The sequence below is a fragment of the Bubalus kerabau genome, chromosome 15 (assembly GCF_029407905.1).
Source record: "Bubalus kerabau isolate K-KA32 ecotype Philippines breed swamp buffalo chromosome 15, PCC_UOA_SB_1v2, whole genome shotgun sequence".
NCBI lineage: Eukaryota > Metazoa > Chordata > Mammalia > Artiodactyla > Bovidae > Bubalus > Bubalus kerabau.
This window is the reverse complement of record NC_073638.1, coordinates 54623110-54676289: the sequence shown is the minus strand read 5'-3', so window position 1 is coordinate 54676289 and position 53180 is coordinate 54623110. Positions and strand designations below refer to the sequence as shown.

At 49.6% G+C, this 53180-nt stretch overlaps 1 protein-coding gene across 3 annotated transcripts; it reads left to right on the top strand.

The window, feature by feature from the left end:
- The first annotated feature begins 5951 nt into the window (after positions 1 to 5951).
- CHRDL2 (chordin like 2) lies at positions 5952 to 40723 on the top strand. Of its 3 annotated transcripts, XM_055547687.1 has the most exons (12): positions 5952 to 6033; positions 18323 to 18435; positions 22453 to 22546; positions 24472 to 24614; positions 27193 to 27286; positions 28982 to 29037; positions 30985 to 31153; positions 32075 to 32269; positions 35325 to 35498; positions 36321 to 36375; positions 39804 to 39896; positions 40561 to 40723. In XM_055547687.1, exons 1-12 carry the CDS (start codon positions 5952 to 5954, stop codon positions 40649 to 40651), a joined length of 1359 nt encoding a protein of 452 aa, XP_055403662.1. In that variant the 3' UTR covers positions 40652 to 40723. The 3 variants fall into 3 exon arrangements, 2 of the variants coding, with proteins under 2 accessions (XP_055403662.1, XP_055403664.1); XM_055547689.1 differs by lacking the exon at positions 36321 to 36375; XR_008702751.1 differs by lacking the exons at positions 5952 to 6033; positions 18323 to 18435; positions 22453 to 22546; ... (5 more) ...; positions 35325 to 35498; positions 36321 to 36375 and adding an exon at positions 39444 to 39590 and having other exon boundaries at positions 40561 to 40604.
- Positions 40724 to 53180: the final 12457 nt, after the last annotated feature.

Genomic DNA, 53180 nt, shown 5'->3' with positions numbered 1-53180 from the left:
GTACTGGAATGGGTAGCCTATCCCTTCTCCAGAGGATCCTCCTGACCCAGGAATCAAACCGGGGTCTCCTGCATTGCAGGTGGATTCTTTACCAACTGAGCTATCAGGGAAGCTGGAGAGCCCAGTGGTAAATTTTCAGCAATTTTCCAAGCAGATTGTTAAAACTGATCATTACTAAACATTAATAAATTTACAATTAAATGTTATACTTGAAACATTCAAATTCTTGCCTCCTAATTAGTTTAATGCATTTTACTATCAGTGTTCTTGAAGTTATTTACATGTACCTGTAAGATGGAAATACTGCATAATGGTGGCATACTGTATGTCACGACCCCATATTCAGTGATGTCCATCTGTGGCCTGAAATTGACCCTGATGGGAATATTTACACCATGAAAATTGGCAAATGCTCTAAACCAGGGCTTTTTTCCCCCAGAGAACTATCAGCATACCTCAGGTGTAGTATGTATTATGTAGTCATCTTATATTAATTCTCATATGGTGAATCTGCTTTTAGAATCTTACTTACAGAACTAAATGGACTGAGAAAATTTGCCTTGACACTGAAGTCTATGATCCTTATTGCTATATTAATTTTACATAAGCAAGCAGCCTGCAGTCCAGGAAGCCTGATGGCCACAAATAACAAGTCACAAGAGGACTATTTGAAAGAATTAGAATCTTGTTCAACAAACCTTTCTTTAGCAGTTACTATGTACAAAGATGTATGCTGAAGGCTAGGGAAAATATTAGATAAATAACAGTGTATGTTCTCCTTTTAGAGGAGATGACAAAAAACCTTTGGTGATACAATGTGGTAAGTGCTATAATGGAGATACAGAAGCGGGGGGAAAGAAGGTCATCAGAGAGACTTCAGTGAGAACCTGGACTATCAGCATCAGTGTCTCTCTTGTTCTCCACTGTGTTCCTAGCACCTTGCACAGCGCCTGGCTGGCACAGGGTTGGTTATCAATAACTATTGGATGAATGAAGGAGTTTACCTCGATCCTGGAAAAATAAGACAAACAGCTAAGAGTGGATAGAGGCAGGGTGTTTGAAAAACACAGGGACTTCCCTGGTGGTCCAGTGACTGAGACTCTGCATTCCCAATGTTGGGGGCCTAGGTTCAATCCCTGTTCAGGGAACTAGATCCCGCAGGCTGCAGCTGAGGCTCAGAGGCTGCACCTGCAGATCCCCTGTGCCACAACTAAGACCCGGCACAGCCAAAAAACAAATAATCTAAAAAAAGAAAAAGCATAACGTACAGAGACCTGGGTAGGGGAGGTAAGGGAAAGAGCTCAGCATATTTCAAGAGAGAGAAAGTTTAAATTTAACGTGGCATGAGGGGTCCAGGGGCTAGAACTGATAAGGATGAGAGTACAGAAGAGGAGTTCTCTGCCTCAAATCTCTGTAGAGTTCTAAAAAGACCAAAGGAGTTGGCTTGTTCTGTGCAGCCCCGAGGTCAGCGTTAGGAGCAATGTGGGGAATCTCAGAGAAATCAGATTTAGTTAGAGAACTTTCTAACAGATCTGTCCAACAGTGCAATGGGCAGACTAGGAAGGCTGTGAGCAAGTTCTCTAAGAGGGTAGCACACAGGTGGCAAACTTAGTGCAACAGATTGCTATGGGTAGATAGATTTTTTTTCCTGACTAGATTTTGGAAGAATTTATCAAATCTCCTTTTTAAGAGTATTAGATAATATATGGGCTTCCTAGGTGGCACAGTGGTAAAGAATCTGCCTGCCAAAGCAGACCACACAGGAGACATGAGTTTAGTCTTTGGGTGGGGAAGATCCTCTGGAGAAGGAAATAGCAACCCACTCCAGAGTGGGTTTCCAGGCAATTTTCTTGCCTGGAAAATTCCATGGACAGAGAAGCTTGGCTGACTATAGTTCATGGGGTGGCAAAGAGTCAGACACGACTGAGCAACTGAGCACAGATAATATATGGAAAATCATCATGAACAGCATTTCTACAGAAGACACAGAAACTTTCCTCAAGGGTTTGTTTCTTTTTTTTTTTCTTTTTGCTGTTTTTATTTATTTATTTTTTGGCTGTACTGAGAAGCATGTGGGATCTCGGTTCCCCAAGCAAGGATCGAACCTGTATCTCCTGCACTGGAAGTGCAGAGTCTTAACTGCTGGACCACCGGAATTTCCAAAGGCTTGTTTCTTATGTCAGTCACTGAGAGCAATAGGGGTGCTGAAGGGTCTCCCATGAGAAAGTAAATATCTTCTCAAGTCATTGAGGTCTTCACTCCATCATGAAGTCGTTATCTATCCAGTATCTTTGTGTATCAGGGACTTTGCTAAATTCTGGAAATATAGATACAAAAGAAAAAAAACAAACCCTGCCCTCAGAGTGCAGGGTGGAAAGGCAAATATTTACACTTCAATAGTTAAAATACCATTTGCTACCAAAAATTTGCTTTGCTTGGGGGACTCAGGGAAGCCCTGAAAGAGAAATGACTCGGAGCTGACTTTTGAAAAGTAAAACAGAATTCACTACATGAAGGAAGAGAAAGATAGTCCAGACAGAAAGGTAACATAGGCTAAGCCATGGAAATTAGACAATGCGTGGGCAGGCGGGGAGGTGAGTGGCTGGTGAAAGTACAGGGTAGGTGGCAGTAAGAGCCAAAATGCACGCGGCCTTGAATCCAGAGCTGCCTCACTGGAAAAGACCCTGATGCTGGGAGAGATTGAGGGCAGGAGAAGGGGACGACAGAGGATGAGATGGCTGGATGGCATCACCGACTCGATGGACATGGGTTTGGGTGGACTCCGGGAGTTGGTGATGGATAGGGAGGCCTGGTGTGCTGCGGTTCATGGGGTCGCAAGGAGTCAGACACAACTGAGCGACTGAACTGAACTGAACTGAATCTGTCAACAATTGGAAGTCGATAATGTTTTATCCTATTATTTATTTAATAAATTTTTTATTTTGAAAGAATTTTAGACTGACAGAAAAGTTGCAAAGGTAGTACAGAGTTTTTATCTAAGAACCATGGATCTTTCATCCAGTCTGGCCCAGTGTTATCACCTTACATAGCCACGGCACCTTTGTCAAGACTAAGAAACCAATGTTCGTACATGACTATAAATTAATAGACTTTATTTACCAGTTTTTCCACTCATGTCCTTTTACTATCCCAGAATCCAAGCCAGGATATCACATTGCACTTAATGTTTTAATGTTTTTCTTTTTACTTCCAATAATGGGTCTTAAGTGGGAAGATGATGTGATCAGGTTTGTCAGTAGGAATAATCTACGTAATTTTTATGGCAAATGTGAAGAAAATAGATTGGAGGTGCCCACACTAGGGGTGGAAGACTTGCTAAAAGGCTACTACAGAAGTCCAGTAAGAGATGATGATGGCCTGAACTCTGAGGACATTAAGGATGGACAGGTGTGTTGACACCTTTTTGATCTTATGGTAGAGACCTTTCCTGAAGTAGAATGGATAGGATATAGGGGAGGGCAATATCAATCCATCTCCTTTATCTGAGATGAATCTATGTATATATCAGACTTTAAACAAAGATGGAGAAAGGAAAAGATCTCTGTCCCAGATCCTTGGGATGAGATTATTTCTTCAATTAAACACTAAACTTAACTCTGAGTGCCCTGAAAGCCTAAGCAAAAAGGGAAGCATGAGGACATTTCCTTTTCCAGGGGATCTTCCCCACCCAAGGATCTCATCATCTGTTAAAACGAAGCATACTTAAGGGAGAGGAAGTGGCCAGGTTGGAGAAGAAGAAATTAAGCCTGGAGGGCACCAGCAGCAGATCCTGTTTGTCTCTGATTCAGAGGGCTCTGGGGAGGCTCTGTTTCTTTTCTTTCTTTTTTTTTTTTTTTAAGATTTCATTGATGCGGACCATGTTTAAAGTCTTTATTGAATTTGTTGTAATATTGCTTCTGTTTTAGGTTTTGATTTTTTGGCTACAAGGCATGTGGGATCTTAGCTTCCAAACCAGTTATTGAACCTGCACCCTTCCCACCCCCACCCCTACACACACTGGAAGGCAAAGTCCTAACCACTGGACTGCCACAGAGGTCCCCCAGAAGCTCTCTTTCTGGGGACACTGGTTCCTCCAGCACTCTCTGTTCTTGGGGAGCATCAACTGGCAACACAGGAGGTGGGGACCCCAGTTATCTTTACAGACACAGTCGTAAGTGTTTCAACCTGGAAATGTGATTCCCTACCAGAGAGGGATGTGATTCAATATCCCTTCTGTCTTATCTCTTACTCTTCCCAGTCTGCTCCCCTCCAACATTTACTGAATTTCCAGCAGCTCTGCAAAAAGTTCCTCTGGGGAGGAAGTTGAGGTCCAAAATTGGGATAGATGAACTTACCCAAGACATCCAAACAAGCCAGGGAGAGAGCCAGGACAGGGGCCCTGTCCTTTTGAGTTCAGAGTTTGCATGTTTCTTGTCTGGACAGAGCTGGTGGTTCTCTTCTTAGGTCCTGTTAATTCATACACTCATTTACCACGAGGTATGGGACACCAAGGATGGGCTGAGGTGAGGGGCTCCAGGCCCTTGCCCCCACCCCCACCCCATCAATTTCAGGTAAGAAAGACAATGCTTCGACCTAAAGCCCTTACTCAAGAGGATTGAGTATGACCAACCCTCTCAGAAAGGTGCAGGCCCTACCTGCAGAGGCAAAGGAAAGACTGTGTCCTGCTTCTGGAGTGCCAGGGTGGGGTGGGAGGGAGCAGAAGATTCGCAGAGGAAGGGCCAGGGATCCCGCATGGCCCCTCTAGATTCGGGGATAGCTGGCCAGAGCATTCCAGGCGCCTGGAATTCGGACCCCTTCTCTTCGAGATCTGAGTGCTTTGACGTGCTCATCCCACGTGCGAAACAATTGTGGGATTAAAAACATTAAAAGATACTTAAGATACTAAGGTCCCCATTTTAGCATGGGGATCTGGGAAACAGACTCAGGTGGAGTGGCCAAGTGCACAGACAATTAAGAATAGCAAGTGTCCCGATTTCATCCAGAGGCGGGGTTCTGTGCAAGCACCATGGAACTCCCTCACCTGGGCGCCTCTCGGATCCACAGCCCGCTTCGCCTTTCCGACCCCGACATCTCTCCCTTCCCCACCCGAAAGTTTCTAACAGGGTTCAGTCCTCCTGGGCTCGGGGCGCCGCGGGGAGTTAGGGGTTAAAACCCGTGGCCCGGGTGGCTCCTTCCCCCTCCCCAGCCCCCTCGCCTCCTCTCGGCGCGGCGCCTGGAGCGTCTGTCCCAGAGACCGGCACGAGAGAGGAGGGGGAAAGTGGGCCTGTTTCTCGGGTGGCCAATCCACCGAGCCCGCGGTGCCCCAGAGGAGGCGCCAGGGCTAGGCCAGCGCCAGGCCGGGGCTGCCTGCTTCCCGCGGCAAAGTACAAATGCGCCCGAGCGCGGCGCCTGGCGCCCTTGGCGTGCACAGCCGGCCCGCGCGCAGCCTCCCCCCGTGGCCGCCGCGCCGTCGCCGCCGCGGGTACCGCCGCGCCGCCGGGCTCCAGGACCCGGCAGCCCGACCCCGAGCTCTGCGAGCAGGGGGCGCCGACCGCTTCTAGCCCGCACGCCCGGAGCAGCCCGCCGGTCCCGCGCGCCTGGCCCAACGCTGCGCGGCTGGGCGGACTCCGGTCCTCCCTCTCCTGTCCTTCTTCTCCTCCCCTCCCTCTCACCTTCTCCTTTACTTTAATTGCTTTCCCCTCTTGCACACCTTCCTGTATCCCTCCAACCCTTCCCCTCCGTTGGCTTTCCACCTTCCTCCTATTCCCACCTTGGACCTCCCTTTTTGTCCTCACCACCTTCCTCTCAGCCCTTCTCTGAATCTCTAACCCTAACCCTCCCCGGGTCTGTGGATTGCTTTGTGCCCCTGGGCGTCAGTGTCCCCCGCATCTCACTTTCCCCCAAGTCCCCTCCCGGCTCAGCGCCTGAGGGCCTGGCCCTGGGGAAGAAGGATGGTTCCCGAGGTAAGGGTCCTCTCCTCCTTGCTGGGACTCGCGCTGCTCTGGTTCCCCTTGGACTCCCACGCACGAGCCCGTAAGTAGCGGAGTGGGTGTGCTGGGTGGCAGAAGAGGGGACCCCTGGGATGTGCTGGAAAGTGCCAGGACTTGGAACCCCAGACTGTTCTGACAGCCATCCAGCGAGCACCTGTGCCGGGAGGGTGGAGGCTTCTCTGCGGACCAGTTAGGGCTGACCAGACGGGGGGAACTCGGCAAGACTCAGAGCTAAGGGGGCTGCGGCCACGGACCCGAGGGTGAGGGACCTGAGAGCAGTGGGCTAGAGGGCAGGGCACGGTGCTTCTTCTGGAGGAGCGGGGGATGCTTATTCCTAGCAGAGAGTCTGGCATGTTTGGCGGCAAGGGTGTGATGATGAAGAGGCTATTGCATTTAAAGAGAGCCGGTGGAAAGAAAGACAAGTTAACTGGGATAACTTTCCCATTGCTTTTCTCTTTTGAGACTTACAACACTCCGGTCAGGTGGGTATTATCATTTGCATTTTACAGATGAGAAAACTTAGACTGAGAGAGGAAACTTGCTCACGTTGACAGAGCTAGTGAGCCATCCGAAGCCAGAGTCTTCAATTCCCAATCTGATGCTTTTCCCCCTGGTCCCGCAGCACCTTGAAGGAACTCTGATTTTGAGCTGTGACATTGGGAGGCAGCAGGGCACAGGGAGATAGACCAGGGTCTTCATGATCCCAGATCTGCTGACTACCAGCTGGTAGGAGGCAGATATGTCTCTGAGCCTCAGTTTCCTAATCTATAAAATGGGAGTGAAAATCCCAGGACTGTTCTGAGGATTAAATTGAAGAAAACATGGAAAGCAACCAGCACCAGCAACTAGCTGGTCCATGGTAGGTTCTCGAAAAACACGTTCCCTAAATCATGTTTTTCTACTTGTACACAGTGTAACCTCAGTGAGTTGATATCAACTCTCCGAACCTCAATTTCCTCACTCTTTCCACAATAGGCTGGTGGCGGACCTCCTACCCATCTTTTGGCCATCTCTTGGAAGGCTGGGAGGGTGAAGAACAAAACCAAAGATTCTCTTAAATAGAAGGAAGCATCTTAGTTCAAATGCAGACATACCCAGTAAAGAAACCAAGGCCCAGCACAGGCAGTGTTCCGCCCCAGGTTACACTGGGCACAGCCTGGCATGAAACCCCATTTTCCCAGCCTAGAGCACGTTCCTCTCCACAGCTCAGCTCCTCCATCTCTGCCTTCTTTTGCACATGACTTTCTGGAGCCAGCATTGCTGGGTGTTGTTTCATTCCTGTCTCTGATCATCAGGGCAGGCTGCATGTCTGTCCATCTCTGGGCGGCCACCAGCATGAGATTCACAGAAGTCCTTAGTAACAAGTCCTGAAAAGAGCCCTGTGTTAGTTCAAGTCCTGGCTCTGCCCCTTAGTAGCTGTGTGGCTTTTCGTAAGTGACAACCTCTTGGAGTCTCACTTTCTGCATCTAAGACGCACACCCACCTGAAGGCTTCTCAGGAGGATTAGAGGAGATGACTGGTAAGTGTCCAGCACAATGCCTACTGCTCTGTCAGTGTCTCCTCCTCCTCCTTGAGGCCTGGAGGTTTCCTCCCAACACCTTCTCATTGCTTATTAAAAGAGAGAATTAGCACAGGATGCCCTTAATGCCTGCCTCCCTTGCACTTGGCACATAGCTCTTAACCCCCCAGATTTCATTGTCCTGGATGCATCTTAGAAAGATGGCCTAGAATCATCTTTATGTAGATTGCTCACATCTCCCCATGGCTCTCCTCCTTGCCTCCCAGAGCCTGTCAGCCCTCTACAGCCCAGCTTAGGTCACACCTCTTCCAGCAAACTCTCCCTGCCACCTGATTCACGCTGATCTTCCCTCCTCTGTGCTTCCACTCTTCGGGCCATATTTCTCATTAGGTGCTGCCAGTATTCCATCTCCCCTAGACTGGAGCCTAGTTACCGACATGCAAGAAGAACCTTGGAGCAGAATTGTTGAGTTAAGGTGACGTGGAGGTAGTCAAAGGGGTGTAAGATGCTGCGATTTCAAAGCTGAAAGAACTTTTGAAAGTCACCTGTTTCTACACCTCAATGTACCAATCCGTACAGTTAAACCAAAGCCCAGAAAGGGCGAGTGACTTGCCCAAGGTCACACAGCAAATTTATTAAAGAAATGAACAGAGACCTGGATCCTAGTCCCTGATTTATCACTTACTGGTTGTGTGAATTAGGACAAATTATTTCCTTCTTTGAGCCTCTCAAAGAAGGCTAATAACTTCTGTGTAATGCTAATAACCTATGAATCTAGAAACAGTCCTGTAGTCATTTGCTAAGGTCTAGTTTGAAGGTCTCCTGTGAAGGCCCTTGTCTTAGTTTAGTAAGTTTAGTTAGTAAGATCTGGGGCCTGTTGTAAGTAAGAAATCTCCTGGTGACAGCTTAGGTGCTTTCAGAAGTGGTACCCACAGATAGAAATTCTCAAACCCTGTGGTGTCTGATTCCTGAGATGGCCCCGTCCTGCAGAATGTATAGGCCTGTGAACATGTATGGCAGCTTGCTCCTTAGTTTAAAGTGCAAGGGTATTCAAGCAAAGGTTATTCTATCCTTGGCTCTATTTCCAGCCACAGATTGAGCCTTGATCCCAGCCCAGACTGAGTCTCAACTCCAGCCACAGACTGAGCTCTAATCCTCAGACACTACTGTGGATCAAACCCCATTTCCATTCCCACCTAGAGCCCTTAGCCAGGATGAGCCCCTGATCTGGTCACTGGCCAGTGCAGTCCCAGGCTGAGCCACCTGTGTGTATGATGTCAGTCACTTTGGGCACCCATCCCCACTTCTGTCTGTGGAACGAGAACCTGCCCAGTTCCTTGACTCCCTCTCCAGTGCTCTTTCTCCTCTGTCAGCTCCTCTTCTTTGTGCTCTTCCCCTGGTGGCGCAGAGGTTAAAGCGTCTGCCTGCAATGTGGGAGACCTGGGTTCGATCCCTGGGTCAAGAAGATCCCCTGGAGAAGGAAATGGCAACCCACTCCAGTATTCTTGCCTGGAGAATCCCATGGACGGAGGAGCTTGGTGGGCTATAGTCCAGCTACAGTCCACGGGTCGCAAAGAGTCGGACACGACTGAGCGACTTCACTTCACTCACTTTACTAACTGTACCCCCTCTCCTAACTCCCCCCCACCTCCGCTTTAAGGTGTACAGCTGCTTCTGTTTTTTCATCTCTCCCTCCATCCAATCCTGACTTCAGGAGAGAGTTGGTTATCAGGTAAAACCACCAGCTCTTCTACCTCCAAGGTTTATGTATACCATGGAAATCAAAGTTTTTGGTCCCAGGTGACAAAACCTCAGACCCAAGAGGCAGGGTGGGGGCAGGAAAGGAGCTTCTGTGCTATGACATGGTACAGATGGAATCAGAAGGTCAGGGCTCCGGTCCTGGCTCTGCCTCCAGTTCCAACTGTGACCCACAGCAGGTTGCCTTTGTCTGCCCTGACTTTTCCCAGCTGTAGAGCAATTCGGTGGGAGTCAAATAGATAATCTTTGAGGACCTTTCCAGCTTTAACATCTCATGATTCTAAGACCCAAAGATGCTATCGCCTTGGTTCAGGGTCCGCTCTGGCCTTTGGAAAAGGGAATTGGGGGACTGTGGGTCTGCAGCCTGGTACCCTTGCCTTCCAGGGAGGAGTGGATAGACAGATATCCACTGAGAATCAGACACCAACAGAAAGGGCCTAGAGGGCCTGGGACAGTGGGTACAGAGGGCTGACGTCTGGCTGCAGTCAGACCCCTCTCTGCCTGTCTAGAGGTTCTGCACCTCTCTCTCCCACCAGTAGAGGTCTCTGTCTCACTCACTCGCTTGCAGGCTGTTGAGCAGAGCTGGGCAGCAGCTGTGCAGTTGCTCCAGCTGTTGCACCTGTTCCAGGGCTGGCCTCTCAAGTTCCCCCAGCCGCCGGCCATGGCACCAGGCTCTGGGAGAGAGACTTTGAATCCCTTGGACTCCCAAAGAAGAGGACTGGCATGCGAGCCGTGCTGCTGGAAGGTGCAGTGCAGAGATCATTGCAGGCATCCCTCTGCCTCTGGGCAGGATCTCATCCCAGAGAAGCCTGTTTCATACTCTGTTACCCATACTTATAGTCAGGATTCTTCCTTTACCTCAGATAAATCCTTCTGTTTGCAATTTAAAGCCATTTCTTCTGATCCTGTCCCTTAGGGGATGGGCATTCCTGTGAGAAGCCCCCACCTACCTGGATCTGAAGACACATTGGAGTTCATGCTGGCAAAAATCAATTATCTTAGACCAGGCTCAGGCTCTTTTTGGGACTGTGTCCACATATGTAAAATAGGGGATTGGACATAATCTCTCAATCCCTAACTTTCTAAGATTTTGTGTGTTAGTCATTCAGTTGTGTCCAACTCTGCGACCCCATGGTCTTACTTAGCCTGCCAGGCTCCTCGGTCCATGGAACTCTCCAGCAAGAATACTGGAGTGGGTTGCCATTTCCTTCTCCTTCTAAGATTTTCTGAACCTATAAATGTATTAATACATGTCCATGGAAGAAGAGAATGTGAATAGTTTATTCTCTACCCACTGACCCTTACCAGGCAACTGAGCTGTCTTCCTGGTTTGCTGACTCTCTCCTTTAAGGTCCTTCTATGCTCCTGAACATTTGTCATGTGCCAGATAAGAATTCAAGTTCACAGAAGCCAGGGTCCTTTCCCTAGACTGCACAGCTCATCCACTGAGGAGCCGAGGTTTTTACTTCTGATTCCCTTAGGAGGCCTCCCTCATTGAGTGCCAGTACCCAGCACAGAGCTTATGTCTCTGAGAGGAGCAAGTTTGTTGGTGTGAAAGGGAACTATAAATAAATAAAGTACAGCAGAGTGGGCATGAGGGAAGAGATGTGAACGTTCTCACATCCCCATGCAGGCTGGCTCACTCAGGTTTCCTGAGTTCTTGCAGGCTGGGGTCAGGCCAGCCACAGTTCCAGCCCCAGGTCTACCTGGTGCCCTTCTCTTGGTCTCATCCTGCCTGTTTTGCAGCCCAGAATATTCTTGTTGTCTTTTCTGCCTCCTCTTGGAAGAATTCCCAGCAACACTACCCACTCCTAGCTACCCCTTAAGAGATCTTAAGAGACCATGAGAGTCTCAAGGCAGACTGTGGGATGATCTTGGATGGGACAGCTTGGGAATTTGGACTTACATGTGAAGATCATGAAATCACTCAGCCTCATACCTTCCTGGACTCCTGGCTGTTTTGTACATAATATTTGGTGAACAGTTTAGGAGTTCAGATGATGGGAGCTGGAAAGTGGAGGCCCAGGGCCAATTTCTGTTAGGCGGCAAGGTCAAAGTGACCAAAGAGATTTGGCTCTTCTGTCACATGATGAAGTTCTCTTTTTATTGAAGCAGGAGGTTTCCAAGATGAAGGACCAGCAATTGCCTCCTCCTCCAGAACCTCCCTTAACTCCATTCTTTCATCCCACATTCATTCTTTTTACTCCCAGAGTCCTATGGGCAGCCCCCAAGTACCCAGAACATCATGGTACCTGCCCTTAAGGTCAAACATTCTAGATCTCAAATTGGAGGCAGAGAGACCACAGGAGGTTGTTACAGTCATCTCTTCTGAGATCACGCTGACCTGGAGCAAGGCAGAAGCAGTGCTGGGGGACAGAAATACAAATTTGAGGACTACCTACTAGGTACAGTGGGTAGGCTTTCAGACAGACTGATAAGGGTGGAGAGGGTGAAGGGGCAGTCAAGGGTGGGACTGGGGTTTCAGGCCTGAATAACCAAGTGAATGTGGGGTTCTTAGCACATAAGCAGTGTTATCATTAATTTTGATGTTTTATTATCATTAGTAATAGTAACATTGGTTCCTTTATTAATGTACTGAGCATTTTGTATATCAAGTTATACATGCCCATGGACCTGGTACATGCCTAAATAAGACATAGTGCCCACCCTCAAGGAGCTTACAGCCTAATGAAGAAGACAGATAGATATAACAATACAGTCAGGCAAATGCTCTGACAGTGGAAGCATGGGATCTTCAGGGAAGTCTTCCCTGAGCAGATGCCTGAACTGGATCTTGAAGGAGTTAACAAGGTGGAGTAGGGCAGAGAAGAAGTTGCACGCAAAGGCACAGGGGTGGGAATGACTGTGGTCCATGTAGTCCCCTGAAGGTGACTGGGGTGTGCTGGGTGCTAGTTCCTCTCCCTGCAGGAAACACCCACTTGGCCAGGGCAAAGCTGAATCTCTTTACCTAGCCTGATGATTGAACTTCATTGACCTAATCTGAATTCAAGGTAGCTACATTTATCAGACAGACTCTGGTATCTGTCATAGTGTTATCATGTCACTCCAGCCTATGATGAGCAGGCTCCCACCTGCTTTTCCAGCAGAACTCTCTGTGGTGGCCCTTTTTTAAGCCTCACATCCTCCTGCTAAATTTCTCACTCTTCCCATCCCTACCCAGCCCCTACCCTCGCTCCTTCATGCTTCTGTACCCTTACCCATACTCTTTCTTCACCTGGAATGTGATTCTCCATCTCCAATGTTGGACCGACTCCTCATCCTCCAAAGCCTGTTTAGATGCCATCCTGTGAAGCCATCCCAAACTCCCAGGCCACTTGCCAGTCCTTTCTGGCGGTCCTACAGACTGAGTTCAGCCCTCTGCTACAATTTGCATCAAACTAGGTTAGAAGTACTTTTTGAATGGACTTCTCTTCCTTAGTAAACTGTGAGCTTCTTGAGAGCAAGGGCCAATGGCATTCATTTCTGTATCCCTAGTGTTCTATGCAGAGCCTACACAGAATCAGCATTTGGTAACTCCATTCTTTCATCCCACATTCATTTACCAAATGCTGATTCTGTGTAGGCTCTGCATAGAACACTAGGGATACAGAAATGAATGCCATTGGCCCTTGCTCTCAAGAAGCTCACAGTTTACTAAGGAAGAGAAGTCCATTCAAAAAGTACTTCTAACCTAGTTTGATGCAAATTGTAGCAGAGGGCTGAACTCAGTCTGTAGGACCGCCAGAAAGGACTGGCAAGTGGCCTGGGAGTTTGGGATGGCTTCACAGGATGGCATCTAAACAGGCTTTGGAGGATGAGGAGTCGGTCCAACATTGGAGATGGAGAATCACATTCCAGGTGAAGAAAGAGTATGGGTAAGGGTACAGAAGCATGAAGGAGCGAGGGTAGGGGCTGGGTAGGGATGGGAAGAGTGAGAAATTTAGCAGGAGGATGTGAGGCTTAAAAAAGGGCCACCACAGAGAGTTCTGCTGGAAAAGCAGGTGGGAGCCTGCTCATCATAGGCTGGAGTGACATGATAACACTATGACAGATACCAGAGTCTGTCTGATAAATGTAGCTACCTTGAATTCAGATTAGGTCAATGAAGTTCAATCATCAGGCTAGGTAAAGAGATTCAGCTTTGCCCTGGCCAAGTGGGTGTTTCCTGCAGGGAGAGGAACTAGCACCCAGCACACCCCAGTCACCTTCAGGGGACTACATGGACCACAGTCATTCCCACCCCTGTGCCTTTGCGTGCAACTTCTTCTCTGCCCTACTCCACCTTGTTAACTCCTTCAAGATCCAGTTCAGGCATCTGCTCAGGGAAGACTTCCCTGAAGATCCCATGCTTCCACTGTCAGAGCATTTGCCTGACTGTATTGTTATATCTATCTGTCTTCTTCATTAGGCTGTAAGCTCCTTGAGGGTGGGCACTATGTCTTATTTAGGCATGTACCAGGTCCATGGGCATGTATAACTTGATATACAAAATGCTCAGTACATTAATAAAGGAACCAATGTTACTATTACTAATGATAATAAAACATCAAAATTAATGATAACACTGCTTATGTGCTAAGAACCCCACATTCACTTGGTTATTCAGGCCTGAAACCCCAGTCCCACCCTTGACTGCCCCTTCACCCTCTCCACCCTTATCAGTCTGTCTGAAAGCCTACCCACTGTACCTAGTAGGTAGTCCTCAAATTTGTATTTCTGTCCCCCAGCACTGCTTCTGCCTTGCTCCAGGTCAGCGTGATCTCAGAAGAGATGACTGTAACAACCTCCTGTGGTCTCTCTGCCTCCAATTTGAGATCTAGAATGTTTGACCTTAAGGGCAGGTACCATGATGTTCTGGGTACTTGGGGGCTGCCCATAGGACTCTGGGAGTAAAAAGAATACTATGAGAAACAGAAATTGTTAGGGTAATTTGGGGTCAGAAACAAGGTCTGCTTTTTCTCTCTTTGTTTTTAGCCTACCATTTGGCTGAGCATCTAATATGTGGCAGGCATTAGTCATATTATATATGTTATTTGACTTAATTTTGTAATAACCCCCAAAAGGTCAAGATTATTACTCGACCATTTGACAAATATGGAAACTGGGGCCTGAAGTGTTTAAATAGCTTGTCTAAATGCAGGTTGCAAATAAAAGCCAAATTCAGTTGGAACCCCAGCCTTTCTGACTCTGAAATCAGAGTTTCGGGACTATATACACACTGGGTGAGGGGTATGAGACCTGTCCCTGTTCTTCTCTGTCTCTCTAAAGACAGAGAACAGCTCTCTAGAACAGCTCTCTCTAGAACAGCTCCAATCATCCGCCTCAAGCAAAAACTTCCTCCAGTAACGTCTTCCTGGATTAGACATCACTGCTGGGGGCCATTAACTCCTTAAGTCCCCTGAGAGAAGGAGCAATTGGTCCCCAAGTTGGAGAAAGAGATGATGGGTAGTCTGAGATGTGGTGGCGGGGTGCCAGGGCCGGAGTGGGAAGACCACAGAGGACCACAGAAAGGAGATGACAAGGGAGGGGATGTGAGAAACAGACTTTGCTCCTTCTCTGTGTCTCTCAGGATCGGCTGCACTGGCTGCCTGGGCCTCATCCTGCCCTGTTTGGAGCCCCTGCAAGCCTAGGTGTACAGAACCATCAACATATCCTGAATCATGGAAGCTTGAAATGATCAAATCTTAGAATCACAACATCATGCAGTCCTAGAAGCTTTGTTATCTCATATGTAGGCTCTCAGAAACTTGGAATTCTCAAATCTTAAGTCTTAGAAACTTAGAACCTTAGAGTCTTAGAATGTTGACATCATGGATTCATAAACTATCTGTACAGAAAACCTGTGAAGATCAGAGTTCATGCCCATCCTTATTTTGAAGATGGGCAAGTGAGGCCCAGAGAAGGGAAGCAAGAGTCTTCCTCAACATCACACAGTGAATTCGTGGCATAAGGAGCTAGAGCCCCTTACCAGCCAAGTGCAAGGATGGGTGAGTGCCAGAGCTGCACCACGGGGACAGCCTGCAGTCTTGCCAGGTCCTCCTCCTGCCTGGTTTTGGTGTGGCCTTGGGCACTCACCTCCCTAGAAAAAGAGGGAGCTCCAGGCAATGCCACTCTTCCTTGTGCTTCTCACCTTGGAGGGCGTGGTGGGGTGGGGATTGTGGCTCCTGGGGTTGAGGGACAGTTTGCCAGGCCCCCCATATTCTTAGCTGCTGCCAGGTCCATCAGTGGGGGGAAAGGGCCCCCTGACCTGGGCATAGGCTAATACATTCTCTCTGTCTTCATGCTCTGAGCAGGCGAGGGGATGGAGTGGGGGTGCCAGCTGGCACGGGCCAGTCTGCAGGGCCGTCCCAGGGAAGATGGAACAGGATTTCTTCAACAGCAAGGCTAAATCCTAAGGCCGCAGCAGTGTTGCAATTGCGCCCTTTCCTGGTAGGGGGAGGGGACTGAGGAAGAAAGACATTATTCAATCCTTGGAGAGTTGGGCTGGCTCTGACAAGCACCCCAGCTGGGCCTGTGTCCTGCCCTCTCTGCCAGCGGAGGCTGAGAGATAAACACAGCTCATTTGATACGGGCCAGCCGGGGCCTTGCTGGGAATGGGATCTGCTGTCTGATTCCCCCCTCTGCTTTGTGGGGCTGGGGAGCAGATGGGGCAAACCAAGCCATGGTCCCTAGTGGCCACCGAAGCACAGACCCTGAGGGCATCATGGCCATGGCCTCAAATCCTTGTTCTGGGAAACCCAAGAGACACAACAGAAGCAGTACAGGGAGCTGAGGAGGCTGGTCTCAGCTTCTCACAAAGGCAGCTTTCTAAAGGTTAAGAATGGCCCTTAGCTCCTGTCCTCCATTCCAGCCCACCCTCAATGTGGAGGGGGAATTCCTGTCTCAAGGGCGAGCTGCTCCTGCTACTGAACTGCTTTCGATGCTCTGCAATCCTGCAGAGTTTAGGTGTCTAAGAGAATGATTCAGAAAGTGTGAGACTCTAGAAAGTGTGCAGGACGGAGGCATGGAGAGGAACCTCTGGATTCTAGATTAATAGAGGACCAAGAAAAAAAAAAAACTCCAGTACTTGGGCCACCTCATGCAAAGAGTTGACTCATTGGAAAAGACTCTGATGCTAGGAGGGATTGGGGGCAGGAGGAGAAGGGGACGACAGAGGATGAGATGGCTGGACGGCATCACCGACTCGATGGACATGAGTTTGAGTGAACTCCGGGAGTTGGTGATGGACAGGGAGGCCTGGCGTGCTGCAATTCATGGGGTCGCAAAGAGTCGGACACGACTGAGTGACTGAACTGAACTGAACTGAAGAAAAAAAATTTGGGAAAGGGGGATGGTGGCCAGTGGGGACAAGAAACCTCTAGGCCCTGAGTTTGAGCAAAAAACCATAGCAGGTGAGGTGAACTGAAGGGAAGTCTGCTTGGGAGTATGGGGTCCTGGGTTCAAATCGATAGCTGGGTGGCCTCAGGCAAGTCAACTTGGTCTTTGCAGTGCCTCAGTTTTCTCATCTAGTTTTCTTACAATTAACAATTGTAAGTAACAATCCCAATGACCCTGCAAAACGGCCTTATCCTCTTGAATCTGGAACAGATGATAATGTCCATCCAGCAGGGTCATTGTTACCATAATTGTCATAATTATAGCATTCAACTATGTGTCAGGAACTGGGCTAAGTGAGCGTTTTCCAAGCATTATCCAATTTAATTGTCAAAACATTGATGCTAATAAGATAAGTAATTTATATAAATAGAATATCATCGATAAACATTGGTTCCTTTCTCCAAGTTTCAATCTCATTTAGTATGTCTTTATGGACACTTAGCTTGTGCTGGGCCTTCCAGATTCCCCCCTAAAGGAGCTTAGATTATTTTTTACGTAATGGAGAGTTTTTTGTAGAATGATAGCTTCCCTTCTCTGTTGTAAAAATCATGAGGTACCTGTATGCAGGAGGGTTGGCAAGGGATAGGGCCAGAGGCAGAGCAGCAGGGTGAGGAGGCTTCAACCCCCAACATGGAGCCCTGACCAGGGGCTGGGTGCAGAGCTGGTGAGGGGTGAGGACACAAGATTCAGGACAGAGCCCCAAAGACTGGGCAACTGACTGGCTATGGAAGGACAGAGGGGTGGAAGTCTCAAGAAATCAGGATTGCAGGAGAGATACCTAACCCACATAAGGAAATAAACTATTTCAATCATTCTTAAAAGCATTCATCTACATATTGACAACATATCAGTTGTTTGTATCAGTTGTAAATCATTTGTAAATATCATTTGTAAATCATTACAAAAAGAATCAATTGATGTGCAGTCACAGTGCCATTGACCATTTTTAAGGATATTGTAAAAGTCAGTTTTGTAACAACCTTTCACTGGGCAGCACTTTGTTTTCCTGATTCAAACACTTAACGATCAGAGCTCACTGAGGTATAGGGACACAGCATAGTATGAAAGCAGGAAAGCTGCTTTCAGTAGCTTTATTCGAAAGATATATCACGTGGCCCAGAGAGTGTGTGTGTGTGTGTGTGCATAGACAGGTGAGCAGCAGGGAGCAAGAGAAGATGGTGCAGAGATGTGGTAAATAAACAAGCCAAATGGGACAAAGGAAAGGGAAGCAAGAGTGACTGTGAGAGTGGGAGCACCGCGCTGAGAGTCACGAGGCTCCGGGGTCATCCTTGCTTGATGACTGACTTACTGTGTGTCCTAAGAGGTATAGTTTGGCCTCTCTGGGCCTCAGATGATTCATCTAATTATAATAACTAACATTTCTACCACAATTTAAATCTGTAAAAAGCATGTTCACTGCTTGACCCTCTAACCACTCTGTGGGAGAAGTGTCAAAGTTCGGAGAGGGCCAGTGACATGCCCAGAGTCACACAGCCAGGCAAGCTGATATTGAAACTCAGTCATTCTGGCCCCCTGACTAGAAGAGCATGTCCTATGGATTCTCTTTTGCTTGAGTGTCCAAATGACATCCTTCCTAGAGCCAGAACGAAGGAGGGATGAAGCAGGGACTCTAGGCTGGAGCTTCCTGGAACTCACAAAGCACCGGTTGGTTTGCCAGGCCCAGACATGTTCTGCCTTTTCCATGGGAAGAGATACTCCCCCGGCGAGAGCTGGCACCCCTACCTGGAGCCTCAGGGTCTGATGTACTGCCTCCGCTGCACTTGCTCTGAGGTAGGTTCCTCTGGCCTCCTGTGACAGGTATGTCTGGGAGATGGAGGGACAGAGGACAGCCTGACTTTGGAGTGGGGGGACTCTGGAACCAGGCCCCCATAGAATTGGGGTCTATCGGCAGCATCTGAGGGACTTGGGGCCACACCACTTCACTACTGAGTACTCAGGCATGGGCATAGAGGCCTACTGTGGGCCTCCCAAGACAAATTGTACAGTGGATCAGTGGCTGGGCTGGGATGAGGACACGGATCTCCCCTCTCTCACCCAGCCTTCTTTCCTGCTGCCACCAGCCTCCCGTGCCTACGCAGCAGAAGGCAGATCTTCTACCATGTTGGCCCCTGGTCAAGCCTGATGCCAGTGGGAGCACAACCCCCCATCCCTGCCTCCCCTTGGTTTCTTAGCACATCTGAGGCCAATCAGCCTTTTCAAAAAGAACTTTGTGAAATATAGCCAAAAAACAAGAAGGAAACCATAACAGAAAATTCCAGACATATCATGCGGTCCAGTTGACCAAGTCCAAGTTTTGTGATCAGTGGAGCTAATTCATTTCTCCCTCCCTGGAGTTCACACATACAGTTTCCTCACCCCAAGGGGCTGCAGCTGACATCCCCAAAATACACTCTGAATTCCTTCCTTCTTTCCATTATCATCACTTCCCCTAATCTAAGCCACTTTCCTCTCTCACCTGGGCTGCTGTGTGAGCATTCTAGAGTCTCCCTGTACCCCTTTTCTCTTTTTTAAATATTTTTTGGTGTTGACCATTTTTAAGGTCTTTATCGAATTTGTTACAATATCACTTCTATTTTAGGTTTTTTGGTTTTTTGGCTGTGAGGCATGTGCTATCTCAGCTCCCCCCGCCCCCCACCCCCAGTTAGGGATCAGACTCTCACCCTGGCATTTAAGGCAAAATCTTAACTATTGGACTGCCAGGGAAATCCTCTTCCTGTACCCTTTCTAATCTGTCCACTGCATGGCAGCTCAAAGGATCTTTTCTGAACATAAAATTAATCATGTCATTCAGAAGCTCTTAAAACCCTTCAATAGTTTGTCATTGCACCTAAAGTAAAATTCAAATTGCCTACTGTGGGATCTACACCATCTGAACCATCTGATTTCTGCCTTGTTCTCCAACCTCATCTCCTACCTGCGCCAATGCTGCAAACTCATTCCAACTTGCTCCTCCACTCGGAATGTTCTTCCCCCAGATCTTCCCAGGAATGGTTCCTTCTCATCTCGCAGTGCACGACATAAAGTTACCTCCTTATGAGGCTTTCTCTACAGCCGTTTCTAAAATAGTCTAACCTTGTTAACGCAATCACGTTACCCTGTTTTATTCCTGTTATAAATTTAACATCTGACATGATCTGGTTCCTACTTGTTTATTTTTTATAGTCTGTCTCCCTCTCCGCTAGGATGGAAGCTCCATGAGAGCAGAACTCTTGTCTCTTGCTCACTGTCCCCAGTGCAGAAGGGACATGGCACCCAGTTGCCATGAAGTAAATATCGAGTGAATGAATGAGGCCCTGTTCCCTCCACCTGAGGCATTTCTGGCATCACGAAAAGTGCTCAGACCTACACAGAGCTCACCTGCTGTGTGTCTTAGGCAACCTCTCAGATGCTCTTTCCTCATTTTGAAATTGTGAATAATAATAATACCTACGAGAAGGCAATGGCAACCCACTCCAGTACTCTTGCCTGGAAAATCCCATGGACGGAGGAGCCTGGTAGGCTGCGGTCCATGGGGTTGCTAAGAGTCTGATACAACTGAGAGACTTCACTTTCACTTTTCACTTTCATGCATTGGAGAAGGAAATGGCAACCCACTCCAGTGTTCTTGCCTGGAGAATCCCAGGGACGGGGGAGCCTGGTGGGCTGCCGTCTATGGGGCCGCACAGAATCAGACACGACTGAAGAGACTTAGCAGCAGCAGCAGCAGCAGGGTTGTTGAGAGAATGCAGTGAGATAATACTTTTCTATATAACATAATGCCCCTAGTAGCCATTCAATAAATGCCCCTAATTATTCAAGGCCCAGTTATTTTAGAGAGCCTATGATAGAGATGCTAAAATGTTTGAATTTATGAGTTACACTGCAGTGGTTAGATTTTTATGATTTTGCAACTGTACTCCTTATACTCACAAAATTTGTCTTGTAAAACCTGTTTTGGGGGGCAAGCTTGATAAAATCATTACCCCTCACCGATACACCTTAAAGTTACATATTTGAAATCATCAGAACCACTTGAATGCTTCCTCCATGAAAGCTGTATCTTCAGTAGCTGAAATAGTACCTATACAAAATAGCTGCTTAATAAGCAGTTTTTATATAAATAAATAGAACCTCATTTTCTTCGATTAAAACAGAATAACGACTTTAAAAATAAATAAATAAATAAATAAATGGCCCTAGTAGCCATTCAATAAATGGTAGCTATGATTTTCCTGAGAGGTGCCCTTTGACTGCAAGGCCTCATGCCTTGCCCCCTCCCCCACCTTTTGCGCCCTAGCCTGTTTCTACCTTACTTCCTGCTGCATCTTACTCATAATCTCCATTCCTTGATACCTTCAAGGCTGGAATCAAGAGACGGATTCTAACTCTTCAGGTACCAAAGTTCCTTGCATTCTATCCTAGTTTCTCATCTGAAGGGCTCCATTCATGCTCTGGGTCCAGGACCCCTGGGTCCCAGGCCTAAAGAAGACAACTTTTAGAGCTCAGACAGATTCTGTGGACTCTAGGATGAGTCCTAGGATTCTAAGACTCATTTAGTACTGATTAATCCTTGTGATCACCTCTGGCCATCTTAGGAAGCAGTGACCCCAGAAGGACTAGGGCCTGGTCCAGGGTTCTCCATGGAGCAGGAAGCTGCTTTGGTAGAAGTGTTTTGGGGGCTCTCAGGTGGACCAAGGGTCTGGAATCTCACTCGGCAACTTCAAAGTTTAAACAAAGCTGACTCCAGTTGACCAAGAAAGAGACCATCTCTCCCTCCCCTGCTGATTCTCATTCATTCACTCATCCAGACTTCAGCAGGCACTCTCTTGGAGCAAGGCCCCATGCTGACAATTCAGAGATGAACAGAATGAGGCTTGGTCGTTGTTCTGCTGAACAGAAGAGACAGATGTACTGTTACAACCCAGGGCAACACCTCTTAGAGCAGAAGGGGGAGGAAGGTTTGGGCACCTGAGACAGGCTGACAAACTGCCCGGGAAAGCCTCCCGGGGTGGCCTCTCCCCCCAGCTCCTCCATGTCCTCCCACTGTCTTGTGCATGTTTCTCTGCCCCTTCTCTCTCCTTTGCTGTATTTGAAAAAGCCTAAGAACTTCAGGCCCTTCCTCTGGTTCCAGTCTCAAGGCCGTGTGTGGGATCACCCACACCTCCCAGAGACTTAGGGAGCAGATCACAGAGCCCTGAGTCTTCTCCACTTCCCTGTCACCTGCCTTCATGAGTCACAGTCCTCCATTAGCCACGAGGCTCAGATCCAGAGGTAAAAGAACAAAGCCTTGGAGTTAAGACAGCACAGTCAAGATCAATGTTGAGGGACTAATCCGGCAGTCCAGTGGTTAAAACTTTGCCTTGCAATGTAGGGGGTGTGGGTTCACTCCCTGGGGAAGCTAAGATCCCACATACCTCAGGGTAAAAACCCAAAATATAAAACAGGAACAATGTTCTAACAAATTAAATAAAGACTTTTTAAATGGTCCACATGAAAAAAAAAATCAGTGTCAAAATAACCCAAATCTTTTACTTGGATTTCTCTCCTTAGTCCCTCACCACTAAGGGACACAAGATCTGTGCAGATCCAGGCACGTGGTGTGCTCCTCCGTGGTGGGAAGGCACACGGATGAGTGAGCCACACAAGTGAGCAGGCGGGAGGGAGACTGGACACGTGGAATTTATCACTTTTATCCCACTGCAGGCTGAAAAGGAGTGCAGCGCCCCATAGTTGGGAGGGGGTTTGAGAAGAGGACAGTGGGAGGCAATGGCTCTTTGGAAGCAGGACTGACCCCTGTGTCCCCTTCAGAATGCCCACGTGAGCTGTTATCGCCTCCACTGTCCGCCCGTCCACTGCCCCCAGCCCGTGACTGAGCCGCAGCAGTGCTGTCCCCGCTGTGTGGGTGAGTGGCCTTGCGTCTGCCCCTGTGCCAGCCTCCCACCTGCCCACTGGCCCTTGACCCACTCCTGACACAGCCAGAGGAGGTCCCTGGAATGAGAAGGGCAGACTCCAGCCACCAGAGCTGTTGAGACACCAAGGTGCTCACGGAACGCATCCTCCATGGATCCCCGAGGAGGGCTGGGGTGGCCACAGACTTCTCAGCCTTGAGTAGCTGTGCTTGGCAGGAGGAGGGAGGGAATGTGGAAAAGAGCTGAAGGAAAACAGGCGTGCTTGGCCTGTTGATGGCACAGGTGGGCTTCGTTCTCTCAGGGGCTGGCCAAAGCCTGAGAGAGTGGATGCACCCCGTGTGAGTGAAGGTGAGTGAACTGGGGCTGGGAGGCCCTGCAGGGTGACCCTGGGATTACCGCCCGGGGCTGGGAATGGCCACAGGAGTTGAATATGTTCTCTGAGATTCCTCCTGTGCTGCGGTTCAGAGGTTCTAATATGTGCCTCAATGCTAAATGTCCATGATTTTAAGAATCTACTAATAGCCACTGAGACTGGGATTCCAGGAAGCAGAGGTAAGAGAGGAGAGAGAAGAGGTGATCTGAGAAGAAACCGACATAACCAAGTGGCAAATGAGGGGCAGTCAGCGGGGTGGGCAACTCGGAAGGCAGGAGAGGTCAAGAGGAGGACCCGTGTTTAGTAACATCGAGAAGGTGATGAGGGGAGGGAGTCCCAGGTTGTAGCCTCAGCTCCAGACTCTGGAAGCAGCTCTCTTGGGGGACTGGAGACCTGTGTGGAGTATGGGCGTAGAGCGGCTTCTTTTCCAAGTGGGATCCCAGTAGGGATCTGACTGTGACTCCAACTTGGGTCATGGTTTCCTGGCTCTGGGTTCACTAGGGGAGTGGGGTCTCTAGGCTTCATCCTTCCCAGTGAGGGAGCATCACACCTCCTCCCGGCTGAGGCTGACCCCAGGAGTCCTGACTGCTCCCCGCTGTGCCTCAGCCCAGCCCCCTTCTTCCTGCCATGCTCCTCACTCCCTCCCTCTTTCCCAGCCTTGCCCCTTTGCCTGCCTGGTCTGCATATTCCTCAAGACTCATCTCAGCCATCGGCCCCTTCAGGAAGCCTTCCCTGAGCGCCCTTCCCGGCTGAGTTAGCGGTGCCTCTTTTATGCTGCCACAACTTCTGTGCTCCCATCTGCCCTAGCCCAGACCATACCAGTGTCACTGCTTGGGGCCTGTCTCTCTACCCAGTGAGACCATCAGTTTCCTGATGTGAGGGGCTGGGCCTTATTTGCACTCCATTCCCAGCATGTAGCATGGCGCCTGGTGCAGAGAAGGTGCTTAGGAAAGGTGCCTTGAAAAAAGGAGCAGGTTCCACTTGAACTGGAGGGCTACCCCTCCACCCAGTAGGGTGAGGACAGGCTAACTGGCAGGTGATGGGGAGGGTGTCTGGTGGCCAGGGAGTGGAAGGCACTTACTCCAAGATCAGGCACAGTCCAGATCACACCAGTGAACTCCACAAGGATGAAACTCCATACGGAACCTTGTCTTGTTCACTTCTGTATCCCCAGAACCTAGAGCAGTGCCTGGCACTAGCAAGTGCTCCATGGATGCTTACTGAATGTTGAGTGAACTAGCACAGGTCTAAACTGAGTGGCACTCAGTGGAGCTGAGGCTTCTGGCCTTGCCTTATTGCTGCAATCAGAGCCACCTCTTGACACTCAGGGGCTTAAAGGCCATGGGAGGGAGTGACATGGTCAGAGAGGAATGTCAGGGTTCCTCTTGGTTCATCAATATGAGATCTGGCTGGGAGGGCTGAGGCCAGAGCTTGGTTTAAATGACAACAAGGGATAAGATACAAACATTTCAGAGAAGTGGCCCAGTTAGTTCTGATAAAGCTCTAGACCATTTTCTTCTTCCTCCTTCCCCTCCCCACCTACAGAACCTCATACCCCTTCTGGGCTCCGGGCCCCACCAAGGTCCTGCCAGCATAATGGGACCACGTACCAACACGGAGAGATCTTCAGTGCTCACGAGCTGCTCCCCTCCCATCTGCCTAACCAGTGTGTCCTCTGCAGCTGTACCGTAAGAACTTCGACTCCCCTCTCCTGTAGGCCAGTGGTTTGGGCCCCGGGGGATTGTCCCTCCTGGTCAAAGGGCATGAGAATGAATGGGCTCCAGGGAAGGGAACATCTGTGGGTGGGAACCTCCTGCTCAGGGCTTCCACGCTGTTCTGAGCTGCCTGGTCACCTCGCACTGACCCTGGCCATTTCTGTGTCCTCTGTAGACTGCACTCCTTGAGGGCAGGAGATATACTCAACTCATTTCTGTAGCCTGCAGGGCCCCCAGCTCAGGGCCTGGCACATAGCATGAATGAATGAATGATCAGTGATCAATCCTGGGGTGCAGAGACAGGGCCAGACTATTTGTAGTAAATGTAATTTAATCTGAAGCTAATTAAACTCCCCCTGCTTTGGTCAGAGCTGGGCCTAGGGTCAGCTCAGGCAGAGCTGAACCAGCAGTGTTATCAGGAGACAGAGACTGAAGTCAAGCAGGACTTGAGCTGGGAAGTCTTCCCTTCCACCTCGGGGGTTCCAGGCGTGGCCCTGCTGCACATTTGTAGGTGGCCTTCAGTATGTCATCCTTGCCCTTAGGCTTAGTGCATCTGTGCACTGGGGTGGGAGAAGCCCCTGCTATCTCGATTTCCCTACCACCTGCCCAGCAAACTTCTCTGAGCCTCAGTTCTTCTGAGTGTGTAAGGGGGTCTAGGCTTCCCTGGTGGTGCTAGAGGTAAAGAAACTGCCTGCCAATACAGGAGACATAAGAGACATGAGGCCAGGAAGGTAGTCTGGAGGAGCACATGGCAACCAACTCCAGCATTCTTGCCTGGAGAATCCCACAGACAGAGGAGCCTTCTGGGCTACAGTCTGTAGAGTTGCACAGAGTTGGACATGACTAAGCACACATGCATGCACACCCGGGAGTCTAACAAGGTGATCTCCAAGGTCCTCTCTGATTAAATAGTCATCTGATTCAGCAGTGACGAGAGGGTAAGAGGGCCATTCTAGGTGTCAGACACCCAAGTTTCAGCTCTGGCTCTGCCACGGTTCCATGCGTGACCGTTAGAGACAGTCATCTCTCTCGGATCTGTCTCCCATCTTTTCAGTGAGAGGATCCCATCACTCTGAGTCTGAATTTCAAGGTATCTGAGCTGCAGAGCAAACAACTTATAATAAAAGGGACCTCTTAGAAATCGACCTAGACAGTGGTTATTTTTGCAAGGCCTGGGCCTCTTGAAGTAAACCAGGGCACTGTACCTACTAGGAAATGCCTTATGTTTATATACAGTGTCCCAATGGCCCTGTGAGAAGGCTATCACTAATCATATTTTATCGATAAGAAAACTGAGGCTCAGAGCAATTAAACGATTGGCCTAAGGTCACATGACTTCCCAGGTGGCACAGCAGTAAAGAATCTGCCTGCTAATGCAGGAGACACAAGAGACGTGGGTTTGATCCCTCAGTTGGGAAGATTACCTGGAGTAGGAAATGCAACCCACTCCAGTATTCTTGCCTGGAGAATCCAATGGACAGAGGAGCCTGGTGGTCTATAGTCCATGGTGTCACGAAAAATCAGACATCACACACACACACACACACACACACACACACAGCTAGTTAAGTGGCATACTCAGAATTCAGATGCAGGGCCACATGGTTCCAAACCCACACTCTTTTACCTGTACTGTGCTGCACGTGGATGAAGAGGGGGCTGTGGGAAGAGAGAACTCATGGTGGGGGAAGGTGGAGCATTCTTGTGATCCCTTGTCCCCTCCCCCTGGATACTTGGGTCTCCCCTTCTTTCTTCTCATCCCTGTTTATATGGGACTTGTTTGAAGGATCAGAATCCTCACTTCTGAGACTTGCTGGAAAAGGAATAGGGGAAGGATTCGAAGTAATCTCACTCCCTCCCAGGGACACATTGTGCCTTGCAGTTTAAAAAGGGTTTTCATAACCGTTCCCTCATTTGATTTCACAACCCAGATGGAAGTGCCCCCATTCACAGATGAAGAAGCTGAGGCCCAGAGAAGTGACTCACCAAAGGTCATCTGGCCTCCTGACTCCCAGAAGGCCCTTTCTGCTGCAGTCTTGCCTTTCCAGGCTGGGTCCTGAAGTTGGGGACCTAGAGTTTGCATAAGAGCAAGATGAGCTCAAGGAGACATGCACTCATCCTGCTCATCTATGCTGGGCTCCCTGTTCTAGGCCAGGGGAGAAGGACATTGACAGCAGGAGGAAGAGCCTGAAACATTCTGCCTGGCTGCGTCTCTGACTTCAGGGGGTTCAGGCCCCTCCATAGTCCCTTCCCATCTGTAGGTTGGGAAAATCTCACCTCACTAGGTTGCTGTGAGAGCCTAGGAAGGGCCTGGGTATGAAAAGGCTCAGAAGCTGAAGGATAACTGTTACCTTGGGGCCTGGAGTGAGTGGGAAAGGTGCAGGGCCCTCCTCTGAGCTGCCTGGGCCTTGCCCTGGACACTGTGCTGCTCCCCTCTGCCCACCTCAGAGGAGACCTCAAGCCATGGACCACCAGAGCGGGGGCTATCCCAGCCCCAAGGCTGGTCCTCAGCAGAGGTCATCTCCCATCTCCTGTGTGCTCTGTCTGTCAGGAGGGCCAGATCTACTGCGGCCTCATGACCTGCCCAGAACCAGGCTGCCCCGCACCCCTCCCGCTGCCCGCCTCCTGCTGCCAGGCCTGCAAAGGTGAGTCTGTCCCTATATCTGGCAGTGTGCACCCACCCACCGCAGGGACCTAGCCATGGACTGTTCAGGGGACCCTCAGGGGTCACCCAGCCCCTTCCTTCCTCAGGGTGGTGGCTTAGCTGCACCCCTCAGACAGCTGAGCCTGTGCCAGACACTGATGTGCAGTATTTGTATTATAATCCCAGGGAGCAGGAAGGAAGGGACAGAAAGTGAAGCAGGGAGGGAGGGAAAAACAGCACAGGAATGTGTTGGGGAGCTGGCCTTGACTTGACATCAAGCATGACCTATTGCTCCAAGTAGCCTTCTGCTCCTCAGAAAGGTCTGGAGGTGACAGAGGGAGAGGAGGAATTGGTCCACCAGCCACCAACTCCCACTGGTCAAAGATTCACCCCAAGGCAGGGTCATTCCCTCCCACTCCCCACTGTGTTGGGCTATCCTGGGAATGGGAGAGGGAGTGGTGGTGGAGGGGGAGATAAGACATGGGGGCGGAGACATGGAGGAGGCGTGGCCTGAGGGCACCTGCTGCCAGATTGAGTCTGAAGGAAGCTGGCTGCAGTCCATGAGAAGAGGGTGCTGCTGCAGTGCCTGCAATGAGGGGGTAAAATGCCTGCTGTCAGATGAGGCCAAGAGGATCCGAAGAGGCACAGGAGAGGAGTGTGTAGAGCAGAGACCATGTCTCTTCCTGCCTTCCTCATTGCAGAGCTGGGCACAGGCCTGGGTTCACTGGGGCTCCAAGCCCCTGTGTCAAGCAGAATCCAGGTAGCATCTCTGTATGGAACAGAGACAGGCAACACAGTGGTGAGTGCAGGGCAAGTAGCTTGGGCAAAATGAAGTGCATGGATGGCCAGATTGTTCCCTGTGGGCTGAGATAGTCCAGGAAAGCTTCCTGGAGGAGGCAGACCTTGAGGAGGGCAGTACTCCACCATGGAATGCTTCCCCAGATGTTGGCATTGTGGAAGAGCACTAGACCAGAAACCAGTTTAGTCCTGGTTCTTCCAGTGAATTCCTGCAGATTCCTTCCCTTCTGTGGGCCTCAGCTATGCTGCATGTGCACTGAGCGAGTGCGCTTGGTGATTTCTAGCAAGCAGTCTGATTCCCGTGTTCTGGGTCTTTGAATCCAGACTGCTCAGTGGCAGCCAGACTGTATGTGAGGCAGCGGTAGGGGGGCTCTAGGAAGTTGTAGGACTTCACAGGGTTTTGAGTGCTGGGGCCCAGACAGGTAGGGGTGGAGGGGTCCTAGGCTGTTCCAGTGGGATGGACAGAGAGGCTAAGGGCAGCAAGGGAGTGTATAGTGTAAGCCTGGTGACTTCAGGTGTGGCTGGGCTGAGAGGCTGCTGGGGGACCGCAGCTAAGCAGGCTGTGGGGGTGGGATTCGCAGCCCCTACACCATCTGAGACGAGCACTGAATGACACGCTCTGGCCTAGCCAAGGGGTTCAGTCTTAAGTGACCAAGAGGCCAATGTGGAGATACAGTCTGCACTTCAGTTGTAGGGATTTCATCAACCCAAAGGTGAGGAGACGTGTAATGAGAAGTAGGAATAAATACCCATGGGGCCAAGGGAACTACTGGTATGGGGCTGCAGGAGTAGTGCCAGGCTTTGGAGGGGTAGAGCCTAGAGGTGGGGAGGCCCTCAGGGCTCCAGCCAGGAAGGCTGAGGAGGTGGAGGCTCACTGGACTTCCCTTTGGGTTTCTAGATGGGTCCAGTGAGAAGTCGGCTGAAGAGGACACCACACAGTCACACCGAGGGGTGGTGAGCACACAGCTTTATGGAGCAGGTGGGGAGGGGGGCGAGGGGGCTGGTCTCCTGGGCCTGAATCTCCTTGACTGTGGAGCAGGCAATCCCAGCTATTGCCTTCATGTCTCATTTGTCCCCTGGGTCGGTTCCATTAGCCACCACCAGGTTCCAGGCTCCTCTTTAGACTTCCATTCTGGCTCCCACAGTGGCTGGTGAGGAAGGAGGGGTCTGGGGGAAAAAAAACACAGGGCAGAAGCAGGCCTCAAGCGTCCTGATTTCCCTCCTGGAAAATTCTGACACTGTCCTGTCCGGAGCCTGTGTCTGTCCTTATTCAGGCCACCTCTGGGCAGCATGTCTTCAGAGGGAGTGGCCTCTGACTTAGGCTGGCCTTCCATCCCGCTCCTAAGGTTCCAGTTCTCTGTCTGGGGTTACCTCACGTTTCCGGCTCCGTCTTGACCCCTCTCCATCTTGGTCTAGCGTTCAGATGAGCTAAACTGCCTGACTCTGGTCAGAAAGAAAAGATCTGGGAGAATGGGCTCACACCCTGACTCACCTTCCTGTCCATGCCTACCCTGTGAGCAGCTCCACCTGCGCTTTCCGCCTGGGTCACCTGGACCCTGGGACAGTCGAAGTGGGACTTCCCTCCCCAGAGACTCCCCAGAGGTCTGAACTAACGAGCCCTCCCTTCTCCTCTGCCAGCTCACCCCCTTTCCAGGCTAGGTCTTCTCTAGAGGGTCCTTGACCATGCCACCCACCTCCCTCCCCGCCCCTGCCATGCGTGCGCGTGCGCTGTCGCTTCAGCTGTGTCCAAGTCTTTGCGACCCCGTGGACTGTAGCCTGCCACGCTCCTCTGTCCTTGGGATTCTCCAGGCAAGAATACTGGAGTTGCTGTGCCCTCCTCCAGGGGATCCTCCTGACCCAGGGATTGAACCTGCATGTCTTATTTCTCCTGCATTGGCAGGCAGGTTCTTTACCACTAGTGCCACCTGGGAAGCCTCTGTCCTTGTCATAGGAGGCAGCTAAGTGAAACCCACCAGACTTAGTTCCAGTAAGTAGTTCCAGCTATTCACTGATCTGCTGGATGATGTGGGTAAGTCATATAGGGGTGTTGGGCTCTTCAATTCCTTCTTGCCTCTATTTTACTTGACAAATATTTCCTGGGTACCTCCTGTGTTCCTGGGCCCATGCTGGGGGCTGGGACATAGTTTTCACTCTGGGAACTCCTGTGGGCTCAGTACAGACATTGAAGGACTGTCTCAGAGACTGTACAGTCAGGAAGGAGCTGCAGAAGAAGGAATGTGACTCAGTGTCAGTGAGGGGGTGATAAATTCCACCCCTGCCCCCAGCCCATTTGCTTCTTTCTCAATCCCCAATTTTTGGACCAGGAAGCTCCTGCTGTGTTTCACGGCCGTCACACATACCGTTTGCTTTCATCGCCAACCTTATCAAGACCTGATCTGGAGGTGTGGGGTCTTGGGGTGTTGGATTCAGAAAAGGGGCTCCTAAGATCCATCATCTCTCAGTCCTCTCACCTGGGGGATTCTGCAGTCAGGTGGGATCTTTGGAGGTCCATCCCCTGTCCCGTCACCTAAATCTTCTCAGACAAAGAATTTCCTGACGCTCATCCTCACTCCATTTCTTGAATATTAAGTTCTTGGGGTCCCTGATCACTTGCACCTTCCAGATCAAGACCTCAGCCCCCTCTGCTCACTCTTCAGCCCCAAGGTTCTGGCGCTGCCAGCTGAAGAAGGGCTCGGTGGAGGCTGGACTTCCAAACCACTGACCTCCAAGAGTCTTCAAAGATTCATTGCCTGGGAGTGTCTTTGACCCTATCAGACCTTCCTTCTGCCCAGAGCCTATGCCGTCACAAGAGCCACCTCAGGCCTCTCACTGCAGCCTGTTTTTCTGCTTCTGCACTGGCAGAGGCCCATCAGTGATCTTCATCTTTCCTGCCCTTTGCAGAGACATTCCCAGGATCCGTGTTCAGGGGACAGCGGGAGAAAGAGAGACCTGAGCACCCCGTCCCCCACCGGGCCCAGCGCCTCTCTGGGCTTCATCCCTCGCCACTTCCGACCAAAGGAGGCAGGCAGCACCACGGTCAAGATTGTTCTGAAGGAGAAACATAAGAAAGGTGGGAACCGGAGCCTCTGCAGACCCTGAGGTGGGAAACGGGGCCCCTGTCTGCTCCCACTTCCCATCCCTGCACTTCCACCCCGTGGTTCCCCAGTCTCAACTTGGCCGTGGGCTGGTAGACTCATAGAACATTAGATCTAAACTTCCATCTGACAGATGAGGACGCTGAGGTTCAGAGTATTGAGTTAAAGACAGAACCGGTTCTGGAACTAGGACTACAAGCCATATAACAATATTCTTTTGAGCATGATTTTGCTGGGAATTGAGAGGCAGAGAAGAGAGAGATGAAAATGGTCCCTTTCCTCAAGGGACTCATAGACTAGTAGGGGAGACAAGCATGTAAATCAATTATTACAAGATAAGAAGGTATTGAGGGAAAGGTTTTGATGAAGGAAGGGGGAAGCAGAGCTGGGCTGCAGGAGGATGGTTGGGATGGATCACGGAAGCAGGTCAAGGAGACAACTGTGGAGCAGATGGGGAGAGAGACCTCACTGCATGGCACCCTGATTGGTGGAGTGGGAGGAGCCACAGTGGCATCCGTCCAGCCCCCCTCTGACAGATGGGACACTGAGGCTGTGAAAACACACGGGACCTGCCCACGCTCGCATGGCCAGGTATTGATAGCACAGGTCTCCTACCATCAGGCCAGCCCTATCCACACCCCACCATGGGTGCCCATGACAGGCAGGGAGGACTCTTCATCTTCAACAAGAACTTACCGGTCCCACCTCTGCCCTGAGTGCTGAGATGGGGAATGTCAGGGACAGGGGACTGGTTTATTCCCTGGCCTCTACAAGCAGTGTGGCTGGGCCAGATTGGTGAAGCAGGGGCACCTCAGGGACCTACCCTCACCCATTACTGGACTCTGTCCCAAGCCCAAGGTACTGACCCTCCTCCCTTCCTGCCTTCCTTGGCCCAGCCTGTGTGCATGGTGGGAAGACATACTCCCATGGGGAGGTGTGGCACCCAGCCTTCCGCTCCTTCGGACCCCTGCCCTGCATCCTGTGCACCTGTCAGGATGGCCGCCAGGACTGCCAGCGGGTGATCTGCCCCACTGCGTACCCCTGCCATCACCCTGAGAAAGTAGCCGGGAAGTGCTGCAAGATTTGTCCAGGTACAAAGACAGCCTGGGGGCAGGGAGGGCACTGGCTAGAGCAAGGCCTGGGTCTCTCTCCCCAGGGCACAGACAGGTAGAACGTCTCCTGTGGGCATGGATAGATGGGGCATGGACTCAGAGTCAGGGGGTTCAGGGGCTTTTAGATGCACAGAATGCTGGAAACATGGCAGTGAGAAATGCCCAACTCACATAATACGAGACTTACAGAACCATCTAGTGCTACAGATCCAGGCTCTCAGGCACATACAGAATCAAGTAATGTCCTGGATTCGGTGAAGTCATAAAATCTTAGGCTATTTTTTAGGACTTTTTAAAAAAATTAATTTATTCTTTTATTGAAGGATAATTGCTTTACAGAATTTTGTTGTTTTCTGTCAAACCTCAACATGAATCACCCATAGGTATACATATATCCCCTCCCTTTTGAACCTCCTTTTAAGAGGAATGAGTACTTATCATGTGCCACATAGATATTTTGCCTGAGTTCATGCAATCCTCACGACAATGGACAGGGTGGTCATCTTAATTTCCGTTTTACAGAATGAGAAGATAAATACCTTGTCCCAAGTCCCAAAACTGTAAGTGACAGAGTTGGGATATGAACCCTGTCTGTCTTATTCCAAAGACAATGCTCTCCTTTTTTTTTTTTTTTCGGCCATGCCATGAGGCTTGCTGGATCTTAGTTTCCCGACCTGGGATTGAACTCAGGCCACAGCAGTGAAAGAGCCCAGGGCTAACCACTTGGACTGCCAGGGAATCCCCACAAAGACAATATTCTTGATCACTGTTGTCTTCCTTCCGTCCTCATCAACATATGGGAAAACTGAGACCCAGAGAAGGGAAGGGACTTTCCTAAGTCACACAACAAAGGAGCAATGAAGCTGGAATAGAAGTCCTTCTAAAACCTCTCCCGTATCACACTCACCATCGTCATTACTGCCAACATCACCTCAACCTCTCCCAAGCCTTCCCTTCTGTGTGTGTTCATTGTGAGCCTGTGTTTGGTGGTATGAGTCACTCAAAAGACTTGATTCCTTCCCTTGACCTTATGGGTCTATTTTAGAGAGAAAACACAGCCGAGCAGTTTTAAGGCCACACAGGGCAGTGTGGGATTAAGGGCATGAGTGGAAGGCATAAGCAGGAAGGTTTTAAAAGCTAAGGGTGGGAGGAAAGGGCAGAGGGTGGGGGGAACAAAGCTTCTAGAAGTCAGGCTTCCAGAGTTGCCGGCTGAGTTCTTTCAACAGTGACCGTAGGATTAATGGCTGTGCAGGAAAAAACGTCAGAGCATCTCATTGAGAAGAGCAGCCTGTGACTGTCAGCAGGAGTTGTTGTAAGGGGCGGGCCGGTTCCCTCAAGCCTGGAAGGAAGGCAGGTGGGGTCGAAGGCGCTGTCCTGGTCACATCTCTGACAGGGCTGGCTACAAAGCTGAAAGGAGAAGAACGGGGAAGAAACAGGAAGGAAACGCTGAGAACCGACTGTGCACCCAGTATTGTACTATGATTTCAGAGTTTACTTAATTCTTCCATCTCAGTTATTTCACAAATGAGATAGCTGAGTGGCTATGATTATCCTAAGTCTCCACCTGCCCCAGAATTTGCTGTCAGGAGATGTGAGTTTGCATGGGTTTGCTCCCTGACATACTTATCTACCTAACTTACTCTTCTAGCCAAAGACAGGTTACTTCACCTTTCTGAGCCTTAGACATAGAGTTGATGGAAGTGCTTTATGAATTGCAAATCAAAACCAAGACATAAGGGATAACAATCACTTATAGATTAATAAACAGTAGGGGCAAGGTGAGAGAGAAGCATGATGGCATGATGGATGAGGGTTCAACTCGAATTCTCTTTATTTATTTGGCCATGCATGCAGCCTGCAAAATCTTAGTTCTCCAACCAGGGATCAAACCCAGGCCCACAGCAGTGGAAGTGTGGAGTCTTAACCACTGGACAGCGAGGGAACTCCTTTTTTTTTTCTTTATTTATTTTAAAATACATTTCTCTTTCTCTTTTTTTTTGCTGCACTGCACAGTTTGTAGGATCTTAGTTCCCCAACCAAGAGTTGAACCCAGGCCCTCAACAGTGAAAACACAGAGTCCTAACCACTGAATCACCCAGGAATTCTCTTGAACTCTCTATGAGAATGGCTTTGGCTTGTTGCTGGGCTCCTTCACAAACACACGTAGTCTTGGGCTTACCCTCAGATCCTACTCCATTTCCCCTTAAAGATATTGAGACAGCTTATAGCTTTTAGCTGGACACCTCAAAGGTCTTCATAATTAGTAAGAGTCTAGAAGGTGGGGAGATGTGTAGGGATTTAGTCCTTCATTCCCTGAAAGACAGTCAGGGAGTATTGATACATGGAAAGTTCTGGGAATGTCCTTGAAATTCCAACATGTCAAGGCTTTATGACTGGATCCAATTTGCAGGATCCAGAAGCAAACATTACCACCATCCCCCCCCCACCCCCCACTACAGTTGCCATCATCACGGTTATCACCACCTGCTCCGTGTGACACTCCATCATCATCACTGCCATCAGCACCTCAACCTCTCCCAAACCTTTCCTTCTATTCATTGTGAGCCTGTGTTTGGCGATGTGAGTGACTCAAAAGACTTGAAGAACAGGATTCCTGCCTTTCCCCCTCTGGGTTTATTTTAGAGAGAAAACATACCCAAATGAAACAACTACAAGGCAATGCAAGGCAGCATGGAACTAAGGGCATGAGTGAGAGGCATAAGCAAGAAGGGTTAACAGCTATAGGTGGGAGGATATAGGGTGAACTAAGCAGTTCCAGGTGGGCTGCCTGGAGGAGGTGGAAGGTGAGCTGGGCCCTGAAGGGTGAGAAGCTTTCTGACAGGCTAATCAATGGGAGGAGACTAGGGGAGAGGCCCCCTCTCTGTTCCCCAGAAATCTCCTTGTCTTCCCAGGGGCACCAGAACTTTCCCAAGGACCCTAAAGACCCTGAGGGAGATGTCAGCCCCAGTGGTCCCTCTTCCTGGGCTACCAGGAGTGGGGAGACAGAGCGTTCACAGCTCCTTGTCTCTCCCAGAGGACAAGGCAGACTCGGGCCACAGTGAGATCAGTGCCACCAAGTGTCCGAAGGCGCCAGGTCGAGTTCTCGTTCACACGTCAGTATCCCCAAGCCCGGACAACCTGCGTCGCTTTGCCCTCGAGCGTGAGGCCTCTGAGCAGGTGGAGATCTACCTCTGGAAGCTGGTGAAAGGTGAGCACTGGTCCATTCCCACTGTGGCCTGTCCCCCTTCCTGTGCTCCAGCCGCCCCCTCCCAGGGGTCTTAGGGAATTGATTAAGTGCCTCTGGCCCAAGAAGACCTGCCTCAGGTCATCTTCCAGCTCTGAGTCCCAGATTCCAAGATAGAGGGAGACAGTGACTCTGACAGTGTGATACTCGCGCCCACTCTGAGATGCCAGAGCCTTGAAGTGCTCCCTCTCCTGGGGGAAAGGGGTTGTTACACTTTGTGAGGAGCCAGGACAGAGTAATGCCTACCCCGATGAACCAAAGAGCTGTCCATTGGTAGAATTTCAGCAGACTGGGAGGAGACATCTTTTCAGGCAGGAGGGCCCTCACAGCTCCCTCAAATCCTCAAGGCCAGTCTCATCTAGCCTTTCCTTTATGGTGGATCCTATCCCTCTACGGTAAGTCAACATATTTCTCATTCTGTGAGAAACTTACCCTGTTCAGCAGGCTGCTTCTATCACCAACTGAAGGTTAAGAGAAGGGAATTGCCGAGAGTTCAGCTTTGGGGCTCTTCTTGTTAAATGTAAATCCCCTGGGTAGAGTAAAACAAATTAAACCTTTAACTGGGAATTAGTTCTAAGGTCACTTCTCTCTACTGATGTGGTTGGCTGGCAGTGGGGAGGTGGAGGGGATGGGGGGCGGAAGAGGGAATGATAATAAGAACGATGACAATGATAATAACAACCAATGTGTGAAGCACTTTGAAATTTACAAAGTGCTTTCACATTCATCATTTCATTTGATCCTCAACGATCCTGAGAGTTAGGTATTATTATCCCCATTTTACAGATGAGGAAACTGAGGCTCAGAGAGGTGAAGTACCTGGCCCAAGGCCACACAGCCAGTAAGTGGAGGAGCTAGAGCCCAGGTCTTGTGACGTCAGATGCGGCTCTTTCCCTGCTCTACTCTACCCCCTGTCGTGGGAGGAATGGACCAAGAAAGCGGAGCTGTTCAGCCTGGAGAAGAGAAGACTCAGGGGAACAGGACCGCTGGCTTCATGGCTCTGAAGGACTGCCCCAGGCAGAGGGAGCATTTGTGCTCTGAGTGACCACAAGGGTCAAAACAACAATCAGGGGCTTTGGAATCAGACAGACCTAGGTTTGAATCCCGGCTCTGCCATTTCTTAGCTGTGTGGCCTCGGGCAATCACTTGACCTCTCTGGGCCTCAAATTTCTCTCCTGTGAATGGGAGAGAAGGGGCTTGAGAGGCTGAAGTGAAATGACATAGGTACCACCCCCGACCCATAGTAGGTGCTAAAAATGTCTGCATCCTTCTCACCCCACCTCACTGGCTGGGTTAGAATGGCAGAGAAGCACGTTTCTGTTAATGAGAGGAAGTGCCTTCTCAACCTGAAGTCTTCCTGCAGTGGAAGGGAGGGAGCAAGTTCCTTTCACAGAAATGTGTAAGCAAGAACAGGGGCGGGACTTGACCAGAGGCTGAGGGGGAGGTTCAGTAATCCTTATGGCTGCTCTGAGCATTGGGAGTCCATCAGTCCCTGGACAGGTGGGGTTGCAAGTTTATGCTGGGCCTCCTCCCACCTGCTCTGGCACCACAGAGAGTAACAGGCCAAGCCTCTGTCCTCAGGCCCTCCTGGATTGCAGGAGCTCCCTGGGAGTCGAGCTGGTCAGGGAAACCTTCATGGAGGGTGGGCCTGGGCTGGACAGGATGTAAAAAAGGCAAGAGGGGCACACTGCGGCAACAGCCTCAAACTCTGGCTCCAGAGCCCATGCTTGTATGTCCGGCGCTCTGTGACTGGTGAGTAGCAGGGACTATGTATAATGTCAGCAGTTCACAGACGTAAGAAACCGGAAGGGTATGTATTGTATTAATTCCCCATTTTGCAGATAAGAAAACTGAGTCTGAGAGGTAAAATGACTTGCTCAAAATCACACAGTTTAAACAGTAAAAATTCAAACCCAGGTCTTAACTATCCCCAGTGCCACCTCCACAAAGGTGACCTTACGCTTTTAGGGAAGGACCCGAGGAAGGCACAGGATGGCAGAGATGGGAGAGTCATAGCTCAAGGCCAAATCTCATTACCAGGGGTGCAGCGAAAAGGAAGAAGTGGGGAGGACGCCTCAATTTCACAATGCCAGGCCCTGCCACCCTCTCACCAGCAAACCTACCCACCCTATCACCTTCTAAGCCCCTGGGTGGCTGAAATACCCCATCAACACCCCCCATTCCCTCCCTGTCCCAGGCAGAGAAAGTCAAAACAAACTCTCCCAAGGGCCGATTGTCAGTGGGAGACTGTTGCTGTTTCCTCACCCAGACAAGTGGAAACAGCAGCCCTGGGTGTCAGGAGAGGAAGAGGAGAATTGACCTGGAGACAAAGTGAGCTGAAAACTGGGCTGAGACCACACCAGAGTGGGGCCAGCTCCAGGCCCAGAGTCTGAGCAGAGAACTGGCTTAGCGTTAAGGACTTTTCAATTCTAGCATTTCAAGAGGAGAAGGGACCTCAGGGTTCTCAATTCCTCCCCTGCTAGGGAAGGAAGTCCCTCTGTTAACCTCCCTGATGGTCTCGAGCCCCTGACTGCACTCAGCCCCACCTCACCTCCAGACAGGTGGTTCACTTGCCATTCTGGGAATGGCTGTGCTCGAGAAGGTTCTTCAGTAAGCCGAGCCTGTCCTGTCTCTTGGAACTCACCCACCACTACACCTCTGCCTGGGACACAGAGCCCAGCCACTCTCAGGCCTGGCACACCCTTCACAGGTCAAAAGATAACCCTTCACCCTTCACAACCATGACCCTCAGACAAGCTCTTGCTTCTAGGCCCAAGCGCCCAGACCTTTCAATCACGCTTTGTAAGTGACAGCATGGAGACCTCCCTCTTCCCATTCACTTCTCCAATTTGTGTTTGGGGGTTTGTGCAGTGGTAGGCTGGGGCGCCAGGACGCATCCTCGTCTCATACCTGTGATGCAGCCTGGGCCTCTGGAGCAAGTCTCTCCCATATTCTGTCCCTGGCACCGGGGTGGGGGACCTGAGCACAGCGCTGGGTATTCCCGGCTTCCTGGAGCTCAGTCCCAGGACCAGAGCAGTCTGTGCCCCTAGGTGGGATCCCACCCGCATTCCCATAAGCAAGGCCAGTTCTTGGTTTTCTTGAGGGTGGTACTGGCCTAGCAGAGGCCTTGCTGTCACATCTGTTCTTTCTGGCCACAGCCCCTGGTGGCAACAGCTGGCGCGACCTCATAGCCCGACTGCTCAGGGCTCTAGCACCATGTGTGGTGCCTGTGGCCAGCTCCCCGGGGGGTACAAACATCAGGAGATCCAGCTAATACCTCATTCCCCCTCAGGGCCTGGCCTAGACAGGGTACTCATATATTTGCTTATCCATCCATCCAGGGATTCATTCATTCATTCCTTCAGCATGCCTAATATGGGCCAGGTTCAGGGAACCCAAGAAGAGAGTCCTCTCCATTCCCAGTCTGGTGGAGGAGGCAAGAACAGACACAATGATAGCATACTAGAAATAGCAACAATCACAAACAGAAGCCAAGAGGTGTGGGCAACCCAAGGAGGAAATTATAACTATTTAAGGGAGGAGGGAGAATCAGGAAGACTTCCCAGGTAAGGCTGGGAGGATGAGAGGTTCACCTGTGGCAACAGAAAACGGAGTTTGGCAGAAGGGATGGCAAATGGGAAGGCTTGACCCCTTCGGGGACCTCAAGGAGTTGGTTAGGGCTGGAGCACAGGCAAGGGATGGGGTGAACTGAGCCTTGAGTGGAAAGGGTGCCTACAACCCTGACACCTGTAGTGCTTTGGTGTCTGAAGCAGATCACCTGTTGATTTTTATCATATGTTCTATGTCCAGAAAAAAAAAGACTGATTAGGCCCTACAGGCCTGGCAGCTTCCCATCCTCCCTCCCTCCCTCCTTCCCTCCTTGCCCCTCTGCATTGTTGACAGGTGAGGGGTATGAGCACAGGATGATGATGGTGAGAGGAGCAGGCTCATGGAAGGAGCGGGTGACAGGGTAACAGGCATGTTTTCCAATGCCTGCAGCCGGGATCACAGATGAGAGGTGGGGTTAAAGGTCAGAAGTCTAGGGTAGTGACCCAGGTAAGACACGATGGGGCCCAGAGGGGAAGGGTGACACTGGGGGATAGGGTGAACAGATTCAAAATATTTAGGAAACTGAGTCCTCAGGATTGGGTGTCTGGTCAGAATAGGGGAAGGAAGGGAGGTGACTAGGTCTGTCCTGGGTCTAAGTCACCCCATTTCACTGACCACACACCCTCCCTTTCCTGCTCATGCCCTTGTCTTTGCCCTCAGGAATCTTCCACTTAATTCAGATCAAGAAAGTCAGGAAGCAAGACTTCCAGAAAGAGGCGCAGAACTTCCGGCTGCTCACCGGCACCCACGAAGGTGGGACCCTGGGCCGAAGACAGGGGCCTGGGAAGAGAGTCGGGCTAGAAGCTGGGGAGTTCCAGGCTGCTGGTGCTGGGAGGGGGGTGCTGTCAGCCACAGACGTCAGTTCCCGGCACAGGAATCCAGTGGGTGTCTGGGCCAGAGATTTCCCAACTCAGGCACTCGAGAGCTCGGGAGCAGGAAGGTGAAGCAGAGCCAGCTGGATCTGCTCTTGGGGCGAGGGAGACAGGGCTGTCAGAGGGGACTCTGAGCCCCTAAATCCTGGTCCTGCGTAGTCCCTCTACTGGAACCTCTCCCACTGAAACCTCCTAACCACGTTCCTACAGAGGCCCCCAGCTTACTCCCCACCACCCTGAGGAAGTTGGACCCAGGGGGGTGGAGAGGAAGTCACAGAGGGGAGGTCACCAACAGGTGTCAGGCTGAAGGTGGGCTCCTGTGCCAGAACCCTTTGGGATTATGGGGGTAGGATGGGGTCCCCATCTCCTTCCCCTCTGTGGGCTTCAAACCCAGTCTACTCGGTCCTCCTTGTCCCAAGTTTTCCCCACCCCAGTCACCCTGCCTCAGTTGTGCACATGTATGCACACGCACACACTACAAATACACCCTTACACATACATACTCTGCACACCCACACACAACTCTTCCTCTTTTCTCCATGCAGGTCACTGGAACATCTTCCTAGCCCAGACCCCGGAGCTGAAGGTCACAGCCAGTCCAGACAAAATGACCAAGACCTTATAACAAAGATCTGAACAGTTGCAGATATGAGCTTTATCATTTTTGTTGTTATATATTAATAAATAAGAAGTTGCATTACCCCTCAACCCTGCCTGTTGAGTCTGTTTCCAGTCTCTGCGTGTTCTCATAGTGATTACAGGCAGGCCTGGTTATCCCCATTTTACAGGGCTGGGAACTGAGGTGCAGAAGGGGCAGAGGCTGGCCCCAGTCCTCACAGTGAGTGGTTTTGAGGGCCAGGGCTAGTAACCACCCCACCCCCCACCCTGCCTTCTGACCCAGGCCCTTGTCTGCCATCGTGACCTCTCCCCTGCTCTGGGCTGCTGCTGTCCGCAGCCCCCCAGCTACAGCGCCTCCTGCTTTTGTGGGCAGCCCCCTTCCCATAAGTCTTTGGCACTGAGCCTAGTGAGGGGGACTGACTCCAGTCAGCCAGCCAAGGGGTATGCACGAAATCTCAGAGTACTTTCCCAGCAGATAGTGCAGGGGTCCTGACAGTCGTCAGCTACACTCTACAATGAGGACACAGAGTTGAGGGAGGAGCAGTAATTTGCCTGAAGCCACAGAGCAGGGTGGTAGCAGATTCGGAATTGTATGCCAGGTCTCTTGCTCCAAGCCCGCACTCCTTCCCATTCCACCGTGACCAATGTTATAAACCCGAATATTCTCACCTCAGAGGCTTTCCAAGACTTGGCAGTCAGATTGCCAGCCTTGGCACCACGGTCTGGGAAGAAGGCCTAACAGTTACAATTAAAGACAACATCAGTCATTTATCCTGCCCATGGGTACAGTTCCTTTCCCTTTCAAAGATGTTTTAATGCCCATGATTCTACTTAAGGTGAACAATATAGGAATTACCCCCATTTTAGAGAGGAGAAGACAGAGGCTCAGAATCACCCAGTGTCTTCCCCAAAGCCTCACAGTGATGAGTGGTGAAGCCAGGACCAGAGCTCAGACCTACTGACTTGCAGACCTGTGCTCTCATCCGCAGTCACATGTCACCCCCCGCCCCCATCCCCAAACCTGATGCGAAGCCATGGAGAGATGGTGTCAAGCGGCCTGTGAGCTGGATTTTGCCACCTGCAGCCACGTGGCTCTGCTCTGAGCCCCTGTCTTGTCCCTGGGCATCTGAGGTTGAGGAAGTCAGCTAAGCTGTCTCCCAACACCGCCCTCACTGACAGGGGTGAGTATCATCCTCCTCAAAGTCCCCCTACATGCTCCCCAGGGCCTTTTCTGAGACAGTGGGGTTTGAGGAACATGCCTGAAATCTCCCCCTCATCCTTGGAGTAAAAAGACATCCAGCTCCTCCCAGCTTCTGCCTGTCCCTCCTGGAGAAGACTCCTCATTCCAGCCTGGCTTGCTCACCACATGGGGTTAATTTGAAGTCCAGGGTGGCTTCTGAATCTCCTGAGTTGAAAGTCTAGGAATCAGTTAACACCATTAACTGGTCATCCTTCAGCCTAGCTCAGATGTCTTCTACTCAGTGGAGATTTCCCTACCTCCTGGAACCTACCTCCGCCCCTCCCAGCACAGGGACCCCTTCCTTCGCTGGAGAATGGGGTTGGAGGCAGGGATCTGTGAGCAGAGGCATTTCCTGGACCTCAGGACAGTAATGACTTCCTTGTATACTTGTCCTGATGTTGCAGGCCAACCACCTCCCTGGTTTCTCTGATGGACTTATTCGAAGATTGTGCTATACACCCCAAATCTTTCCCACCGTGGGAGGCATGTTCAGCACATCAGAACCTCCTGACTTTGGTCCAGAGCTTTCTGAGTGTGTCAACACACTCAGAATCTCTAAGCAGTTCTCCCAGGGTTTGACATCACTCTGAGTTGTATTTTCCTTCCCTTTATTCATTCTTAAAACACTTTCTGAGCTACTCTGGTCTAGGCCTTGTGCTAGATGACCAACACGATATAAGGAACCAACATGGTTCCCTGCCTGTCCTGAGTGAGCCAAAATCTTGAGCAGGAGATGAGTCTTTACAACACCATGAGTGCAAGGGCTGTGACCACAGGGCCATGGGGAACATAGCCCCCTGCCCAGATGGAGAACACTTCGCGGGGTCTGAAGGATAAGCAAGAGTTAGAAGAAAAGGTGGAGGGGAGGGAGGGGAAGGTAGGTGGACAGTGGCACAGGAAGAGACCGCTGCGGGGAGATGAAAAACAGCTTCTTACAGGGAGGACCACAAACAGTTCACTGTTGCTGGATAATAAAATGTGAGGGAAAGAGCAGAGGGAGGTGAGGCTGAATACCTAGTCGAGAAGCTTTGGCATCACCCCGAAGGCAGCAAAGAGCCCTGGAAGCGTTTCAGTGCTTCGGTCAGGTTTGTGGTTTAGAAAGCTGGCCCTGCCTGCTGGTGAAGGGCGGGGTGGAGGAGTGAGACAGGGACCAGGTAGGAGGCTGTTGTGGGATCCAGGGAAGGGAGGACAGCGCCTGGGCAGGAGAGAGGTGCTGGGGCTGGAATGGACGCAGGCTGAGGAAGAGCGGGGAGTCTGGTGGAGCTGGTGCCTCACGGGGTGGCTGAGGGGAGAACCCAGGAGTTTCAGCTGAGTTGAGTCTCAGGCGAGAACCCCAGTCCTTTGGGTATATTATGGTCTAGAAAGGAGGCTGGGCCAGAGACAGAGATTTGGGAGCTGTTGGCCTGCAGGTGGTAACTAACACCTGGAGATGGGAGATGCTGGCCTGGGAGAGACTGCAGAGTGAAAAGAGAAGGGGACTAGGACAGAGCCCTGGGGCATCAGCAAAGGAACCGCATGGAGGCAAGAGAGAAGTCAGGAGAGTGCGTGGCTGAGTCCAATAGATGAGATCTGGAAAGGGCTCTCCACGGGCAGAGGGGGCTTCTGGGGACCATGGCAATGGGCCATGTCAGGGGAGCTGGGAGGCAGGAGCAGGTTGTGGGGGGCTGAGCCAGAGTCTGGGAGATGAGGAAACAGATTGAGTGGTGAAAGAGGGGAGAGAGGCAGGGCAGTGGCTGGCAATAGACATAAGATAGAAGAAGCGGGTTTTCAGACAGGATTTAAGCATGTCTTGGTGATGAGGAGACCTAATGGGAAAGGAAAAAGTAGAAGAAACAGGAGTGAGGATGGAGGAAGGGAAGGTTTAAGAACAAGTTAAGATCCATTCATACCAGGGGCTTCCTTGGTAGCTCAGCTGGTAAAGAATCCGCCTGCAACGCAGGAGACCCCGGTTCGATTCCTGGGTCAAGCAGATCCCCTGCATAAGGGTTAGGCTACTCACTCCAGTATTCTTGGGCTTCCCTAGTGGCTCAGCTGGTAACGAATCCACCTGCAATGTGAGAGACCTGGGTTCGATTTCTGGGTTGTGAAGATCCCCTGGAGAAGGGAACAGCTACCCACTCCAGTATCGTGGCTTGGAGAATTCCATGGACTGTATGGCCCATGGGGTCACAAACAGTCGGACACGACTGAGTGTCTTTCACTTTCACTTTCCATTCCATAGTGACTTTCCATTCTTCCTCAGTCCCCAACTCACTGCCTAACCCTGGCTGGGCTCCCCATGAGTGTGATGTGGGAGGAGGATGGAGTGGTCTCCAGGTGCTCCCCAAGACTGCTGTAGGGAGTCCTGCAGGATCCGCCATCCTGCTTGGTGGCCAAGCTGGGCATAGCCTGGGCTCTGGGTGAAGCACATACATCCCTTCCCACATGCACGGTCAAATCCAATGTCTCATCTGATACCCAGGACGACCCAGTGAGGTGGAGACTGTCAACTACATAGTGAAGAAGAAGAAACTTCTGGCAGAGGAAGTGACCTAATCAAGATCACACATCAGTAAATGGCAGGGGTTGTGGGGGTGGAGGTGGCTCCCAGGGGGAGGTCTGGGATTCTGCCCCTGAAGGATCCCAGATCACTGGAAGGGCCAGGTCTTGGGCTAGGACAGGCACAGCCTCTGCTCCACTCAACTTTCTTATGTAGATTTCTGGCCTCCAAACTTGATCATCCTGTTATAAGGCCAAGCCTGGCCTCCAGGTTTCCTGGAGAGGCTCCCTCCTCCACCTCTCCTCCTCCTCTAGCAACTGTGAAGCCACCTCCCCTTGTCCCCTCACGAACCCTGGGCTCTGGGAAATGGCAGTATTTCTGAGAAACAGGACGTGGCCTGTGGTTTGGGGCTGGCCTGGGGGTGAGGGAAGGCCTGGGGCCCCACCAGGCACAATGGCATCTCTCTCCAGGGCAGGCCTGGCCATCCTCCTTCCCCTCACTCTGGTCCCTGGAATAGACCCACCGCCAGCCTTCTTCTCCTGCAGAGTCAGTTTGTGGAAGATGAACAGGAAGTGCCTTAGGAGGTTGGCTGAGGTTGGGAAGGGGTGGGGTGGCATGGGTTTCTACACACAGGAGTTATCTTCAAAGTCAAAGTGTTAGTTGCTCAGTCATGTCCGACTGTTTGTGATCCTATGGACTAGAGTCTGCCAGGCTCTTCTGTCCATGGGATTTCCCAGACAAGAATACTAGAATGGGTTGCCATTCCTTCCTCTAGGGGATCTTCCTGACCCAGGGATTGAACCCAGGTCTCCCACATTGCAAGCAGATTCTTTATCACCTGAGCCATGACCTTCTCTAATGGGAACTGGGATGAGGATCTCTGGCCCCCAGCTCAAGGCTGTTTGAATGACCACATGACATCTAATGTCTGTCTCTCTCCACATTTATCCATCCCCAGCACAAAACAGAGCCCACATAACTTGTCTAAAGTCAAAGAGCAATGAAGAGCTGGGGCTGTGACTGGAACCCACAGGATCTGACTCCAAAGTCTGCGCCTTCCCTCTGGCCCACGATATCTGGGGTTAGGATGAGATCTGTCTTCTCACAAGCCCCCTGCCATCAGCCTCTCCTCTTCACCCCATTGATAGCAAGTCTTGCCTATCAAAACAGCATGATCTTTAAAAACACAGATCACATGTCTCCCCTCCATTAAGCACCTGCTTTAATGTCTTCCCTTTGTCCTCAGAATAGTATCAAAATTCCCTCTCCTGGCCCTTGGGGATCTGGCTCCTGCTGCTCCAATTCTCTCACCTCTTCTCCCAGCTGCATCCCAGGGTCCAGTTTGCTGCTTCATCTGATCAAGCTGGAATGAACATGGGGTCTAGGAAGACTTGGGTCACAGGTTTTGACACCATCAGGGTGTTCTCTCTCTCTCTGTTTCACCCTGCATATCAGCACTTCCTTTCCAACCAACTCTTTCAAGAAGCAGACATACTGTGAACTGTTCAGCATTCTGATAGCTCCTTGTCAGATAATATACAAAGGCTCTTCCCTTCCAGTTCCAATAGAAAGATCCTAGGGAAGGACTCAGATGGTCCATCTTGGGTGATCAGGAAGGAGGTATTAGAATCCTGTGACTGGATTGGGTGAGTGGCCTCCCCAAATACGCACACACAAGTTCAAAAGGAATCCGTGTTTCCAGGTTATCATTTCTTAAACTACTGTCCTCTCTTCTATAACTTAAACATGCTGTTCCCACTTTCTGGAATGCTTTTCCCTATTCTCTGCCTATAGTGGCCCAGCTTAGATTTTAAGCCCTCCTCTGAATGGCTCTCCTGGTCCCCTCTGCTGCCTCTAGCATTGTACGTTCTTCTGTAATTCAACCTTTTGTATTGCAAAGATCTGTTTCTGAGCCTTTATCCCACTGGTCAGTAAGCTTCTTGAGCCAGAGACCACATTGCAGTCATCTTTGCATTCCCAGCCCCTAATACAGCCCCCACAATACATGCTTTTTGAAGAAGAAAGTGAGGGAAATAATGATGGTGAAGATAATGGTGATGTGATGTGGTTGACTACTGACCTAAAATAGATGTTCAGTAAATGTTGAGCCTTCAAATGATCACCACGACAATTTTTACCAACATCACGACCATTTCCACCACTGCTGCTGCCTCCATCACAAAGACCACCCCTCTCATTCGCAGGGTCCAACCAAGAATACAAATGGAGCCTACTTACCATACCCTAAATATGTAAAAGCTATAAATCGAACTAAACAAACTATTAAATAAATATCTTCTATCTTCCTACTTTGACAAACGTAATTTCTTAATGACCGGGAAGGCCAAATTTTAAAATTTCTGATTTCTCTGAATTCTGTGCCAGAACATAGAAGCTCAGGAAGGGCAATCCCCAGGTTCCAACTCTTGGCCCACCTCTCTTCTCATTCCAGCTCTGCCTGAACTATGAGGGGGGCCTCATACACACACGGACTTGGTGGAAATACCCTAGCCTGCATGTCTTTGGTGGTTTTAAAACATGTCTAACATGTCTACAGGTGCTTTTATACTGCTCTCATTGGGAGGTGTGGCCCATGTGCCCTCCCCTTACATTTGAGTAGGCTGTGACTCATTTGTAACCAATAGATTATGCTGGGTGACTTCCAAGGCTAGGCCAGGGAAAGCAACACAGCTACTTCTCTGTTTACTAAGATATTTGCTCTAAATAAGAAGTCCAACTACTCTGAGGCCACCATATTGTGAGGAAGCCCAGAGCACATGGGGAGGCCATACATAGATGCTTCAGTCAACAACCCCAACTGACCTCCTAGCCAATTACCAGTATCAACCATCAGATATACAGATAAAGACCCCTCCAGATGACTCTAGCCCCCAGTTACTGAGTCGTCCCAGCTGAGGACCAGACATTATGGAGCAGAGATGCACCATTCCTACTGTGTCCCATACAAGTTCTTGACCCACAGAATTCACACGCATTGATATTTGGCAAAACTAATACAATTATGTAAAGTTTAAAAATAAAATACGGAGAAGGCGATGGCACCCCACTCCAGTACTCTTGCCTGGAAAATCCCATGGATGGAGGAGCCTGGTGGGCTGCAGTCCATGGGGTCGCTGAGTCGGACATGACTGAGTGACTTCACTTTCGCTTTTCGCTTTGATGCGTTGGAGAGGGAAATGGCAACCCACTCCAGTGTTCTTGCCTGGAGAATCCCAGGGACAGGGGATCCAAAAAAAAATAAAATAAAATTAAATTAAATTAAATTAAAAAAAAAATAAATAAATAAATAAAAGATACAGTCCGTACAGAGGTTATTCAGTTAAAAAATAAATAAATAAATAAATAAAAAGCAATTGTTTTACAAATAGTTCTGAAGTTTGTATTGAAATACAAAAAACCTAATAGACAAAACAATCTTGAGAAAGAAGAACAAAGCTAGAGGTATGGTGCTTCCTGATTTCAGACTATACTACAAAGCTACAGTAACCAAAAACAAAAACAGACACGTGAATCAGTGGAACAGAAGAGAGAGAATGAACCCACACTTATATAGGTAATTAGCATACAATAAAGGAGGCAAGAATGTACAAAGGGGAATAGACATCCTCTTCAATAAATGGTATTGGGAAAGCTGGAGAGCTACATGAAAAATAATCAAACTGGACTATTTTTCCATACCATATTCAAAAATAAAGTAAAAATAGATTAAATAGTTAAATGTAAAATGTGAAATCATAAAACTCCTAGAAAACATAGGCAGTACACACTCTGACATCAGTCTTAGCAATATTTTGGGGGATGTGTCTCCTCAGGCAAGGAAAACAAAAGCAAAAATAAACAAATGGTACTACATCAAACTAAAAAGCTTTTGCACAGCAAAGGAATTTATCAACAAAATGAAATGGCAGATTAAGTGAATGAAAGAAGATATTTGCAAATGATACATCTGATAAGGGGTTAATATGCAAAATATACAAAGAATTCATATAACTGAACATAAAAAAAAATTAAAAAATGAGCAGAGGATCTGAATAGTCATTTTTTTCCAAAGAAGATAGACATATGGCCAGCAGACAAATGAAAAGATGCTTAGCGTCACTAATTATCAGGGAAAAGCAAATAAAAACCACCATAAGATATCACCGCACAACCATCAGCATGGGTATTATCAAAAAGACAACAAACAACAAGTGTTGGAAAGGATGTGGAGAAAACTGAACCTTGGTGCACTATTGGTGGGATGATAAATTGGCGCAGTCACTATGCAAAACAGCATGAGATTCCTCAGAAAATTAAAATTAGAACTACCATATGAACCACAATTCCACTTCCAGGTATTTACCCAAAGAAACAAAAATACTAATTTGAAAAGATATGTACATCAGTGCTCATTGAAACATTATTTATAATAGCCAAGATATGGAGGCAACCTAAATGTTCATCAACATACAAAAGGGTAAAGATAAGATATATACTCATACATACAGAACAGAATATTTCTCAGCCATGAAAAAGAATGAAATCTTGCCATTTTTGATAACATGAATGGACTTAGAGGGCATTATGCTAAGTGGAATAAGTCACACAGAGAAAGAGAAATACCACATGATCTCATTTATATGTGGATTCTAAAAACAAAACAAAATAAAAACAGACTCATAGATACAGGGAACCAGTGGGTGGTTGCCAGAAGGGCGGGACGTGGGTGGTAGGTAAAATAGGTTTAGGGGATTAAGATTACAAACCTCTAGTTATATAATAAATAACTCACAGGAATGTAATATACAGTACAGCATAAAGAATACAATCAACAACATCAGAATAACTTTATATAGAACAGATGGTTACTAGACTTGTAGTAGTAATCGTTTCATAATATATACAAATGTCAAATCATTGTGAGCAACCTGAAACTAACATAATATTGTACATCAATTACATTTCAATAAAAAAATGTAAAATCCCCTCCAAAAATATTTGTTTTAAGCTAAGCTTTGGCATAATCTGTTATGTAGCAATAGTAACTAGAAAAATGCCCCAGTTTCATCCAAACCCTCCTCCCTCTGCCCATTCCCCCCAGGCAAACACCCCAGGCTTAGAGAACAGATCTGGGGAAGAGGACTGCACAATCCTGGAAGCAGACTTGGGCCGTCTGGGCAGAGAATTCCAGAATCCTGGGTTCCCTGGTCTAAGAGTGGGATAAGTACACATCCTTTTGAACCTATGGACTCCTTACACTACATGGGTAGGGGTGCAGCTGAAAGGGGGTCAGAGTGGGGCCCTCTAGAGGGTGTGGTCCAGGATGGTGGTCCCCCCTGCCTGGATCTAAGGGGGGTCCTACCCTTCACTATCACCACCATCACCACCCATTACTACCAGCACTGGTGACGTAACTGTCCACCTTGTCTCAGTGTACTCTCAAAAAGATCCCAGTCTGATGAGGAAGAAAGCCATAAACATGACAGCGGAGGGGGACAAGCACTCTGATAGAAAAAAGCACCGAGGGGCTGTGAGAGACCATGGTGATGGGGGAGGGGTTTCAGAAAAAGCTTCCTGGAAGAGGGGATACCCAACTAGTGACTTTAAGGGAGTAGCCAGAGAAAGTGGGGAAATCACATTTCAGCCCTAGGAAACAGCATGTTCAGAGGCCTGGAGACAAATAAGTGTGGTACATCTGAAGAAGTGCAAGCAGATCAGCCCAGCAAAACAGTCGGGCTGGGCAGTGGAGGCGGGCGGTACAGGCAGCCAGGAGCAGGAACAACAGGCTCTAGAGGAAAGCCTGGAGAGGTAGGCAGATGCCAGCCCTTCCAGGGCCTTCGGAACAGGGATGGGGCTCAGGGAGGATGCCCTCCCATGGCTGTCAATGCTGATGCCTATTCTGATTGCCCAGAGCCTATGCCAAATCAGTAGTAATTCTGAATATCACCCTCATTTTTTTTAAAGCCTGAAAGTGTTTTCAGCAAAGAGGTGACTCAATCAGATTCGTGTTTTACAATGATTCCTCAGGCTTCTGTGGGAGACAAAGCCTTGGAGGGAGCCAAGAATGGAAGCCATCCATGAGTAATTTATCATAGCTATCATGAGAGAGATGATGGCAGTGGGGACTAGGGAGTGGCAACAGAGATGGAGAGAAGTAGATGTACTTGATTCAGAGGGTAGAATCAAGGAAGGCAAAGGTAAGTGAGACATGGCCTCTATATTCAGAGAGCTCACAGTGCAAGAAAGAAGAAATATGTGGACATGCATAGCAATTAAAACCAGCTCATTTCATCCTCATCATGAATCTCAGAGACAGATACCAATATTTCTCTTTTGCAAATATTCTGTGGCAGATGCTATTGGTTGCCGCCTTGGCAGCCATTCCCCAACCTCCTCTTTGCTAACAGAAGCCCATTTGGTTAGGTGTTCAGCAACTGGAGTGAACCATTGCTGACCAAATGCAGCTTTGGCAACCCAACACTCCTCTGCCAGTGACTGGTCTAGGGCTGGGCCTCAACCCCATTTCTGGTTGGATGTCAGTGGGGGAGGGGCACAGGGCTTTTCCTCCACATTGTAGAGAGTCACAGGAGAAGAGAGTCTTCTTGCTGCTGCCCTCCCTCTCCTGCTTCCTGCTTCAGATGCTATCAGTTAAGGACATAAGAGGTGGAGCTGAAGCAGCCATCTTGTGACCATGAGGCAGAGGATTATGAATGTCAGTAATGCTGAGGAAGGCTGTAGGTAACTGAACTGATGAACTACATTGAGCCAATCTGGGGACCACTTACATTTTTTTTAATGAAGAAAACAACATATATCCTCATAGCTTAGGCCACTGTAGCAATACTGCCGATGACCCTCTCATCCCTTCCATATTTTATACTTGTACACCTCCAATGTGCTTTCACTCCCAACAGTCAGTATCGATTTTTTCTTATCAGAAGACTACCCTCAGGTTGCTGGAGCCCACATTGCCTGTGAGTGTGGAAAGCCAGAAAAGCCTGGGAATTTACACACTCCCTCCCACTCAAAGGTGCCCCTTAACCAATGACAGATGAGTATGGAGGTACTGGTCCTCCAGCTTCCTTGCATCGATCTGTATAGCTCTGAGGAGAGATCTGTACTATCCCCATAAATCCTCTGCAAGATGGCACCGAAGTTCCCTTTTGTGGGACTTGGCCTGATATCATACTTGCCCTCTCAGTCCCACTTCTCTACTTCCTTACTACTGGTTTGTCTTGGAAATACTTCCTAACACAACATTTTCATACAACTCCTCATCTCAAACTCTGCTGCTGGAAAGCCATCATTGGTCAATTTTCTGTACTTGCAACCTAAAGCATCCTAACAGATATAACCCAGCAAGGTGAAGGTCTCATAGCAAGTTTGCTCAAAGGTAGGTTTCCTGCTTGCAAATTCTATTTTTTAAATTCACTAATTAACAAGCGGAAGATTAAAAACTTAATTTTGTAAAGTGCTATATTCTAAGCATAATAACAATGGTAACTAGCTACAACCATTTACTGAGCATCTCTCATGAGCCTGGCACCAGGCTAAGGCTTTACGTTGCGTGTGTGTGTATCAGGTAACTTCAGTCGTGTCCAACTCTTTGTGACCCTATGGACTGTAGCGCTCCAGGATCCTCTGTCCATGGGATTCTTCAGGCAAGAATACTGGAGGGTTTCCATGCCCTCCACCAGGTGAATCTTCCTGACCCAGGGATTGAACCCATGTCTCTTGCATCTCCTGCATTGGCAGGTGGGTTCTTTATCACTAGTGCCACTTGGGAAGCCCCAGGCTTTACTTTCAGTTTCAGTTCTGTTCAGTTCAGTCACTCAGTCGTGTCCGACTCTTTGAGACCCCATGAATCACAGCACGCCAGGACTCCCTGTCCATCACCAACTCCCGGAGTTCACTCAGACTCACGTCCATCGAGTCAGTGATGCCATCCAGCCATCTCATCCTCTGTCGTCCCCTTCTCCTCTTGCCCCCAATCCCTCCCAGCATCAGAGTCTTTTCCAATGAGTCAACTCTTCACATCAGGTGGCCAAAGTACTGGAGTTTCAGCTTCAGCATCATTTCTTCCAAAGAAATCCCAGGGCTGATCTCCTTCAGAATGGACTGGTTGGATCTCCTTGCAGTCCAAAGGACTCAAGAGTCTTCTCCCACACCGCAGTTCAAAAGCATCAATTCTTCGGCGCCCAGCTTTCTTCACAGTCCAACTCTCAAATCCATACATGACCGCTGGAAAAACCATAGCCTTGACTAGACGAACCTTTGTTGGCAAAGTAATGTCTCTGCTTTTGAATATGCTATCTAGGTTGGTCATAACTTTCCTTCCAAGGAGTAAGCGTCTTTTAATTTCATGGCTGCAGTCACCATCTGCAGTGATTTTGGAGCCCAGAAAAATAAAGTCTGACATTGTTTCCACTGTTTCCCCATCTATTTCCCATGAAGTGATGGGACCAGATGCCATGATCTTCGTTTTCTGAATGTTGAGCTTTAAGCCAACTTTTTCACTCTCCTCTTTCACTTTTATCAAGAGGCTTTTGAGTTCCTCTTCACTTTCTGCCATAAAGGTGGTGTCATCTGCATCTCTGAGGTTATTGAGATTTCTCCCGGCAATCTTGATTCCAGCTTGTGCTTCATCCAGCCCAGTGTTTCTCATGATGTACTCTGCATATAAGTTAAATAAGCAGGGTGACAATATACAGCCTTGACATACTCCTTTTCCTATTTGGAACCAGTCTGTTGTTCCATGTCCAGTTCTAACTATTGCTTCCTGACCTGCATACAGGTTTCTCAACAGGCAGGTCAGGTGGTCTGGTATT

What these genes read in the sequence shown, in the direction of transcription:
- CHRDL2 (XM_055547687.1), top strand. Translation starts at nt 5,952, where the DNA reads ATGGTTCCCGAGGTAAGGGTCCTCTCCTCCTTGCTGGGACTCGCGCTG. An exon ending in TCCGCTGCACTTGCTCTGAG is followed by an intron (nt 18,436 to 22,452) that starts GTAGGTTCCTCT and finishes TGTCCCCTTCAG; the next exon opens with AATGCCCACGTGAGCTGTTA. An exon ending in GAAGGAGAAACATAAGAAAG is followed by an intron (nt 31,154 to 32,074) that starts GTGGGAACCGGA and finishes TCCTTGGCCCAG; the next exon opens with CCTGTGTGCATGGTGGGAAG.